The 72,089-nt window shown below is 37.2% G+C and overlaps 2 protein-coding genes and 1 non-coding gene across 3 annotated transcripts; 1 reads left to right on the top strand and 2 right to left on the bottom strand.

Moving 5' to 3' along the window:
• Window positions 1-1,600: 1,600 nt before the first annotated feature.
• Window positions 1,601-1,673, bottom strand: TRNAK-UUU (transfer RNA lysine (anticodon UUU)). The gene has a single exon. It is a non-coding gene; the product is annotated as a tRNA-Lys (tRNA).
• A 15,029-nt stretch (window positions 1,674-16,702) lies between these two features.
• Window positions 16,703-17,149, bottom strand: LOC142520349 (uncharacterized). Its single transcript, XM_075623347.1, has one exon. It carries the CDS (start codon window positions 17,147-17,149, stop codon window positions 16,703-16,705), a length of 447 nt encoding a protein of 148 aa, XP_075479462.1.
• Window positions 17,150-21,803: 4,654 nt separating this feature from the next.
• LOC142520952 (fatty acyl-CoA reductase 2, chloroplastic-like) lies at window positions 21,804-49,496 on the top strand. The gene is made up of 9 exons (XM_075624117.1): window positions 21,804-22,115; window positions 44,415-44,515; window positions 44,696-44,895; window positions 44,971-45,071; window positions 45,332-45,545; window positions 45,855-46,016; window positions 47,813-47,894; window positions 48,631-49,022; window positions 49,284-49,496. Exons 1-9 carry the CDS (start codon window positions 21,818-21,820, stop codon window positions 49,432-49,434), a joined length of 1,701 nt encoding a protein of 566 aa, XP_075480232.1. The 5' UTR covers window positions 21,804-21,817; the 3' UTR covers window positions 49,435-49,496.
• The last annotated feature ends 22,593 nt before the right edge of the window (window positions 49,497-72,089 follow it).

Here is a 72,089-nt window from a genome sequence, read left to right as displayed (position 1 = left end):
AGAAATTACAGAAGCGAAATATAAGATGACAAATCAGAAGTGACGTCTTTGTCCCCATATTCGTCGTTCTTTGTCTTTGTGCTCGATCTTCGCACTCCCGATCTTCGTCTCATGCGTGTATCTTGTACGCACTCCAGAGTAGACTCTACTGTGCAAGGAATAAATAATCATGCAATGCCTCAAAACAAATTAACAATATAAACTCAAAAAATGCTACACAAAGCAAAGTAAATCAGAATGAACGACCCCCCAAACTTAAGTACATGCAATGCCCCCAATGTACAATAAAAAACATAAAAAAGCATGGGATCACGTACCTCATTCAGCGAGCATCAGGACTCGCTATCGAGCATCAAGACTCGCTGTGCTCGCCTGAAAGCTCAATCTCCTCATCCTTATCATAATCAACTTCATCCTCGATGGGTCGGTGTGAAAAAGCTGGCGGGGTGGAAGTGGCTCGTCAAAGGCGCTAGTCGCAGGGAAGCGCTGTGCAAGCACATGAGTAAAATCATGTACGTAATCCATGTGCTCACATGTGATCCGCCACTGTCTCCTCATCATGCACTCTAAGTCATCAAGACGCTGGTGTGCGGTCTGTCCCCTCTCTGCACGTGTCTGTCGTGCGTGTGGTGCCTGTGGGGCGGGTTGTGGCTGTGCTCCAGTCTCTGAAACCTTGCTCGAACCACTCTCTATTTGCCTCCGTCTTTTATCCCTTGGGAGCTTCCCAACGAGTAAGATATTGAATTTTTGTGCAAGACTGTCTCACTATCATCCCATGTAACCCCAGCTAGGCGGCAAAGCTCCATGATGGTCGAAGAATGGGGCATGCTAACTATGGATGTGCCCCGTACAGCCTGCAAAATCGAATTCACGATCACCTGGCCTGCATCCACTGCCTTGTCGGTCATGATGCAATAGACCAATGCTGCTTTCGTTTTTGTCACATAAGAAATATGCTCATATGACATCAACCGCGAGGCGACAAAATGATACTAGTTATATGCCTCCCTAATCATGGATTTCACATGAAATGTGACAGGAGCTTGCTGATTATTGAGCTTCCAAACCGTGCTCGGCTCACAAAGTGTGCTGATTATCGTCTCATAGGGATAGGCTTGTCTCATAAATCTCGTGTACTCGTCGGTGTCATAGTTAGGCATCGAGTACAATGAGTTAATAGTCCTACTGTTGAAAGGAACCATCTGCCCCCTTGTTTTCAAGTGATAGTCCTCATGGCTAACCTTTAAGTTAGCGTAGAATTTCCGCACAAGTGACATCACAGCATCTTCCGGTGGCTTCACAAACTCAGTCCAATGCAAATACTTAGACAGATTTAATGTCTCACAACCCGGGACGCTCTGATCCATCCCTTTTTCCTTTTGCATGTTTTTCTTTTGTAATTTTGTATAATTTTCTGCGGCAACTGCATCCCAAAACCGTCGTCTATCAAAACTAGCATCAGATGACTCACCATCCCCACACTGAACTTGTTTACTTTTCTTCCTCGGAGGAATGCTTCAACTCAAATAATAATTCTCGCTCGATAGCACTTGACCCCAACAACAACGAATCAAACTCATACTAGAGTGTAAGGCAGGTTTGGGTATAGCAGGACTTGAACCTGCGACCATTAGGTTAAAAGCCCAATGCTCTACCAACTGAGCTATACACCCCGAAAAATATGTAGTAGGAAATAAGGATTGGTGCGGAAAAGAGGATGGCCCACCTTCTTCTTATCATATTAAAGGAGCGCGGCTCTGTATAAAGGGCGCACGTTAGCACTCCTGCGAGAAAACGGCCTAGCTAACGCGCCCCTTTATTTATTAGGTTGGGTACTTGTTTCAACTCATTGAAGATTATATCTAAAAAAAATTCAACGGGGTTACTAAAATTGGTCTCACTAACACCATTTACGAGAATGGACAATTCCAATAAAATTGCACCCACAATATAAACAAAATAAATCAAACAGTAGTTCCCCTATAACACACAATTATCCAATCTAACAACTCTGAACGACAACCTCACTCAGGCTATATATCGAACATGTTGTATGCACAAACTAAATAACTTTATTCATTCAAAATTTAACATGGTATTGAATATTCAAAACACCAAGAATGATTGTTGATATGACCTAAAATTTATTGCACTTTGTCTTGGGGTCGACTTGTGGAAGTGGGACGATTTTTGGTGTTGGAGAATGAGGGGGCGCTGGTTTGTTGTGTAGGGATAAATGAGTGTGTGAGTGTTTTTTTTATACTGGTATTAGCAATGCGGCGCTGAGTAAGTAGCGCCATGACGCTTGTTTTTCAATAGACTAGCTTCGTAGCACTTATTAGGCTCAAGGCTGGCGCCGCGGTGCTTAAAATATAGCTTCGCGGTGCTAGTCTTGCGCAAAGCTGGCATCGTGGCGCCTAAATTATAGCGCTGCGGCACTAGTCTTGCGCAAAGCTCGCGTTGCGGCGCCCACTTCATGGCGCTGAGTCAGCCGAAATTTTGTCAATTTTTTTCTTTTAGCTATAAGGCGTCATAACACTTTAACAAAATACTTCATCTGCACAAAACTTATAAATATTGAGAACAAAAAATTTTGTTGCCTCTCAAAAGAGCAAATTTTATTACATCGTTGTACTTGATATTCATTTTTTCTGGTTGCTTACGGTGATTTAGGTACACCTTGATCGTTGTTGTCTCTCTCTAACTATCGTCTGTCCATTTTATTTCTCAATCGAGTTGTTCTGTCTCTCCTATCTCTTCTTCTTTCTCGTCTAATCGGGTTGTGATGCAACTCGAACGTTGGAGGATCCCAGTATCGTTCATCAGCAATATGTTGAAATCTACCCTCGTACGTTGCTAAGTACTCAAATATATTATACCATGGCTGCACAAGTGTCATGGGATCTAACGAGTGCCACTTAGCGGTGCAAATATGGGATGCCAAAAATCGTCCATTTACCACACGAATAATCACTCGTTGATAACTTGACAACCTACATATGTTGGCCACGACTTGGTCTTCCTATAGTAGCAACCGAAGAAGTTTGCTCACGTACATCATATTTGGCAACACGATGTTCGCTAGATTTTCTCGCCCATTTCTCATACTTCCGACATGCATAATCTGACAACAGCTGATTTTCCTGGACCATACGACCACCTCTTGTCAAACGTTCAATGAAATATTGTACGCACCTCAGAAATGTCAAGTGTACTATCGTAGATAAAGGAAGTTAAGAGCACCCTTCAACACACTATTTAAACACTGCAACATATTGGTTGTCATCACCCCACGACGCCAACCACCGTCATGAGCCAAACTCCATTTTTCTTTCGCAATTCCGGCCAAATATCTGTGCGCCAAAATGTTTTTTTGCTTGATTGCCTCCATTGTTGCTTCAAACTTGCAAATTTGATTTTGTTTGCCTGCCTCCCAACATAAATCTTTCAAATGCACGTCTTTAAATTTAGCATTAAAAGTTGAACACACATGTCTCAAACAAAAACGATGCACACCATAATGAGGTTGAAAATAGGGTAGATATTCAGTTGCTCGCACAATTCCCTTATGCCTATCAGAAATTAGGCACACACCATTTTCACCACAAACGACATGTCGTCCTAGATTTTCCAAGAACCATTTCCAATAATCAGATGTTTCTTCATCCACAATAGCAAATGCTAGCGGTAAAACCTGATTGTTCGCATCCAGAGTGAAAATGATCAGCATTTTGTGCTTGTATTTGGCCTACAAGTGTGTACCATCGACACTAATTATTTTTCGACAATACCGAAACCCATCAATACACGGCCTGAATTCCCAGAAAACATAGTTCATTGTCTTAATCATTTCAGTGTTGGATCTGAGATGCTTCCACTCCACAGTTGTTCCTGGATTATATTTGGACAAAGCACACATATATTTTGGAAGTAATTGAACGGAGCTCTCCCATGTACCATAAGCAATTTCCATAGCACGTTTCAAACTTCCCTATGCCTTCGTATACGAGATTTGATATCTATATTTATCTTTCACATTTTCAATGATATACTTAATCTCGTACGAAGGATCACAACGAACAACTCCCAATAGCGTATGTGCCATCATATCACTGTTCAAGTTTTGATGGTCTATACCAACAGAGGTAGATATACATGTGTGAGGCCCACCATATTTTATTATTTTCCAATAACCAGTTTTGGCCTTCAAAGATGCGCATAGTCCCCACCGACATATGATCGTAGAAGAATGATTTCTGCAATGTAATTTCCACAAACTGCGTGTGCTATCCACGACACTATACTCACGCCTGACAACTCTAACGGAATAATCCTTCACAGATGCAATAAGATCTTTCTTATCTTTAAATAACATACTAACGCATAATTCACCTCTCCCCGGATTATAATAGCTTGTTTGCATTCCAGAAGGTACACCGACAGAATCAGGAGGCTCTTCCCCACAATATTTATTGAAAAATGATGGCATCTCAGAAGTGTTAGAAATAAATGGTACGGTTTGTCTTTGTAACGTCTCACGAGGTGGTGCCGAGATGATGTCCCCTCATCAGGAACTGAAAATGTATTCACTTCTTCATCATCATTCACTTCTTCTTCTTCTTCAGACTCGCTATATGACATATCGGGTTCAGTATCACTCCTATAAATATCATTATTAGTGGCCAGATCTGGACAACAAGCACTCGTATCTAATGTTTTATTCGGCCAATATGGAGCATCATTTTGTTCCGACGAGACAGTGATATATTGATCCCAAGACCCACTTACATTATCAAAATTTATATTACTGAGTCCTTCAGTAATCTGTGGAACATAAGATTCTAGATCTTGGAAACCATCATATGTAGAAGTATCGGGTTGGTTATTGAACCCTGAATCGGTTGTATGTGTAATGTAGGATTCATGATCATCAAATCCAACATGATGCTCAATTGAATTTGCTTCAACGTATAAATGCATATTGTCACATCGCATTATAAACTCTAAAGCATTATCATCACCGAGATTAAATTGAATTTCATGCCAAGATGATCTCTCCATGAATGGATATTTCGTTGACAACTTCAGAGTAAAATTCATTGGATCGATTCCTAATATTTTATGCACAACTTCAACCAACTCCAACAAATTAATAGATTGTAATACTCGTATCGGTCTAACAAATGAAATACCATATTCCACCGATCCATTATCAATAACTACATGACACCAAAATATAATAGTACATCGATATTAGTCATTTTGCCTAGGAAATTTGAGAGAAAATTTAAGCAGAATGCAATATCTCTCAAAATATTGGAAAATTTATGAATGCAGGAGAAATTTTACAACTCATTGAAATATGATCGAAGTTCACAATATATAAATAGATTATAATACGCGCCTACGAATTGTAAAATTTTTATTGATTCATCTGACATATTTCAGAAATCACGTGAAAGAGATGCAAGAGATTGAATTATTTCTGAAAAATTTGCAAACGACAACGTACTTGCATATCCACCATATCGAATATGTAAGGAATCTTGTAAAATTATTGACCCAAAAACAAAATTATGGAGTTATCCGTGCTTCGTAAGAACGGATATGATGAGGTGGCACGAGCATCCGTGCTTTGTAAGCACGAACCTGGAGCGTCCGTGCTTACGAAGCACGGATTACAATATTCATGCAAATTTTTTTTTGAATTATTTTTGAAATAAAATTTTATTTTTAAATTATTTATAAAAAAACCCCATGTAAACACTTTCACTATCCTATTAGAAATTTATTTGGTTTATGGGTTATTATTCAATGGTCTTTATCAAGTAATTAAATATTAGTTAGCCTAAACAATTGACTTCGGGCATAACCCATCATACACATATACATATACATATACATATACAATATACATATATTTCATATCTTGAGTACTCACTTTGGGCATCTATATGAGCAAAGTTGAGGTGATGTCTACCTATTAGATGTGTTGAAGCTGTAACTGTGGTTCGTTTATTAAGAATATTTTTTACTTTTCTAAACTTGTAAAATGTCCCGAAAATTTAAAGGTCCACGTGAACCACATGCATGCAAGTTATCAAATTTCTTATGTATTTTAATAAATTATTTTAATGCATTAAATGCATGTTTATTGCATAAATATGTGTTTAATTAGTGGATAATTAAAGTTTCATGCATTAGGGTTTTAAGCTGCATTTCGCGCTCGAACGAGTAACAGAGACCAGGGTTAATCAGGAAAAATATTTTTAATAAATAGGTAATTTTAACTATTTAAAATGAGGTGTAATTCAGGGAAGATTTCAAAATTTGGGCCTTGGTGGGTAATTTTACTCGTCGGGTCATATTTTTAATAGGTAAGCAAAAGTTGGCGAGACGGGGGACTTTTTGAGGGTTCGGACAATATTTTATAAAACGTATATAAACAAAATATTTTTCAGGAGTGATATTGGGCTTGATGGGTTTGTTTTAATTCTTAATGAGGTCAAAACCCTTTTAGCCCTTTTAATTTTAATTAAGAGCCCATTAGTGCATTATATTTTGATTTAATTACACCATTAAGCAAACCCTAAACCTAAACTAAACCTAGCAGCTGTCCCTTCCCTCCATCAGCAGCCATTTTGAAGCAAAAACAGCAGCAACTCACGAAATCCTCCATAGCTTTCAAGAAAATTCTTCTCCGCCTCTCCGATGCAAGTCCTACGGACATACCTTCGCGTTTTTTAGCTCAAAAATGTTAAGGCACGCCTTGTATCATTCTTTTTCTCTTAATTCATGCTATTTATGCTGACATATATATATATATATATATATATTCGATTTAACTTGTGGCATCGTTTTTAAAAAGGTTTGACACTAAATATGCATTCTCTTGTTTCATACTCAGGTTTTTGTGATTCTTGTGCAAAGGGGGCTGTAGTCTTGGGTTGCTAGGGAGCTGATAATGTTGAGAAAGAAGAGGGTTGAGTGCTGGAGTTGAAGCTTGGTTGGTTTAGGTGAGGGCCGATCGGTTTGGGTGGAAAAACCTAGCGGCTAGGCGACTAGATCGAGAGGTTGTGGTGCACCCGCTGTGCAAGGTCGTACCTAGCCATGGACCAGACCTTGGTGGGCCTGAGCCATGGCCTAGGATGGCCCGAACATGGCTGGAGTTAGGGAAGAGGCCGATTGAGTGAATGGTGCTAGGGTTGTTCTCGGTTGGTGCATTGTTGGTGGCTAGCGATCGTTTGCATCTTGCAACATTCATGGGGCTGTGAGCTTGTGTTAGGTCGGTCTAGGAGGGTCCTAAGGTGGGCTAGGAAGGGTTGGTCCAAGGCTGGTAGGGCCTAGGGTCAAAGGTTTGCAAGTTTAGTGTACTAGGGTTGAAGTTCGTAACACGCTGAAAATTTCCAGCAACCTTTGGCCGTGGTTCGTAGGTCATAAGGGGTCTGGAATGAGTGTTTTAGAGGCTGGTAGTGTAGGTTCAAATCACGGTTTAAGTTGGGAAAATGTTTGGTTAAGTTTCGGGTTGATTCGGGTTTAAATCGAGACCCCATCCAAGTTTTAAAACGAATCGTTTAAGTTTTGAAACGGGCTCGCGTTTACGTGTTAAAAATGTTTATTAATATGTATTGATGTGTTTTGAGGAATTTGGTAGGCTTCGGGTCGAAACTTAGAGGTCCATGGTTAAAATTGTCAATTAGGGTTTCCAAGGGCAAAACAGTCATTTTGCACCCGAGTCGAGTGTTTAGTCCTGGTGGCGCCCTAAACACGATTTGACATGTTTTAAATGTTTATGTTATCATGAATATGACTTTTTATGAAATTATGAAAAATATGTTTCATGCTTAATTTTAAGGAAAATTGCTTATATTCTTGATTTTTATAAGTGATGAAAACGATGACACGTTTTGAAGGAAATGAGTTGGTATACGATGAGCTGTAAGGCCAAGGCTCAGTGAATGAGTAATACTGTCGCTGATGTCCCCGCCGCCGGGCACCACGATTATACGTGGATGGATCCATCGAATAGAGCTGATACGATAGAGTTGATATAAAAATCACAACTAATTAACGAAATTCAATTAAAAGAGATGAACACGTATGTGATAATATGTTGAGAGATGCTTTGACACATATGCTTTATTATGTTTACCTTTACGCTTTAAATATCATGAAATATATTTTTATTACGGTATTTTTCACTGTTGCCTGCTATGTATATATACTTGCTACAATGTTACAGGTGTGTTGAGTCACTAGACTCACTAGACGTGAATGATGCAGGTGAGCATATTGATCAGGAGATTGGAGGTGCAGAAGACTGAGTAGGCAGAGTTTGGATGTGCACATGCGAACCCGAGGACCCGCACATCATGTTTATGAGATAGAAGTGAATTGGATATTTTTATACGCTTTCGTTTTATATGATGATTGTTGTTAATATTTTTGCATTCTTCGCTTTCGAGTTATTTTGCTCGACAGTCTAGGGTTTGACGTTCGTCATATTTTTAACTGCATTGTTTTTATTGATAGTTGTATACTTTTATTTTTAAAATATGAAATTTTCAGCTTTTATCGTATGCAAGCTTAAAGATGAGTATTTTAAAAATGAGTTTTAAAAAAAAAATCTAATTGTATTTTAAGTAGTAGACGTTTCAATACTTATTAAGAAGTGTGGTTTTTTATTTCATATCTTGATGCAAGATGTTGTCCCTTCATATCTACATTAATATCTATTAAGCCACATGCCTTCGTCGGTATGGCCAAATTATATCAAAGTAAAATCACATTTTTCTCTACTTTTGGATTAAAAAAATGAAATTTATATAATTAACTAATTGATCTCAAATCTATTTTATTTTTTCTAAACATCTCCATAAATCAAATAATTAAAGTCCAATGTGTACAAAAGTCAATCCATTGCATGAAGGCTGAAGGTATGAACAAATTTATAAATAATAAAACCCTATTATTATTAATTTTGAGTTGGGACAAAGTTTGTTATAATTAGATATCGAGCCTGAGATCTCGTCCTAAATTTTTGATTCATGTGTCGGTTATAAGTCATCCGCGATAAAGCTCCTTTAAATAGATTAATCAACAACCGACAACAAATACCTCAATTATACTGCACCAAATACAAAAGTAATTATCAATTTGAGACTGTTAAGTGATATACTCATAATTTCAAAGTCTTTATTGAAGTTGGTTGAAGCCTGTGTGTAGCGTAATTACAATTATAATATTCAGCCCACTCTACGTTGTCTAGCCCCTTGCATGTTTCAGTCTCGCCTTACCAAATTCTACCTCTTCTTTCAACTCTGCAAAAAAATATCATAGAACTTAAAAATGTGCTTTCAATTGGGTCAAATAAGGGGTTCGGCATAAATTAAAAAGTGAGGAAATTTTTCTAGTGAGGTACTCGTTAAAGCCTTGCCCAAATCTAACTACATTTATATTACACTAGGCAGGGGCGGAGTGATGAACGTAAGACTGGAAGTGAAATGTCAAATAATATTATATTACATAGATTTTTATCAGGTTTTGAAATCATTATAAAAAATCAATTTTTAAGCCTAGCGAATTATAATATATAGACATTATGTTTTGACTTCAACTAAGGACGGAGAAATCAAGGATGTGTCTTGGAAAAGTCATCCGTTACGGGCGATATGTTCAAATCAGCCATAACCGATGAACTTCATAAAGTAGAAATAATCGTTGTAAGTAAAAGACGAAAAACAGTCCAGGATAAAGGGCAACAACCGTTAAAAAAGACTATGGTTTGGAGTCTCGAGAAGCTTAAATATGACCGTTGGACTTATAAGCATTTTCAAAATGCGCTAACGTTTTCGATGTTGGAGTAGCATTTTCCCATACCCAATGAGTAACGAAAGTTTAAAAATTTTATTTTTGATATTAAAAAACATTCATTGGGCATCGTAGAAAATAAACTATTCATAGGATATTTTGATCTGATTTACATTTGTGTATATAATGTCGGCTTCAACTATTCCGGATTTTAAGCGGATATAATCATTCTTGTAAATTCCTACGAACGGATCTCTCTATTTTGATTGTCTAATCATGTCCACGATCGGAGACTAGGTTCTTCATTTAGATTGCACTAGAGATCTAAATGATTTAGCGTCGAAAATGGATTGCTGGATGTTTACAAATCCAGCGGCTTTCACCAAAACTGACAGTCGCCAAAAACCGGCAGTTTCACTCTCCTCACAAAATTAGTGGTCCAATTAACTTCCACAACTTCTAATAATTGAATCAACTTATAAAATCTTTTATAAGCTATCTGTTTGATCTCTATCAAACTACAGTCACTAAGTTGAACTCCTTGAATTTGATTCTCTCGACGAAAACATAGAATCTGATACTTATATGACCATAAACGGTTCAGAGATATAGTTAGTCATGGGTTCACAACTTCATTATGATTCAAAATAACATTTATTCTTATCTAGACCTACCCTAATTAGCCTCCTTTTTTTATCGACCCCTTGATCAAGAATGTCAGAACTCAATTCTGTTTGCACCCAGTCTAGTAGCATTATCCCATGATCTCCTAGGTATCACTGATAGTGTCTCCTAGAACCTTAAGTTATGGTTATCGTACTGTATGGTCCTTTCAACTCATATATCTCGATTGAATCTGGACCCATTGATATATCAAGAGTTGAAAATTAATTCAATGATGATGTGATATATATTTGAGTAGTAATAGTGACATCGGATGTGAAACTAAAGAATCACCTTCCCTTAAAACACATATCTTACTCTGGCCAGAAATTCCTTGTACTATTAACTCATCATTTCATATTGGATATCTTCACCCGGGAAAACAATGAATCCCCGACTACAGTATGTTGGCTCCTACATATTTCAAAAATACAACCAAACTCGCCACCTATTGACTTTCAATATAGTCTGTAAATGATTCAAGTGCAGTACTAGTATGGCCTCCATGTTGTCCTGGGACAAAGGACTAATTGTGTACAATCATAACCACAGACTATTTAACTCGATAAGTGATAACTACTTGGAAAGTTTGAGTTAGGGTTGTTCAATACGTCATCAAATGGTCACTCATCTTTATGAATAGATATCTATGTGGCCTTACTAATGAAACATGATGTTTACATCACATATGCTAGTTTCAAACTCAAGGAACCTTTATCCTTATTTTAGGAGGATCAATCAACTAAGAACCTGTTTGGAATATACAGTATTTTTTCTAATGAGTGTCATGATCTTATCTCGAGAGGAAGATCTCATGGTGCCTTTTGTATATTCAAGAACTTTATCTATGCAGCTTGCATGGATAAACATATAAAATAAATACCATAATTGGATAAAATCATAAAATATTATTAAAATAAAGATTCTTTTTACATAAGAGTCAATAAAACTCAAGCCACAAGTTGGCTCGCTAGGCACCTACTCTAACAATCTCCTACTTGCTCTATAATCAACTACCCATAGAATTCAATCTTATTGCTTTGCGATGCTTCACAAACAATGTTCATGGCAGCAGTTTCGTCAGTGTATCAATAACATTATTTGAAAAGGTAACTTTCTCTACTAATAAGCCTACTCTTCCCACAATATCCTGGATTATGTGGAACGTCCTCATATATGTTTGGATCGCTGATGATACCTCGCAGTAGAACATGACTAGATCAACTATCTGAGGAATAACACCAAACTCTTGAACAAAATGAAGCTATGTATTCGGCCTCAGTGGTTGAGTCCACTGTAATGCATTGCTTGGAATTCTTCCAATAGACAACATCACCATTGAGCTTGAATACAAATCCATATTTCTATTTCAAATCATCCACGTCTAATTGGAATCTAGAATCAATATAGCCTTTCGATTTTATTTCTCCGCTCCTGTAAATGATGAACAAATTCTTAGTTTTTCTTAAGTACTTAAGAATATCCTTCATGACTTTCCAATGCAATGGATCGGGATTCGACTGATATCTTCATGCAACATTCAGTGCAAATGCAATATCAAGTCAAGTATATATCATATCATACATTATAATGCCTATAGCAGACGCATATGAGATGCGGCTCATGGTATCTATCTCATTGTCAATCTTGGGGCACATAGAATTAGATATAATGACACCACGACACATTGGGAAATATCCTCTCTTGGGCTCCTCCATAGAGAATCTCATCAATATAGTATCGATATAAGTGAATTGGTTGATCCCTAGCATCTTCTTTGATATATCTTTATATATCTGTATTCCTAATACATAGGATGTTTTATCCAAATTCTTCATATAGAATTTACTAGCTAACCATACTTTAGTTGACTACAACATCCCTATATCATTCTCAATGAGTAGTATGTCATCAACATAAAGTAATAGGAATACCACTGCACTCTCACTAACCTTCTTGTATACACATGATTCATCAGGGTTTATAAACAAATCAAACTCTTTGATAGCATTGTCAAATATGAGGTTCCAGCTCATTGATGTCTGTTTGAGTCCATAGATGGATCTCTTAAATTTACATACTTTATGCTCATTTCTTAGTTATGTGAATCCTTCAAGTTGAGACATGTAAGTCTCTTCCTTAATGTCACCATTAAGGAACCACGTCTTCACATCCCTCTTCCATATTTTATAGTCATGCCACGCTGCTATAGCTAGAAATATCCTAATAGACTTGAACATTGTGACTTGAAAAAATGTTTCCTCATAATTAATACCTTGCCTTTTAGTACATCCTTTTGCTACCAATCTTTTTTGAATGTCATTACCTTCTGATCCACCCCAATTTTTCTCCTGTAAATCAATTTTCTCTTTACAAGAACAATTTTCTCAGGTGGATCTACTGAGAACCACACTTGGTTTGAAGTCATGGATTCAGCATATCTTTTGTATATTTGTCTTGGTTAATGAAGATACCATTCTTTGACTGCTTGACTTGCACCCCCAAAAAGAAGTTTAGTTCTCCCATCATGCTCATTTCAAAATGTTCCTGCATTATCTTAGAGAATCTCTCACATAGTTTATGATTAGTTGATCCGAATATAATGTCGTCCACATGTATTTGTACAAAAATAGAGTTACCATCTTTTGAGAATTTAAACAAAGTTTTATCAACCATTCCAATTGAAAAGCAATGATCAAGCAAGAATTTAGTTAACGTGCTGTACCATGCTCTTGGGGTTTGTTTCAGTCCATACAGTGCTTTATCTAATTTATAAACATAATCAGGGTGAATGTGATTGATAAAACCAGGTGGTTGCTCTACATATACTTCCTCGTTTAGCAAACCATTTAAGAATTCAGATTTAACATCCGTTTGATATACCTTAAAATCTTTAAATGCTGTAAAGGCCAAGAATATTCTAATTGCTTCTAGCCTAGCTAAAGGAGAAAATGATTTGTCAAAGTCTATTCTTTCCTCCTACCTATAGCCTTGGGCCACTAATCTAGCCTTGTTTCTTATTATCGAACTGTTTTCATTCATTTTGTTTCTAAATACCCATCTGGTGCCAATAACATGTACACTTTCAAGACGATGAACTAGATGCCAGACTTTGCTTCTCTCAAACTGGTTGAGTTCTTCCTGCATAGCCTCTATCCAATTTGTATCATGGAGTGCATCATCGATTTTCTTAGGTTCTATCTGAGAAACAAAGGCTGCATGCATAAATTCATTTATCATTTGATGTCTAGTTCTAAGAGGGGCAATAGGGTTACCGATGAACAGCTCGAGTAGATGGTCCTTTTTCCACCGAAGACATGGTCCATATGGATTTCTCTTGGTTGGTTGAGTAATTTCATTTCTTGTGCTAGTGTCTCTTCCTCCATTTGAATAATTTCTGGATCATTTGTCTATTGAGTTTGTTCTTGAGCGGTTGGATCTTGCTCCAAGATATGTTCACCTGTTTTTCTCAAATCTATATCGTCATCACTATTAGCTTCAAGATTAGTAGCATCAAGTTTATTAATCAAATCATGAATACTGCTACTACTATTGTCAGACATATGGATGATTCATCAAATACAATATGTATAGATTCTTCAACAGTGAGAGTTTTTTTTATTGTAAACTCGATATGCTTTGCTCACTGCTGAGTATCCCAGGAAGACATTATTATCATCTTTTACATCGAATGCAGTTAGTTGTGTATTGCCATTATTATGAATAAAACACTTACAACCGAAAACGGAAATATCCAACTTCTGGTTTCTTGCCGATCCAGATTCCATATGGAGTCTTTTCATGATTTTTATTGATCATAGACCGGTTTTGAGTATAACAGGCTATATTGATGGCCTCCGCCCAAAATCGTTGTGAGATACTGGATTCTGCCAGCATGGTTCTAGCTGCTTCCTTCAATGTGTGGTTCATTCTTTCAGCTACTCCATTCTGTTGAGGTGATCTTGCATCTGACAGTTCATGTTTTATGACATTATCTTCAAGATAGGATGACAAAATTGGTTCAAAAATTCAGTTCCTCTGTCATTCCTGATTTTTTATACTGCTTCATTATTCTCAATTTGAAGTCTTTTGAGAAGCTTGATTAGTTGAGCCGCGGTTTTATCTTTGGAGCTAAAGATAATTGCCCATGTAAATCTGGAGAAGTCATCAATTACCACAAGAGTGTATTTCTTTCCCCCTAATCTCATCACCGGTATCGGTCCAAACAAATCCATGTGAAGAAGTTCTAGGCATCTTGCTGATGAGTTTGTTCCTTTGTTCTTGAAGGTTGAGCGGACATGTTTACCTAGTTGACAAGAATTACAAACTCTATCTTTGGCAAAGACAATATTAGGCAAGCCAGATACCATTTTAAGTTTGCTAATAGTAGCAATAGATTTGAAATTAAGATGATTAATTCGTTTATGCCAAAGCTAATTTTGATTACCATTTAGGGCAAGGAAGCAAGTAGGTGCATTAAGACAATCATCATTCCATTTTACTTTATATCTATTTTGTTCTCTATGACCAGCTAGAACAGTGTTACCCGCGGCAGTTTTAACAGTGCATATGAGTTTGTGAAACTCAACGGTGTAACCGTTGTCACATAGTTGGCTTATGCTTATCAGGTTATAACACAGATTTTCTACAAGAAGTACATCATTAATGATAATTTTACCGTGGATAATCTTACCTTTACCCACAGCTCTACCTTTAGAATTATCACCGAAGATGATCGTTGGACCTCTGTAGTTGACTATTTCTGATAAAAGACTATTGCTTCCAGTCATGTGTTTGGAACAACCACTATCCACGAACCAGATGGATTCTTCCAAGTTCTTTTTCTTCGATACCTGAAATTATTTAAATAAGAAATTGGTACCCTTTACTATTTGGGTCCTGAGATTATCAGTCTCTTAGGAATCCACACTTGAATTATCCTGAAGAATTTTCCATCGTGTGTCCTAAGGTGAGTGCAGTTATGTGCATAATCAGGTGGTGTATGCAATGTCTTTTCTTTTTTAGCATGTTGTTTTGATCGTCTGTCATTGTCACTCAATCTGTACCTCTTTTGAACATGTCGGTTGTTGTAGTAATGGTTAGGTCTAATTCTTGAGTGATATCCGGTTGAACCTGAATTTCTGCGGGCCAGTACTGAACCGTTTTGAACAGTTGTAGTTGGCATGCGTCTTAGCCATGATCGGTTGGATTTAGCACTCTCAATTTAAAATGTTTTTCTCTAATAACGGTTGAGTTGGTGCTCCTGAGGTGTTGCATTCATTGATGCTATAATCTAGTCCGGTTCTGTCTCCGACCGGTTTCTGCATCTCATGCATCCTGTTAAGAGAGGCATATGAATTGTTCCATGTGTTGACTGTGTTTATCAACCGTTTGTTTTTTTTAACGTGGCGTGGAACAGTCTGCGCAGGTCATCATTCTCAGCCGCTAGCAGACTTAACTTTAGTTTTAAATCGTCAACTTCCTTTTGATGCGAACAGCTAGAGAGAGTCAACTTATTTTTCAAGTCTTGTTTTTCTGCTTTGGCTTCATTGAATTGCTGTGATAGTCCTTTGAACTCATTTACCATATCATGTAGTGCCGTGACCAGGTCTTCTCTTGTTAATTCAATAGATTCAAAGTTAAATATCATTTCTTCTATCGATTCTGGGTCTTCATTAGCCACGAGACAGTTTGTCGTCTCATCTTCGCTTTCACTAGCTGATTCTTCAAAAGTGGATCTTTCTGACTCTAAGTCAGCCCATTTACCTTTCACTCGTTGATTCTTCTTTTTGTTGAATTTTTGGTCGTCTTTAGACCGTCTTCTGTCAACCGGTTTCTTTTCCACCTTTCTTGGCCTATTGCATTCTGCAATAAAATGTCCATTCTTACCACAGTTAAAGCAGGCTTGACCATCATCAGTATGGTCCTTTTTGAGATAAGATTTATTCATCTGTGATTGATTCTTATGCATGGATTTACCAAACTTTTTAACGAAAAGGGACATGGCTTCATTGCTTAGTAGCTCAGCTCTTTTTTTACTTGTGGACTCTTCAATTGGAAGAGTCACTGTGGTAGCTGCCAAGGCTTTTGTTTGTTGGGAGGTAGATGGCTCTTCTTCAATTTGTATTCCAAGCTCGAACTCATATGATTTAAGATCTGCAAAGATATCATGTAGTTCCAACTTGTTCAGATCTTTGGACTCTCGCATCGCTATGGTTTTCACATCCCATTATCTGGGAAGAGCTCGCATAACCTTCAAAGCAATTTCTCGGTTAGAATATTCTTTTCCTAAAAAAATAAGTTTGATGATAATACTACTGAACCGTTCTTCGAATTCTGTAAGAGTTTCTCCCGGCTTCATTTTTGCATTATCAAACTTCTGGATAGCCACAGTCAGCTTGTTTTCTTTAGTTTGATCTTTGTCCTCACATAGTTGTGTGAGTTTTTCCCATATTTCTTTAGCCGTGGTGCACGTCTTGATTTTGGCGAACATTTTTTTGTCTAGAGTCTTGTAAAGAATATCCTTTGCGACATTATCAAGATTTGCTTTCTTTTGGTCCTCAGTTGTCCATTCAGATCGATGTTTTTCAACCATCTTGGGAGCACATTCAGTTGTTGTTGCAGTTGTATTTACTTTCAGAATTTTCATTGGCCCGTCAGTGATGACATACCACATGTCGTCATCTTGGGCTGCTAGATGTGCCTGTATACGAATTTTTCAATCATCATAATCTTCTTTAGAGAACATATGAATTTTGTTGAAAGATGACATGAGTAATTATTAGATATCAATTTTTGGGAAAACCCTGTTCTGATACCACTTGTTGGGATCGAGAAAGAGTTTAGAAGGGGGTGAATAAACTCTCTCAAAATATTTGCTTTTTAAAATTCTGTTTTCAACCGTTTTGAGGCGATTTGAAATTCTTCTCAAACTGTTAGAAATGTGAACCACTGTTGAGTGCGGAAAACGATTCAAAATTTCCAATGATAGCTTAAAAAACGTTGGCAGACTTATCAACAAAATATAGCTAGAAAAGTAAGTTCTTGCAAGAAATAAAAACACAAGGTTTTTTTATGGATTTCGGAGATTGAAAACTCCTACGTCACCCCTTCTTCCTCTTTAGAAAGGATTCCACTAAAAGACTTTGGCTTTATAAAAATCTTTGCAACAGCCCACTCCAATCAAGACTTATCACACTGTCTGTTTTGGAACTCTTAGTGATCACTTTTTAATTCAGGATTTTAAGAACACTCTGTTCACCAAACACTACAACTTAACCTAAATAACGGAAAGGTTACTGATACAAGTAAATTGATTTTGGTAGCACGAAGATCATCCTAAAATGATCAGATATCTGTTTGTTCAGTGTGTGCTTATGAGCGAAGAAGTAAGTAAGCTTTTGAGTGCGCTCTGAAAGTTTCGAAGTATGCAAGCTTATGATAATTTTACTTTCGTGGATTCGATAATGTATATTACGCTGCTCTTGCAAACATCCTTCTCTGTTAATATAGGCGATAGTTTCAACGGTCAAAAAGATCGAGTAACGTTAACTTTGTAATAGAAAAAGGCTGTGTCACCATCAGCTGCAACCGCATTTAATGTTATTTAGATATACATTAAATGTTCTCTTTGCTTGCATTTCCTTGAGTCCTGTTCTGAAGAGTTTGCTACAGAGTTTCCTTTTATGGTGACTGCTTTTAACATCTGACCTTTCAAAGAAAATGATCTTTCCTTTCTGGGATAGTGATATAAATGCAGATCATTCTCGGGACTGATGTAGGAACACGTTGGTTATGAAACCGGTGCAAGCTCTTGAATTTTTTGAACCGGTCAGAGAATGTCTTTCATTAAATAGGCAATAAATAACCTTGTTTAATGATGTCTTTCAATCAATCGGTTGAGAGTTCCATCTTCTTTTATTCTGAGCCGTTTGAATTACCGACGGTCTGGAAGTCAGGCGGTCAAGTTTCTCTAGTATATCCTTTGATAGAGCGGTTAGAACTCTTTTGGCTTAAGCCGGTTGAGAGCTGGAGGTTAAGCTAAAATATGTTACAAAAGATAAGAAGATGTTTCTTGAAATAGTGAAGTGTTATTTTGATTTTATTGATCACCAAAACTTTTGGGTAATAATTTCTTTAACAATATGGTAATCACAACTACTAAAATTAATATTTAATTGGTAGATTCAAAATTTACTAAATAAATAATTGTGAAATCATTATAAATTCGGTCGACGATCAAACAATACCGTTATACCGAGGGTACAAATATTGTTCATATGATGAAAAATAAAAAATTCGAAGGTAAAAATTTCCTTTGATCCATTTTTTGCAGCTGCTAATTTTGTGAACTTCTTCAAAAAACAGGCAGTTCCAATCTCATCACAAAATTAGCAGTCGAGCTAACTTCCACAGCTTCCAATAATGGAATTCACTTATAAACCCCTTTATAAGTTATCTGTTTGATCTCCATCAAACTAAAGTCACCAAATTCAATTAATTGAATTTGACTACCTCGACGAGAACACAAAATCAAATACTTGTGTGACTCTCAATAGTTCAGGGATATAGCTAGCCGTGATACACAACTTCTCTGTGATTTAGAATAACATTTATTCTTATCTGAACTTACTCTAATTAGCCGTATTCTTTTCATCAACCCTTGATCAAGAATGTTAGAACTCAAGTCTGATTACACCCGTCGAATCATGGTAAAAAAGTCTAGTAGCATCGTCACATGATCTCCTTAGTATTACTGATAGTGTCTGCAAGAACCTTAATTTATGTTTAGCATATAAAACAGTCACTTCATCTCATATATCCCCATATAATCTGCAATCATTGGTATATCAAGAGTTGCAAATTAATTCGATAACGATGTGATATATTTTTGAGTAATAATAGTGACATTAGATGTGCTACTAGATAACCACCTTCTCTAAATCACATAACTTACTCTAGCAAGATATTCCTTGCACTATTAACTCATCACATCACACTGGATATCTTCACCCGTACGGATACGATGATTCTGCGACTACAATGCACTGGCCCCTACTTATTTCAAAACTACAACCAACCTCGTCACATGTTGACCCTCAATGGAATCTGTAAATGAGTTAAAATGCAGTGCTAGTACGCAGGCCTCCATGTTGTCTTGGGTTAAATGACTAATGGTGTACAATCATAAACGTGAATTATTCCATTCGATAAGTGATATCACTTGGAAATTCCGAGAGAGGATTTTTCATTGCATCATCAAATGATCACTCATTTGTATGAATGGAAATCTTCGTGCCCTTACCAATGAAACATGACTTTTATATCACAGATACTAGTATCAATCTCAAGTGATGTTTGTCCTTATGAACCGACGCTCTTCCTAATGAGTTTCATGATCTTAGATTGAGAAGTAGACCTCATGGTATATTTTGTATATTCAAGGACTTTATCTATGCTGCTTGAATGAGTATACAAATAAAGTAAATGTTATAAATTGATAAAATTGTAAAATGTTATTAAAATAAAGATTTTTTTTACATAAAAGTCAATAAGTACAAGTCATAAGTTGGCTCATTGGGCACCTATTTTAACACTCGAGTCATCGTGAATGTTCATATTTTGAAGCACAAATGCATTTATATATATATGCTCACATCTTACCGACATATCTGCTCAACCAAGAAGTTCCTTAGAACATCATAGCACTACTTCAATGTCTATATCGGACCATCAAGAATCAATGTTCTTGTCATGCTGCAACTTGTTTATGCAGCCTTCAAGACCGGTTCGACACACAATATGAAAAATAACTATAGAAGAAGATAGATTTGATCATCAGGATTGTCGTCGGGTTGATTGGTGGAAGGTAATTAGGCTTTTCATCCAGTTGATAGATGGAGGGTAAATTAGGGCTCGTTGTCCCTGCTGACTGTGTATGCTTGGAGTTCAAACTGAAAGTGTGACTTTATATGAAGTTAGTTTGTACAACATACTTATATAATTAAAATCTTTTAGTGGAATCTTTCATAAACGGAGGAAGAGGAGACGTAGTGTGATTCGGTCCTCAAACTTCCATAAACACACTCCTATGTTTATTTATCTGATTTCTTATAATCAGTTCTGATTGAGTGCAGGAAACTTTTGTCAAGTTCTCTCTTTATTGCTAGCTTGTACGGGACTCGTTAATTTAATTCTTGTAAATATAAATTGAAATTTTTTGTTGAATCTAATTCATGTAAACGTCTCTTGTTCGCAAGTGGACTCGTGAATTTAATTTGTATATATTTTATGTACAAGTTAACTAAAATTTATAATTATTAGAAAGCAATAATTAATTAATTATAAAAACTATTTTGAGATCGTCTCATGAGTTAATTTTGTGAAACGGATCTTCGACCCAACCCATCAAAAAAATATTATTTTTCACTATAGATATAAATCAAGTTGACCCGTCTCACGAGTATATATCCTGGAGACCTATTCTTAATTAATATATCCATGTGTGTGATTATATTAAAAAAAATCTAATTATAACTAATATTTTCTAAGAATTAATTAATTTAATTAAACCCATGCTTTAAATGTTGCCTTCATGGATTAAAAAAAAAACAATTGACCTTTTTTATTCATATATTATTTGAGATGAAATTAATCTGAACTATGCCATCTCAAAATGCAACTCATAGGCTCCGTTTGGTATGTGTGATGTTATAAGTAAATGCTTAATAATTAGAATGATTAAAAAATGAGAGATATTGATTAATAGTACGTAGGGAAAAAAAACATGGCGTTTGATATGATTTAAAAATGATGGACTAATTTTGTAAATTTTATTGTAATGGTCAAAATGCCCAAAGTGCTAATAAAATATATATTATTAAAATAATTGGATAGATAATTAAATATTTATAATTATAATTTACATTTATTAAAATTAATTTAAATATATTTATTAGAAATAAATTTGTAAATATGCATTTACTTTAATATTTAAAATAGCAATAATATTTTGAATGTTAATGTTAAATAAAGTTTACTAATAATTACAATATTATTGTTTTTTTAAAATAATTATAAATATTCTTAAAATAATTTGATAGATAATTAAATATTTATAATTATAATTTATATTTATTAAATTTAATTTAAATCAATAAACAAAATAAATTAAAATTAATAAATATTATTTTCATAAAATAATTAATTAACAAGATTAAAAATTTATGAAGTGTATAATAATCAATGTATATCCCATTTTTCCTTACCTATAAATTTGGGAAAGCACCTTACCTTCACAGAAGTTGGGTTATTGGCAAAATATTAATTTTCTTACCTTTAAACTATGTCACTAACACCAAGCCAATGTTTTTGCTTTCGATATAAAAATTCTACACATAAATATGAAACAATCAATCTCTCTCATTTATCCAGTAATGGAAAAACATATTTTGAACGAAACAATAATTTAAAAATGGCTGTCCATCGCTACGGAGATTCCTTCGACATACCGAGCCAAGTCCACAGCCACCGGCAGCCATTGATGGAAGAATCCAGGGACAGTTACGGCGGAATAGGGATCATTGAGTTTTTCAAAGGAAAGAACATATTTATTACAGGTGCCACGGGCTTTCTTGGAAAAGGTACGATTGTTCTATTTTAATCAAATATTCACCAACTTATTTTTCCCTCTTTTGTGTGTGATTTGTGCTCTTATTAGTCTGTACATAAATTTGATTGTACTAAAAAGTAATGAAGATATAGATAAAAGACATGCGTTTGTGTCTACGAGTCACGCTCAGATATCAAGTGAATCCACTAAAATTAAACATTTACAATCACATAAAGACTTAATAGTTAAAAACAATACAACTTTTTCATGATATGAAACTTTTATGACAAACAAGTTTGGTGGACTTTATTAGGCGAATCGGCTCAACTTTTGAATCCGCCTACTCGAAATCTTTTTCGATGACCTAGCTTTATGCTAAAGCTGTGGCCTAATCAACCGTGAGAGCCTTCTATTTGACTAAGATACTCCGGATCCCCCCATACCTTCGTATCCATGCTGGGAATTCTGGACCTTCGGATTCACATAATAGCGCAGATAGTATTTTCCGTAATCCACCTATTCCCTCTCTTTAGCTATGTATTCGTATGAGGTTCCATCCTGTATTTCCGGTTTAGTCTCTTTTATTGGAGATTTAATAAAATAAATCTATAAATCATGTGATTAAATACATATATCACAACACGCCAGGAATTCATGTTGAGTTATCAGAAAATATGAATAACAGTAAACACGTACCAGAATCCATTGATTGATTTAGCGTCAGAGTTGTGGATCTTCCAAGGCAACAGAGAATCGACCACCTTATTCTTGCCTTTGATGGGAGGAGAGAGATCTAGAATACGTGTGCCGTATGTAATCTGTGTTGTATTCACTCTGCCTTGGGGACCATAACCTTATATAACCTTAGCAGTCTTCAACCCATCATAGAAGACCTAATTGGGCTGGGTTTCTACACATAAGGTGGACCATACCAATTTATTTAATACTTTGGAAACCCATAATTAATTAGATCACTTTATTGCGCTCTTTATTAGATAATTTGTCCATGTACAATTAATTAAATTATGTGAGCCCACAAAATAATTCCAACAATCTCCCACTTGGGCCACATAAGTTATCCGGATATTGTACATGCAAAAACTGGATTGAGCTCTTGTTATCTAAACCAAAATATTCCTTAACAATCTGGTCTATCAATTATACCAATATCGAATCAAAGCAGTCATCGCTACATTTAAAATCACTAGACCCATCAATGATCACAATATTAGCATAATCAATAACATAGATCAAGTATGGATGTGTAGCATGGAAATACATAAATGTGATCCCAGAATAAAACATGCATTTCCAACTGGTCCTCCTAATGACTCAAAGAGCCCAATAACAGACTTTCAACCAAATGCTAAACCGCAATGAAAGACATGAATTTATTTCAGAGTAATTCAAATAACCCTTAGTCTGTACAGAAACTTAAATCATGTCAAATGAGTCAATGCTCAAACCGAATACGAACTCCAACTGTACAGGCATATCAACTATATGGACAACACCAATGTGTGTCACATGCCCAAAAATCTTGGGTGGCCAACCCATGACAACCGCATCCGCAATTATAAAGTTTGCAATAACATGCTCAATTGACACATAACCACTCTAAATTATTTTCTTTCAACTGGAAACTTCATGTCAATATATTTTGACTTTGACAAGTTTCAGTTGTTCTTTAATTATAATATAACGGCTTTATTATAACAATTGATCCTCTATGGTTTCTTAGACCAATGATCATTACCGGTGATAAAATTCCGCAACTTTATTCGGATTCGAAATATCCAACGATTTCCAAATGTCAGATTTCCGATGTGTGAGCATAAAATCCTTAGTTCACTTTATGTACCGCATAACCCGATTAATAATCCAATGTTGGGTTTCTTAAATATCTGCCCAACATTCTAATGATATTCACAATATCTAAATAATGTTCTCTATAAATCCGAATGAGATTACCACATGATAAAATTTATACCACCACATATGTACACATAAACATCAATATATATTTCTCAATATAGACTTTCCAATTTACTCACTCCCACTAAAGTCAACATATGAAATTAATTTGCATTTAATTTCAAAATTTCATGCATGCATAATGTCAATGTCATTCAAAATATTGATGTTCAATTTATCAAGCTTATCAATCAAAGAACTCATACCAAATATATTTGAATTTCGAAAAAATGAAAATACCAAAGGAAAAACTTGATTTGTCTAAACATGAAACTAAAATCAAATTTCGTTTTTTCAAATTCAAATATCAGAAAATAAAAAAACTCAGTTTCTAAATAAAGCTTTAAAAAAAAACACCAACATTTTCATTTTCATTTTCCATAAGATGTGTCTTTCACCATCAGTTGCAACCGGCTCCTTAGGCAACCCTTTCTTTGCACGCCAATTGGCGTATTTGAGACAATCCTTCTTCACATGCCCATCAGTCCTATTGCAAAAGAAACAAGTGATCAGTTTATCTTGTTTCTGTTGCCTTGTTTTTGTTGTTTCTGTTGCTCCAAATGCTGTGAAGTCCCAGAGTTTCCTTTCTTATTGCTCTATTTCCTTTTCTTATTGATGCAATTACCTTGATAGTTAGATGCCAAGTGAGCACTTTCAATCATATCTTGTTTCAATCTCTCCTCCTCCTGAACGCACTGCGCAATAAGCTCATTCAAAGTCCACTTTTCCTTCTGGGTATTATAACTTATTTTTAATTGATTAAATTGCGCAGGCAGAGAGATCAAGACTAAATGCACGACTATGTTTTCCGACAATTCCAACTTGAATGCTTTTAGTCGAGTCACAAGATTTGACATTTTCATTTTGTACTCACTTATGTTCCCTTTCTCTTTGTACCGCATTGAAACAAGTTTATTCAGAATAGTACTTGTCTCGACCTTTTCGTTTGCAGCGAAACGATCTGCTATTTGAGTAAGGAACTTTTTAGCATTATTTTCTTCAGGAATTGCACCCCTTATAGTATCTGGAATGGAATGTTTCATAATCATCAGACTCATGCGATTTGATCGCTCCCACTTTTCCAAAGAACCCTTTTGATCAGCAGTTCCTGAACTGGTCAAAAGTGCGGGGCGATCTTCCCTTAGCGCATAGTGCAAATCCATGCAGCCGAGCACTATCATAACATGCTCTTTCTATTTCTTGAAGTTTGAGCCATTAAGTACTGGAATGTTGTTCAGATTGGCAGATATAGAAGATGCTATAACAAAATAGAACAAAAAAAAACTCACAATAAAATATAGTCCATGCATATATTTGAATTAAATAAATCACAAAATATAAGCATGCTGGTGGTGGGCCCATAAAAAATACCTAGTACAATATTGATATTTAGTCTTTGAACAAAAATAACAATTTGTAAGTGATACACTCAAACATCATGGTTATTAAATATTGATAATAAATCCGGCCAACAATATGCCTTTCTTTGGACCGACAATTGCATGCATGGATAAATCCAAAATTATCACATATTTAGTACCACATATTGTGCTAAAATTTGGACAGAAAATGACCTTCTATTGGGCCGATCATTTTCCGCATAAATTTAACACAACTTAATATCATATAATGTGTCTACAATCTGGCAAGAAAATAATCTTCCTTTGGGCCGATTAATTTCTGCATAGTTTTGACACGCTTTAAGACAACATAATTATGTGCTTATAATCTGGCCAAAAAATAACCTTCAATTGGGCCGATTATTTTCTGCATAGATATCAACACATTTTTTTTAAGTCTGCAATCTGGCCAAAAAAATAGTCTTCCTTTGGGCCGGCTATTTTTCGCATACATATAAATGCACTTGAAAAAGATATATTGAATCTAAAATCTGGCCTGAAAATAATCTTCCTTTAGGCCGATTAATTTCCGCATAGATCTAGATGCACTTTCAAATCATCTATTGTGTTTGAAATTTGGCCAAAAAATAGTCTTCCTTTGGGCCGACTATTTTTCGCATAAATTGAAACACAATTTATTTTGAACTTGAAAAATATCTACATATCTCAAAAAATCATTTTATTAACATGAAATTTAAATTTAACCAAATTTGAGATACAAGATATCAACTTGAGTAAAATTTTCACAAGAAAATTTAATTTGCTTTAATTGGGTCAAATAAAGCATAGAGACTAAACATGCAAGAAATAAAATATTTGCACCTTATAATTATTCATCCACAAATATTTTATCGAAATAAACAAAGACGATAAAATAATGAATAATTCCATATTAATTTTATTTCATGCAATTAAATTTTGAAATGGTCGATTGAATTTTCACAAATCAGAATTGCGGAAGTCAAAATTTAATAAAAGGTTAAAATTCTGGATTTCAAAATTTGGACAACTAAACAAGGCCTTAAATTCAACCAAAATTATCACCAAAAATTCGAAACCCTAGCCCTAACCCCAAATAAACGCCGCTAGCTGCCGCGGCCGCCGCCTGAACTCCGACCAACTGTCGGGAAAAGACGACCCATAAGTCGGCGACCACCTCAGAAAAAATCGGTTCAACATCAGGCCGGAATATGGCCAGAAAAAAAGATCGCATGAGATCGCGATTCATGATGATATCTCGACGAAATTCGATCGATACAGAAACGTTTACGGCTAATTGATGGAGGGTTATGGAGCGAAAAAGTGTTTCGAACAAAAAGCCTAAGAATTCGTCGCCGGAAAGAGGCCGGAGAACGTCCGATTTGGCCCAAAATCCGGCTGCCAGTCCATAATTCGAAAATTCGAATTTCCGATTTTTTTTTTCTAAAATAAATCTGAATTTTGGAATGAAAAATTCGAAAATTGTAGATCCAAAGAGCATGAATTTTTTCAAATCTAAATTCAAAATATTTAAAATAATCAGATCTGAATCCAAAAAATTATAGACAAGAAAATCGTATCAGATCTGGGAATTTTTCTGTTTCGATCCATCAATAAAAAAAATTCTCATAATTCAACATGAACGTGACTCTGATACCACTTGTTGGAGATTTAATAAAATAAATCTATAAATCATGTGATTAAATACATATATCTCAACACGCCAGGAATTCATGTTGAATTATCAGAAAATATGAATAACAGTAAACACGTACCAGAATCCATTGATTGATCTAGCGTCAGAGTTATGGATTTTCCAAGGCAATAGAGAATCGATCACCTTATTCTTGACTTTGATAGGAGAATGAGAGAGATGTAGAATACTTGTGCCGTATGTATTCTGTGTTGTATTCACTGTGCCTTGGGGCCCATAACCTTATATAACCTTAGCAGTCTTCAACCCATCATAGAAGACCTAATTGGGCTGGGTTTCTACACATAAGGTGGACCATACCAATTTATTTAATACTTTGGAAATCCATAATTAATTAGATCACTTTATTGGGCCCTTTATTAGATAATTTGTCCATGTACAATTAATTAAATTATGTGAACCCACAAAATAATTCCAACATCTTTTTCTTTCTCCTTTCTTGTCAACTCGCCTCTAGCCTAGTTCTTCCTTTTTGCGAGAACCCCGTGCTTTAGGAAGACTTCTCCTGTAGCAGCTGAGTTTTGAGTACCAGGAAAGGCGGATGAGTGCGCCATCTCTTTATCGAGATCACCTTATGGAATAAGTCTGGAGACTCCAAACCTGGTGTTTACAACCTTTGTATGCTGCTCAAGAACACAAAATGAATGAGGTGGCTCAAAGTGAAACTTGTCACATAATATCGTAACAATATGTTTTTCTCTTAGCTTATCCACACTCTATTTTTGCCTTATAAAAACTGAGATATCCCAAAAGTATCCTCATTAGAAAATATTTTTCAGATTATTAAAGATTAATTCAAACCTAACAAATCCAATATTATCAGTAATAAAATTTACTTTCCAAGGAGACTTTTTTACAATCATAACCATATCATAAAAGTATCAACTAACTTCCACCACAAAAAAGGGGTTTGCGATGGTATCGGTCGTCATTGACCATTAACAATGGATTTTCAAAAGCAGTCGCTAAATTGTTTATTTTAATAAAATTATAATATTTACATTTTTAATAAAACATTCGCTAAATTGTTTATTTTAATTTTTTTAATGAAATTATGATATTAAAATTTTTATAATTAATAAATAATACATTTTTTATATTTAGAATCTTAATTATCAATATGTTTATATTTTTAAAAAAACTATGTATTTGAATATTTATCAAACATAATAAATTAAGTTGAAATCTCTTTTAAAAAAAATTAAACTAATATATATAAAACTGAATCCGACTGATATTATATATAAAAAATTTAAATCTGATTTATATATAAATTGAAATGTGCAATACATATCATCAACAAAATATAATAAAATCATATAGTGTTTTGGTCTCGTCATCATCGAAATCGTCGAGGTCGTAACCATCACCATGCTGTTTCCATCGTTTATGCTACATATACACATCAAACATACATATAAAAGCTGTATACCACAGATATACATCTAACACATGCATTTATACATATATTTCCAAAACATATGCATATATATATATATATAAATATATATGAAAAAAACTGTTTGAAGCGTTGACTTAGAAAGTTGAAGCGGAGAACCGGATCTGCAAAATTAAATAAAAAACAAGTTATATAATTAAAAAAACATGAAGTTTGGGGAAAAAAACAAGAACGCGTTGATACCAGGGAGAAATGACGAAAATCGTTGAAAAACTGAAGGAAAACGGGGGGGCGGGGGAGTTATATATAGGCGATTAGCGATGGTTTTTGGGGGGGAGTTATATATAGGCGATTAGCGATGGTTTTTCCAAAAACCGTCGCTAATTTGAATCTGATTTTTGAAATTCAAAATTGCAACGAAATTTAATTTAAATAATTCCGTCGCAATTAGCAAAGACATTATTTAAAAAACCATCGTTGTGTAATTATTGTGACAGTTTTAATATTATGTCGCTAATATTGCAACGAAATATCACAACTATCTATTTCAATAAAACTGTCGCTGATTAGCCCACGGTTTTCTTAAAACATGGGCAAATTCAATCCCATGGTTTTTTGAAAACAGTCATCAAATTAACGTTTTGTAGTGAAATATCACGTCTGTCAAATTAAGAAGGATATCATCTTATCATATTTCATTTAAAAGGGAAAGTGCGCGCTATCTTCACAATTTAAAAGATGATAACAAAATATCTTTCCCAAACTAAATCTCATGTTTCCAAGATTTCTGAACATGAATGGAATAACTTGATGGAATAACTTGATCCCCTCAAATAAGGCAACACAATATTTAATATATGTTCGTCCTTCCTGAAATATTAAAAGATCATGCAAAATACAAAACAAAAACACCAAAATACCAAAACAAATCAATCCAAAATATCTGGTCAGAAACTCATTTTTCGCTAAAGTGTTGACATGAGACTGGATATGTTAGTAATATTCCACAAAAACTCATGTGAGACGGTTTCACAGATCAATTTTGTGAGACGAATATTCTATTTAGGTCATCCATAAAAAATTTTGAATTTTATGTCAAAACTATTACGTTTTATTGTAAATATTGACATGATTGACCTGTCTCACAAATAAAGATCTGTGCAACCGTCTCAAAAGGTACTTACTCTTCATATTCAGTGTCATATCAGCCCTCCACAGAAAAAGACATATGAAAGTGGGAAAGAGTGTTGCGTGATTTTTTTCACAAGCGCACAGTGTCAAATTCTAATACATGATAGATAAAGTATCGTTCTCACGATAAATGTATTATTTAGAAGTATATCAAGTACTATAGTTAAAATAATCCCAACTTTATTTAAAAATTTAAGAGATTTGGATTATTTATTTAAAAAGCAATTAAAATCAAGAACAAGTAAATAATGAGAATTTGAAGAGAGAAAAAATCTAGATGTTAGATTTCACTTGGTTTTCCACTATGTTTAATTCTTTATATCGTTTATATTCATGAATTCAACCTTTTTATTTTCCAATAACACTTAATTTTTTTATTCACATTTCTCAAGTGATAAATAGAATCTACTATCAAATATTGATTTGATATTCCTATCTAAAATATAACATCAATTGATATATGAAACATCTATTCCTTAAAATTCTACTGAAATATTTTTTATTTTTATTTCTTAAAAGCTATAACCGAAAATACACACATTCATAAGCATTTAAATAAGTTAATCAGGCGTTTTAAAATTCACCCAATCACTGAATAAAAATAACTGCAGTTACACAAATTTTAAAATGCAATCAATCTCCTAGTCTTCTATTTTAAAATAGAAACTTGAACGTAATACCAAAAGTCTGACAACTCAACAAAGTAAAACAAGATTCAAAATCATTTTAAAAATATTGCTTAAACCCATGTCTCATAATCATATTATGCGGAAGGAATGTAAGGTCCTCGGGTTTTCACGTGAACTCCCAGCTCAGCCTAATCAGTTTTCAGCGCCTCCAGTCTCCTCAACCATAAGATCACCTGTATCAATCACACCTAGTGAGTCTAAAGACTCAACACACCTGAACCGTTATAACAAGTACATGTACATATCATGCAACAGTGAAAAGTACTGTAAGCAAAATAACTTTCATGATCTTCAAAAGCATGAACATAAACGTAAATATATTCATATCAAATCATCTTATATCGTATCATCATATACATATCCTTTTCCTTAATTGAATTCAGATAATTAGTTGTGACTTTCGTATCAGCAATAATTCGATGGATCCATCTATGTATAACCACGGTACCCGACGGCGAGGACATCAGCACAGTTTTACCCATCCACTGAGCCTTTGCCTTACATGTTCGTGTTCGTGTTCATATTAGTTACAGCCAACTCACTTCCTTCAAAACATGTCATCATATTCATCACTTGTAAAGTTCATACGTACACATACATTTTCTTAAAACCAAGCATGCAACGTGTTTCTAACATTAACGTAAAAATCCATGTTCCATACCGTGTGACTCAACTTAAACCCTTTATAACAACAGACATGTCGGTGTAACTTACTGAAACCCCCCAAAACGAGCAATATCCACGAAATCTCACAAAATACATGTACAGTAATGGTGCCCAGGCGTTGGCAGTGTAGCGCTGCGGCTCTTACCAGGCACCATGTACCAGCTCCAAGGCGCTATAAGCAAGCACAGCGCTGCGGCGCCACAGGGGCAGCGCCGTGGTGCCAACCCTGCTGGAGAAATCCCGAAATTGACTTTTGAAGCCAAACTCTATACCACGCCCAACCAGCCCTGACCACGTTCGAACCAACCTCTCATAGACCACAACCAAACCTTCCCGCACTACCCCAACCATGACCTTAAACCCGTGCCCTTGAATACACGTGAACTACCCAACTCTCCAAAACCGAGCCACAAACACGGTAATCGATCGGTTCTCCCTCAAACTTGCATCAAACTCAAGAACAGCACATACATTCCAACATATCTACTATCAAATCACTCCTAAACCTCGAGACATTGCAGCCCCTTTAACACAAGTCAAGAAACGTGAGAAACATGACAAGAAAATTGTGTATTTTCTTGTAGAATTCAAGTAAAATCGATGCATAATACTATAACCACAATATATCATGCAAATAAATTTCAAAACACATATTATGATGTGATCAATGCGAAAAGAAGGGAATCGGGCATGCTTTTTTGTATTTACGCTCGAAAAACTTGACACAATCACGTATAACGGGCACCGGAGGGACGGAGAAGAGTTCTTATGAGATTTTCTTGAGGAAACCTAGCAACATGGCTGCTGAAATTTCTGAACGCTGCTGGACGAGGGAGGGTGGGGCTGCTGAATGAGTGAGAGTGAGTGATTAGGGTTTTGGGAGATAGGGTTTGCTATAATATAAATGCATAATGGGTCATGATTAAAATTAATGTAGATAAATAGGATTTTAGGCCCAACATACACTAAAATAAGCCCAATAAAAAATTCGTAAATTATTTCGTTTAAATTCATTTTTAAAAATATTATTCGAACCCTCAAAAAGTCATCTGTTTTGCTAAAAATGGTATACCGGTTAAAAATACGGTTCAACGTGTAAAAATACTGCAAAGGGCCCCTTTTCAAAATTTTCATATCAATTACATCATATATTAAATAATATAACTAATCATTTAAGAAAATATTTTTCCTTAACTGTCCCCAGTCTCTGTTCCTCGTTCGAGCGTGAAATACTGCTAAAAGCCCTATAACATGCAATGTTAATGAACCATGTCATAAAAACACATATTCATGTCGCAATCATGCATTTAGTTCATTAAAATAATTTCATTAAAATACATAAGAAATTTGATAATTTGCATGCATGTGGTTCGTGTAGACGCTCAAATTTTCGGGACGTTACAATATATGTAAACGATTATCATTATCTAGACTCGATAGAGTTATAAGCCTTCCAGACTATATAAATTCTCACGATGTATTTCATATGATCTTAATTCAGACCCTCTCTCTTGAATGATATATCACAATTATTTTATCAATCAATATATGGTCAGTAAATTGAAAACATTAAAAATAAGATAACATAAATAAACGAAGAGAAATTCAAATAGATGAATCAAAAAGTCATAAGCACAGTTTCCAACCAAGCTATGCCGTTCCTCTAGAATATAAAACTAGTTCATAATTCTATCGTGTTGCATTCATTGTGCGACTAGCGTAGTAAATTGCTCTGAATGTCTTTTCTATTTGTTATCTTAATATTGCTCCAATAGCATAATTGCTGACATCACACATTAGCTCAAAGACCCCTTCTATGCAGGTACTTCCATGATTGGTGCATAAAGCAGGGCTTTCTTGATCTTTTAAAGGCCTTTTAATCAATCATCATTAAAAATGAAAGTAGAATCTTTTTCCAGTTAATTGCACAGGGTTTTGTTATTTTAGAAAAATCTCTAATAAAGATTCGATAAAACCTGGCATGTCCTAAAAAAATCTGATGCCCTTCACATTCTTTGGTGGTGGAAGCTTTTCAATCACAACCACTTTGGTTTTTCCACTTCCAGTCCCTTTGAATATACTTTATGTCCTAACACAATGTCTTCTTGAACCATAAAGTAACATTTCTTCCAATTTAAAAATAAGTTTTTTTCTTGACATCTCTGCAAAACAATGGAAATATTATGCAAACAATGAACAAAGAAGAGACAAATATCGAGAAGTAGACCATGAAGACTTCCATGATCTCCTCCACTATAACTGAAAATATAACCATTATATACATCTAAAAAGTAGCTAGTGCATTGCAAAAACCAAAAGCATCTTCCTAAATGTAAATGTATCATATGGTAAAGTGAAAATGGTGTTGTCTTGATCCTGGTGCTATTGAAATTTGATTATACACTGAATAACTATCTAGAAAATAATAATTATGATAACCAACCAATCTATCAAGAATTTGATCAATGAAAAAGTGGAAAATGCTATTTTCGTGTAGTGTTATTCAACTTCTTATAATCAATTCATACACACCAACTAGTGACTGTACGAGTCGAGATCAACTCGTTTTAGTAATCCTTCACCATAATCATTCTTCCTTTCCTTGGATACACTTGAACCGGTGAAATCAAAGAACTATCAGAGAACATATACAACAACATATTCAATAATTTTAACACCTCAGCCTTCACTACTTATTTCACACTTGGGTTCAACCTCCTTTGATGATCAACATTAGAAGTAAATTAACGACTCCTCCAATATAAATCTTATGCATGCCAATAGTGGGACTAATTTCTTTAATATCAGAAATCAACCATCCCAAGACAGATTTAAAATCCCTTGAAACTTGTGATAATTTATCTTTTTCATCAGGAGTAAAAGGAAAAAAAATAATTACTGGATGTGTCGATTTGTCACACAAGAATGCATAACATTAGGGACTGGGAAATTCCTTTAAATCAAGAGTGGTTTGTGATACCTCTTTGAACATATCTTCAAGCAAATCTTCTTGTTAAAATTCACACTCCTTCTATTTTGAAAAAATTTCAAGAGATATAATTGATCTCTAAGGTCCCCATCATCATCATCCACATTAGATGTTGAGCTTACAATACATGTTTCTAACAAGTGCTCTAAACTTTTCCTACAAAAATATTCGCAATGCAAGAGTCAATAATATCAATACTATTACAAGTACTTATCTCATTAGTCCCTTTGATGGTATTGTAGATATTGAATATCATAGAAGTAATCTCCGACTTATTAAAATAAATTAAAGCTCTACCAATGGCTAGGAAAGGTCTTACAAAAATCAAAAGGGCATCTTGATATTTCGTGATGTCTAGTATCACAAAGTCAGCAGAGAAGATAAATTTGTCCAATTTTACAAGAACATCCTCAACAATCCCACGAGAATATGCGAGGGACCTATCTGTCAGTTGCTAAGTGAAGATGGTATGTTTCGCTTCTCCAAGCTCCTGTAAATAAAAAGGACATAAAGTTAATAGTTGCACCTAAATCACAAAGTGCCATATTTACATGAGAACCACCAATAACACAAGGAATAGTAAAACTCCGTAAATCTTTTAATTTTAGTAATAACTTCTTTTTTAGAATATCATCATTGCATTCTCCAGTTAACTTCACAATTTTAAACTCTCGTAACTTCTTCTTTGACACTACATCCTTAATAAATTTGGTATAATTTGACATCTGCTCCAAATCATCAGTATAGGGGATTTTGATGCGAAATTTCTTGAAAATCTCAATAGACTTGGCAAACTGATCATGAAATAATTTCTTGTTGAACCTCTGAGGATATGGAAGATTTTCCTTTGACAATGACTACTCTTCCGTAGAAATTTTTGGCTCGTCATTTTTTTCATCTTTCTTCTCTACACTCTCAACTACCGCTTTGTTCACTTTCTCCTCTATATCGCCATACTATTTTGGATCCACAACTCCAACTTCTTTCCACTTCTCGACTTCATAGCTTTGCACTGTTCTTTAGGATTACCTTCGTAATTTGATAGAAAATTGACCTTTTTTTGGTCTTTTAATGTACTTGCAATCTGGCCAATCTAAACTTCAAGAGATTTCATTATGGAACCTATGTTGCCGTATTTGTCTTCGATATTATCCAACAAAGACTTAGTCTTACGAATATTTTTAGACGATAAGCCACAAACGTATTAACCAAGTCCTCCAAACATGATTTTTCCTTTAATTATTAAACCTTGGAAGAGGATTCAACAAATTTTTTTTGTTGATATACGAGAAATTTGCATGATTGTGTAAACCGGGATGATAATAGTTAGGTATAGGGTTTCCTCAATAGCTACCATAACATCGGTTGTTGACAAATTGAGCCTCTTCAATGTTAGGCCATCACTCAGTGGAAACTGCAGTTGTTTCATGGATACATTGACCTTCTTTATTCATTGCTGCTATCTGAGTAATTATTGTAGAAACTTGAGCAGTAAGTGACGTAATAAAATCTACCCCTAAACTCCAGTAGGTTTTTTCATTAAAGATGTTTTACTCGGCCATTTGTAACTGTTAATAGTCACATGTTCAAGCATCTCATAGGTTTGATCTAGTGATTTAGTGAAGACAATCTCACCAACAGCGGCATCTACTATTGTTCTTGTTTGCATATTCAAACCATTGTAAAACAACTCAATCTGCACCAAATTTTCATACAAGCTTATGCTACAAGAACGGAAGCAAATCCTCCCCTCCTTTGCACCTCATTTTCGAGCAATTAGATTAGGATTATGGGGAACTCGATTTGGTAGAATATCAGCAGCCATGGAAGGATTTTTGGAGCCAAAAATGTGAGATTTAGGCCAATTTTGGGCATGATTTGAGTGCCATAATTAATTCCCTTCTCCTCCCCTATAAATACCACACCATACCTAGCCATTCCACACACTAGAAATCCGAAATTCCCCTTACTGAAATCTCAAAAATTCAGCAGCTCTCCATAGCCAAACTCTGCCCGAAAATCGTCCCAAAGTTAGCTTAGAAGTCGAACCAAAGCGTTGCCCAGAAGAAGAACGAGGAGCGACCCAATCCCCGAAGTTGTGCACCACATTTTAGCATCATTATATACCGTAATTGAGCTGTTTTTAAATCTAAAAATTTCGGTTATGCATATGTGAATTTTTCGGTTTTTTGGAAATAAAGTTGGGTACATGTCCTTTTCTACTCCTTTTCTTGTGTCGAATTTTCTTATTGTTTTAAGCATTGTGAGGAGTCGACTGTATATGGATGGGAATCCCAACCATGATGTACCCTTACGCGGTGGGGGATATAACCGCTATACGGCCTCGTCCCCTTAGAGGAGTAAAAATTAGGGACTGACGTCAGTAAACCATAGAAAGTTAGATAAATCACAGTGGCTGGTAAATGTTATGCATGTTTATGAAGTACGTATGAAAGTCATGTGTTTCGAAAATTATGCATGTTGTTTTATTGTGCTCGATATTCCCCCACTTGCTGAGTATTCCCAAATACTCACCCCCTTTACAACCCTTCCCAGATAAGCTTGAGGAAGAAATTGAGAAGGAAGAATCTGAGCAGTTCTGGGGATGGTGAATGCTCAAGAGATTAGATTAAGTTTAAGTTTATTATTATTATTATGCAGTTTACGTTTCTGCTTTAACTCTGTCGTTTTTATGAAATTTCGGTATTGTAAGACAATTGTTATTTCATTTGAAATTATGATATATAAAATGGTTCGGTTTATACTGTACTATCAAAGGCTTGTTGTTTCGATTGTGTGATTGTTAAACAACGCCGGTGTCAAACCCGAGCTTCGGGGCGTGACATTTAAGTGGTATCAGAGCCGCCAGGTTCATAATCCGGGTGGGGAGGAAAGTTTTTGGGAAAAAATTTCGGTGAGATTTTGAAAATCGGCCAATGTTATCCCCTCCGAAACGGCCCAACGAGCAATTTTCACGACTTTGTCATGAGGTAAGGGTCGAAATCGCGAAATTCCTCCGTTTAGGCCTCCGAAACGTCGTTTTTGACGTTTTAGGAAATATTCATAGACCCTATAACTTCTCATAGAAAATTCCGAATCCGATTCCGTCGATTGTTCTGGAATCCTCTCGACAAATGCTTCGAACCCATATGTCAAATTCCAAACTTTCCATTTTTGGAAAAAAAAATAAATATATTTATGTAATTTTCAAAAATTTCATATATATTGCATATTGTCCCTTGTTATATACTGTCTCTTTCCGATTCTGAGCATTTCAATTTTTTTTTATTTCAAGAAATGGCTCCATCTACTCCCATACGACCCCGCACCTGTGCCCAAGCTGCCATTCGGTTGAAGGAGCTTGCCCTTCACTATCAGTCCCGTCAGATTCAGAGACTTCGAGCCAGACTGAGTGAGAGGCGGAGGGAGGTCGAGACTTTAGCCGCTGAGAAAGAGGAAATTCGTGTGCGCCTTAACCAGTCTGTCTATCAGGGTGAGCTAGTTAGAGGTGATAACATGGACTTAAGAGATGTCATAGAGCAGTGCAAGTCTCAACATGGAAGGCTACGAGAGGATGCGGAACGTTATCGCAAGGAGCTGGAGGAAGAGAAACAGCAGAATGCCAAAGGCAAGAGGAGGCTGGAGAATTCGTGTGAGTCCATGAACAGCCTCGCGTATGTAAGCCAACGTCTGACTCAGAAAGTGGAAGCTCTAAAGGACCAACTCAAGCAGAAGAAACAGTATCATCTGCAGTATCAGCACCATTGGAACGACGAGATGGAAGTGACTGAGGCGGAGATTTAGGGACTTAAGGCACAGGTGACACAGCTCACAGAAGAGAACACCCAGCTTACCCACATGGTAGAGATACTGCAAGAGGAAGAGCCAGAGGAGGAGCAGGAAGAAGAGGAGCCGATAGAGATCGATGAGCTATAGCTGCCATAGGAGATGGAGAGATAGATGATTAGAGTTTCTTAGTTACCTTTCCTTATTACTAGGAGTTTATCTTTCCATTGTTGCTATTTTATTTCAGTCAGTACGATTTGTTTTTCTCAGTACTATTTTTTGCATTCAGTTGTTCATCTACATTCAAAAATTAATAAAGTTATGTTTATTTATTAATCTCTGTTTTTCCAGCATAACTTAATTATTCAATCTTGTCGTTTTGAACGTCAAATTCTTAGAAGCATGTAACTTGTAGGAAATGGCCGGTAGACCACCAAGACAAAACCGCAACCCCCGTTATGCAAACAACAACAGCAATGCCAACGAAGAAGGCAACGTACCTCCACCTCAGTTCAATCTTAATCAAGCAGACTTGATGGCCAAAGCAACGATCGTGGCGACAACACTGCAAGGGTTAGTGAACCCGAACGCCAATCAACCACCACCACCTCCACCACAGCACGGAGTAAAGTTCCATTATGAATCCCTCCGCAAGAACATGTGTCCAACCTTTAGTGGAGCTGCTGACCCTGAAGTTAGCCAGAGTTGGCTAAAAAGCGTGGAGACTCAGCTGCGGATGTTGGAAGTCCTAGACGCGCTGAAAGTGGACGTAATAGTGCCCTTCCTAGAGGATAAAGCAGGCAAGTGGTGAGAAGCAATCTCGTCAGCCATGGCAGCTGCAGGACAAATCACATGGCAGCGTTTTAGAGAAACTTTCTTGAAACAGTATTATCCAGCCGAGGTCAGACTGCAAAAACTGAGCGAGTTTGAAAACTTCAGTCAAGCTCCAGATATGTCAGTTGTGGAATACACCTCTCAGTTCAATGCCCTTGGATCTTATGCTCCAGCAACGGATGAAGTTCTAAAATTGCACCGCTTTAAGAAGAGGTTGAATAGCAGGATCCAATCAGCTCTAGGAGTCTACCAACCTGCCAACTTTTCAGACCTGATGGGTGCGGCTATCCGAGCCGAAGCTGACATTCGTCGAAGAGAAGGGGAAAACAGGAACAAACGACCTCTTAACAGCCAGCTTTCTCAGGGCAAACCAGTGTTCAAGAGGCCCAATCAGTCAGGTGGACCTCCCTCAGGGCAATTCCCCGCCAATAACCATCAAGGACTCAAGCCATGCCCAACTTGCGGCTTCAAGCACTCCGGGGAATGCCGAAGGGCCAGCGGTGTATGCTTTGGATGTGGAAAATCGGGGCACAGAATTGCAGAGTGTCCTACCGCCGCCAACCGACCAGCAGGGCCGAACAGAGGAACTGGGCCAAATGCGGGAGCAGGCCCTAGTAAATCAAAGGAGGACAAACCCAATGCCAGGGTCTTTGCCATGACTCAGGAGGAGGCAGACGACGCCAATGAAGTCGTGTCAGGTACCATACTTATTCAGCAAGTGCCTGCTTATACATTATTTGATTGTGGTGCTACCCATTCCTTAATGTCTAAGAGATTTGCTAAGAAGTTAGGCTGTAAGCCCGAGAAATTAAATGAGCCCTTTCATATAGCCACACCTACAAGTAGGGCCATCGAAACTCACGAAATTTACAGAGATTGTAAAATCAGTATTAGTGATCAGACTTTTAGTGCCGACTTGATACAGTTGATCATGGTCGACTTCGACATCATCTTAGGAATGGATTGGTTAGCCAGAAACAATGCGATAGTAGATTGTAAGGGGAAGAGAGTCAAACTCCGAACCCCCGATCAGGAAGAAGTCATGTATCATGGCAAGTCCAAGGAACGGAATTCACTGCTTTCCGCATCTCAAGCTTGGAGAGCAATGAAATCCGGAGAAGACATCTACCTAGCAATGGTCAGTGAAGTAAGAGAAGAAGTCGAACTGAAACTGGAGGACATCCCGATAGTGAGAGAGTTCCCAGATGTGTTTCCAGAAGAACTCTCGGGGACGGTCCCGAATCGCGAAGTGGAGTTCGAGATCAATCTGGTTCCCGGTGCTGCACCAATCTCGAAGGCAACTTACAGAATGGCACCAGCCGAACTCAAGGAGCTGAAAGAACAACTCCAAGAATTGCTAGATAAAAGGCAAATTCGACCGAGTGTGTCCCCGTGGGGAGCTCCAGTACTCTTCGTGAAGAAGAAAGACGGGAGTATGAGATTGTGCATCGATTATAGAGAATTAAACATGATCACAATCAAGAACAGGTATCCTCTACTCCGGATAGACGATTTGTTTGATCAGCTTAAAGGAGCCGTCGTCTTTTCTAAACTGGATCCGAGGACAGGTTATCACAAGTTGAAGGTCAGGGCTGAAGATATCCCCAAGACAGCCTTTCGAACCAGGTATGGGCATTATGAATTCACAGTGATGCCTTTTGGTCTGACCAATGCACCGGCAGCATTCATGGATCTGATGAACAGAGTATTCAAGCCATTATTGGATCAGTTCATAGTGGTATTCATTGATGATATCCTCGTCTATTCTCCTGACGAGACGAGCCATGAAGAGCACCTTCACCTTGCTCTGCAGACCTTAAGAGAGAATAAGCTCTATGCTAAGTTCAGCAAGTGTGAATTCTGGCTAAGGAGTGTGTCATTTCTGGGACACATAATCTCGAGAGAAGGAGTGTCAGTGGATCCAAGGAATGTAGAGACGATTACTGAGTGGCCAAGACCGAAGAACGCCACCGATATCAGAAGCTTTCTTGGATTGGCAGGTTACTACCGGAAGTTTGTCGAAGGGTTCTCCTCGATAGCCGTGCCATTGACGAATCTCACACAGAAGAATGCTAGATTCACCTGGAGTGAGGATTGCGAGAAGAGTTTCCAGACATTGAAAGAGAAACTCGCGTCCACACCAGTGTTGATCTTGCCTGCAGAGAATAATGATTTCACTATCTACAGTGACGCCTCTAAGGACGGTTTAGGATGCGTACTCATGCAAGAAGGAAGGGTGATCGCCTACGCATCAAGGCAGTTGAAACCGCATGAGCAGAACTACCCTACTCATGATCTGAAACTAGCAGCGATTGTCTTGGCCTTAAAAATTTGGAGGCACTACCTCTATGGCGCTAAATGTGAAATCTTCACAGACCATCAGATCCTCAAGTACTTGTTCACCCAAAAAGAACAGAATATGAGGCAACGACGATGGATCGAACTTTTGTAGGACTATGACTTGACCATAAGTTACCATCCGGGTAAAGCAAACAAAGTGGCTGATGCGCTAAGTCGGAAGGGTCCAGGCAAGGTAACTCTAGCTTCCCTCTCGGCCCAGCCATGTCTGCAGGAGACCGTCAAGTTAAACCAAGATCGAGATCCGGCACTGACCAAACTTAAGGAGCAGGTCAGAGAAGGGAAGTCTCTGGATCATCAAATTGATGACAAGGGAATCTTAAGGATGAAAGAAAGACTGTGTGTGCCTGACAGCGATAACCTTCGCCAAGAGATAATGGAAGAGGCGCCCAAGTCGAAATTCTCAGTCCATCCAGGCAGTACGAAAATGTACAGGGATCTCAAAAATAATTTCTGGTGGAATGGCATGAAAAGAGATGTAGCTGAATTCGTCTCCAGATGTCAGGTATGCCAGCAGGTCAAAGCCGAACACCAACGACCTAGAGGATTACTGCAACCTCTGAAAATCCCCGAGTGGAAGTGGGAGCATATTTCCATGGACTTTGTGGTAGGATTGCCAAGGTCTAGGCAAAGCCACGACGGAATATGGGTGATCGTGGACAGACTCACAAAGACCGCACACTTCCTACCCGTCCGCATGAATTACAATCTCGATAAGTTGGCTTCGCTGTACGTGGACAACATTGTGAGACTGCATGGAGTGCCAGTGAGCATCTTATATGATAGAGACCCGAGATTCGTCTCGCGCTTTTGGAAGAGCTTTCAAGAGGCCATGGGGACGAAAATGACCCTAAGTACGGCCTATCATCCGCAAACCGATTATCAAACGGAGAGAACCATACAAACCTTAGAAGATATACTGCGAGCATGCGCTCTTGAATTCAGTAGCAACTGGAGCACTCATTTACTCTTAATTGAGTTTGCCTACAACAACAGCTATCACATCAGTATCGGAATGGCTCCATACGAAGCCCTTTATGGAAGGAAATGTCGATCACCACTTTATTGGGATGAAGTGGGAGAGAAAGCCGTGGTGGGACCCGAGCTAGTACAGATGATAGTGGACAAGGTTAAAATTGTCCGAGAAAAACTCAAGGCAGCTCAGGACCGACGGAAGAGCTGGGCAGATCTGAAAAGAAGGCCTGTAGAGTTCAACGTGGGCGAGAAAGATTATGTGAAAGTCTCGCCTATGATAGGAGTTGTCAGATTCAGTAAAGCCGGGAAGTTGAACCCTCGATATGTGGGACCCTTCGAAATCTTGAAAAAGTGGGCACACTAGCATGCAGACTGGCATTGCCACAAAGCATGTCAAGGATCCACAACGTGTTCCATGTGTCCAACCTGAGAAAGTACATTTCAGGCCCGAGTCACGTGTTGGAAGTAGGACCACTCTTGACCGAAGGAAACACGGAAGAAGGATTAAAATAGGAAGAAGTCCCTATCAGAATCGTCGACACCAAGGAACAAGTTCTTAGACGACGTATCATTCCCTACGTCAAAGTGCAGTGGTCCAACCACACAGAGCGAGAAGCGACATGGGAAGTTGAAGAGAAGATGCGAAAGGAATATCCCTACCTGTTCGGGGTCCTAGCCAACTCAAGTTTCGAGGACGAAACTTCTCATAAGGAGGGAGGGATGTGAAAACCCAACTAGGCAACTTTAAGTTGATGAGTTATTAATTTTAGGTGTACATATTTTAAGTGGGATTATTTTTAATATAACATTTTGGATATACAAATCTTGAATATGCAAGGGATTATTTTGTGGTACTTTGGAAATACAATATTTGATATCTCTACTCATGAATATGCATATTTTCGAAAATATGCAAGGAAGTTAACAAGATTTGGAATATCAATCAATTAGATGGAATGAGGCATGCACAATCCTAGCAAATTTCGAAAATCACCCACAAAATATTCTTGCCTAAATATTGTGGTGCCTAATTATTGGATTTTATACAAGCTTATGCTACAAGAAAGGAAGCAAATCCTCCCCTCCTTTGCACCTCATTTTCGAGCCATTAGATTAGGATGATGGGGAACTCGATTTGGTAGAATATTAGCAGCCATGGAAGGATTTTTGGAGCCAGAAATGTGAGATTTAGGCCAATTTTGGGCATGATTTGAGTGCCATAATTAATTCCCTTCTCCTCCCCTATAAATACCACACCATACGTAGCCATTCCACACACTAGAAATCCGAAATTCCCCATGCTGAAATCTCGAAAATTCAGCAGCTCTCCATAGCCAAACTCTGCCCGAAAATCGTCCCGAAGTTAGCTTAGAAGTCGAACCGAAGCGCTGCCCAGATGAAGAACGAGGAGCGACCCAATCCCCGAAGTTGTGCACCACGTTTTAGCATCATTATATACGGTAAGTGGGCTGTATTTAAATCTAAAAATTTCGGTTATGCATATGTGAATTTTTCGGTTTTTTGGAAATACAGTCGGGTACATGTCCTTTTCTACTCCTTTTCTTGTGTCGAATTTTCATATTGTTTTAAGCATTGTGAGGAGTCGACTGTATATGGGTGGGAATCCCAACCATGACTTACCCTTACGCGGTGGGGGATATAACCGCTATACGGCCTCGTCCCTTTAGATAAGTAAAAATTAGGGACTGATGTCAGTAAACCATAGAAAGTAAGATAAATCACAGTGGCTGGTAAATGTTATGCATGTTTATGAAGTACGTATGAAAGTCATGTGTTTCGAAAATTATGCATGTTGTTTTATTGTGCTCGATATTCCCCCACTTGCTGAGTATTCCCAAATACTCACCCCCTTTACAACCATTCCCAGATAAGCTTGAGGAAGAAATTGAGGAGGAAGAATCTGAGCAGTTCTGGGGATGGTGAATGCTCAAGAGATTAGATTAAGTTTAAGTTTATTATTATTATTATTATGCAGTTTACGTTTCTGCTTTAACTCTGTCGTTTTTATGAAATTTCGGTATTTTAAGACAATTGTTATTTCATTTGAAATTATGATATTTAAACTGGTTCGGTTTATACTGTGCTACCAAATGCTTGTTGTTTCGATTGTGTGATTGTTAAACAACGCCGGTGTTAATCCCGAGCTTCGTGGCGTGACAGCACCTCTTTTATACTATAAAACTTCCTCAGTAGAAAAGAAACAAGTTAACACAAATTCTGCTATTTTCCACATATGACTGTAATAAAAATTTATTATATCATTTTATTTACGAGTTTGATTTCCCTTCTCTTTATTTATATTTTTTTCCCTTTTTTAATGAGTATATATAACATTTTTCTAACCTTCGTGCGTAGTCCTCGTGGAGAAGATATTAAGATCGACACCAGTGGGAAAGATCTACATATTAATCAAGGCAAATAGTAAGGAAGAAGTATCAGACAGATTGACAAATGAAGTATTTTTCTCAATTCTCCCTACTTTTTAATTTCGCATCTCACAGGTTAAAAATGACATAGTTTTACCAGTAATATATATAAATTTTTTTATTAGAAAAAAAAACATTTGAAATATAATATTTGAGGAAATATGTTAGTAATAATACTAATACCCGATCTTTATATGTCTCCAAATGTAGATCATAAACTCCGAGTTATTCAAATGTCTACGAGAAAAACATGGGAAATCATACGCTTCATTTGTAAGGGAAAAGTTGATCCCGATCGCGGGAAATATTAGGGAACCTAACCTGGGAATGGATAATGATTCTGTAAATGTGATCATGAAGGAAGTAGATTTGATTATTGAATCTGCAGCTTGCACAAACATGAATGACAGGTGACATAGAATTTAATCTTAATTTATGTACGTTATTTTGTGGTAAACAATGACACGGGTTTTTTTTCCCTTTAGGTATGACTTGTTCATTGATTCCAATTGCAATGCCCCGCAAAGATTGATGAGGTTTGCAAAATCTTGCAAGAACCTCAAACTTTTTGCCCACATATCGACTGGTATGTATATTTTTCACGTAAATAAAACAGTGTTGCGTGTTGATATGCATGGACTTTAGGTCATCTAGTCAGTCAAAACCGATAAATATTTTCCCTCGTATTTAATTAGTCGGATTTTTGTTGTAGTATTGACGTGACGCTGAACATGTCAGCAGTATTGAGTATCATATCAACATTACCGTCAGATACACAAACATACACATATATTAATTTTCATTTAACGAAATAATTGTTTTTTTTTTTTTTTTTGAATTTTTTAGCATATGTTAACGCAAGAAATGATGGGCTGATCTTGGAAGAGCCGTTGACTATGGGAGAAAGTATGAGAAATAAGGAAGATGAGAATGGTGGTCCATGTTCATTTCCTCGGCTAGATTTAGGCGACGAGTTATGGCTGTTGACAAGATCGTGTGCATCGCCTCAAGATCAAACTATCGACGTTACCAAATATTTGAGGAAGCTGGGACAAGAAAGGTTATGTTAATCATTATCCTCCTCTCTTTATTTTTACTCTTCATCTTGCCCTTCATTTAATTATAACATGAGAGAATACATGAATCATAGTCATTTGTTTATATATATGATATATATAAAATATATATCATATATGAGAAGGTCTATTGCCTTCGGTTTGGAATATTGCTGACATGTTCAGCGTCATCCATCACCAGACGTGATACGCGAGAATACGTAGAAAACGTAAAGACATTTAGGCATTGTTAATAGAGTTTGAAAGGCAAACCAAATTAATATGATATATTGTAAAATTTTCAAATGTAACAGAGCAGAATTTTATGGATGGGATAATGCTTATCAAATGACAAAAGCTATGGGGGAGATGGTTATCCATGAAATAAAAGGAGATGTACCTACTCTCATTATTAGACCCTCTATCATCGAAAGTTGCTACCAAGACCCCTTCCCAGGATGGATACAAGGAAATAGGTAATAGGTTCAACCTCGACCCTAGCCCGACGATCTATATATCCGGAAAAACAGCAGAGTTGATCATATAAAATGGCCTAAATTAGATTTTCATTCACTGATTAGTTCAGATTCGATCTTAGTGATAACTTGTCTTCATTCACTGTCCTTTTCGTTGATATCCCTTCTAAAAATGTTTAACTCGGCTCCTGGACCATGCTGACATGTTCAAAGTCATATCAGCACAGACACACAAACACATGCATAAGCTTAGTCATTGGACTAAGACATATTTCGACAAATTATACGAGAAAAATCTAATTTAGGCCAACTTAAGCTTAGTTTAACAACGGTTTTAACTAAAACCGTTGTCGTAGATAATTTTTTAAGCAAAAGACAACGGTTTTTATTGTCTTTTGGGGGTCAAAGACAACGGTTTTTAGAGTAAATAACAACGGTTCTGTAAAACCGTTGTCTTTGAACGTTTATGACAACGGTTTCATGAACCGTTGTCTATTAGCGTGTTTTTTTGGACAATCGACAACGGTTTTAGAAAACCGTTGTCGATTAGCGTGTGTTTATAGTAAAAGACAACGTTATATAGCGACAGTTTTCCTAAAATTGTCGCTACTTTTAGCGACTGTTTTACTTATATCGTCGCTTATTTCAAATTAGCGACAGTTATATTGAAACCGTCGCTAAAGGTAGCAACAATATCATGTAAAATCGTCGCTAATTTGATATTAGCGACGATTTAAAATTTACCGTCGCTGATATTAGCGACGGTTTAGTTCAAAACCGTTGCTACTATTTGCAACGGTTTTAATATAACCGTCACAAATTCAAAAACTTGATCCCGCCTAAACTTCCCTCCATTTTCTTCCATTCACTTCAAATTAGCGACGGTTACATTTAAACCGTCGCTAATTTCAAATTAGCGACAGTTATATATAAACTGTCGCTAAAGTTAGCAACAATGTCATTTACAACCGTCGCCAGTTTAGCTTAAACAGTTGCTAACATTAGCGACGGTCCTAAACCAAACGTCGCAAATTGAAAAATTCGATCCCACTTAAACTTCCCTCTATTTTCTTCCACTACTCTCTATAAATACCTTCAAATTCGCTTCATTTTCTTTTATTCACTTCACAACACTTAAAATTTTCTCACTTACACGATTTTACAACTTTACAACACTTAAAATTTTTCTCTCTTACAGGATTTTACCACTTTACAACACTTAAAATTTTTATCTCTTACACGATTTTTTTACCACTTCAAAACAATTAAAATTTTATCTCTTACACGATTTTATCACTTCACGACACTTAAATTTTTTTATCTCTTACACGATTGTACCAATTCAAAACACAGATTTATTAAATTCTTAAATTTTTTTTTATTTTACCTAAAAAATTAGCGACGGAATGTGTAAACCGTCGCTAATTAGAGACGATTTTGCACACGAATACCGTCGCTACATTTAGCGACGATAAATACTAAACTGTCGCTAAATTTAGCGACGGCTTAAAGAACAGTCGCTACTTAGCGACGGTTTATATCCCCTATCCGTCACAAATATTTGTTGCGACGGTTATTAAAACCGTCGCAAATTGTAGCTACGACAACGGTTTCTCATTTGCGACGGTTTTCAAAACCGTCGCAAATTGTAGCTACGACAACAGTGAAAAACCGTTGTCTTTGAGCGGACCATTTAACAACACTGGCTTTAACAACAGTTTTAACCGTTGTCGTATGGCATTTTTCTTGTAGTGTTATGTTGTAATTTATGAATTGCTTTCCTAAATGGTTGGTAGGGTGATGGATCCTGTGATTCGTTCTTTTGGCAAAAGCCAACTTCCAGCATATTTGGCCGATCCCCAAGTTTGTATAGACATTGTAAGTATAATCTATCTATTTTGGTGTCTTTGCTTGTTGATATGCCGCAAATGTAATGGTTTATATATAAATAAATTATTTTAGTTATATTATGTTCTAATAAATGTATGGGAAACTTTCGTTTTTGTTTTTATATGTTTGCTTCTTTGTTGTTATGGTCATCTATATGTTGTCAGATTTTAGTTTTAATTAGTCCGTTATTTTTGTTTTTATGTCAATTTATTCATTTTTCTAATGTGACGTTGACGTGACACTGATATGTGTAGTGTCACATCAGCACTCCCGATAAAGAATGACTAAATCGGACAAAAATCGGAATATAAATTATTAATGCTGAAATTTGATAATACAGATGACCAAATTACAAATAAGTAAACATATAAGACCAAAAGTACTCTTTTCCCTATATAACATAATTATTTTAATTATTAATTTAAATAAATTAAATATTCTGTTTCGATTTTATAACTCAAAGAAATAAATAAATCACTAACTGAAATCCCTTATCGAATAATTAATCCAAATCACAATTTGTAAAACTTGGAGTCTAATATTTACAAATTAATTTAAATTAAATTTAAAATTTAAATATTATTTTCACTAATTAATAAATGAAGCGAGTGTGTGAAATTATTGTTAATTTAGTTATCACTCCCACGAAAAAAAAAATTGTGGAACTAATTAGAGGACCAAAAAAAAAAAATCAAAAATAAAATGTTATGTTACGCTTGTGTAGATACCGATGGACATGGTGACGAATACAACAATTGCAGCAATTGCAAAGCATGGAATTTCAGCGAAGCCACAAACGAGTGTATACCATGTGGCATCCGGTGACAAAAACCCTTTGAAAATTGGCGATTTTTTCGAAATAATTCATGAATACTTCGTTTCGACGCCGTTTGCAAGTTCAAAACATGAAAGCAATGCGATTAAGAAAATAAAGTTGTTCAACAATTTTAATGACTTGTCTGAATACATCCGACGCGAGATATGGGAGCATCACCATTCCAGAAACAACACAGTCGGGAAAGACGAAAAAATAGTTCAAAAACAATGGAAAGCAAAGGTTGCATACGCCGAGCAACTTTGCAAGTTGTATGAATTCTCAGGATTCATGAAAGCAAGGTATGTAGTTTTGGTTAGTCGAAACTATTGAATTTGAGCAGAACTCAAACATGTTCACGACCTAAGTTATGTTGCGCGATAGGTTGAAAGATGCTTAATTATATCAGATAAATATATTTTGATCATCTGTTTTCGTGCAGAAGTTCGAATAGCTCTCAAAGTTAATAATAACTCGAGCTCGAATTTGAGACTTAAATGTTTATTGATATTCGGCTCGATTTGTTACCCATTAACTTAATTAGTTAGTTTTTGTTTTTTCAGGTTCCATACAGGAAATACTCAGAAATTAATACAAGAAATGTCCGCAGAAGAGCTGCTTACCTTTGAAATGGATGTGACAAAAATAGAATGGAGAAAGTATTTTCAAGAAATTCACATTCCCGGTTTGCGAAAACATGTATTTAATGAATAATCAGAGGAATATAATTGCATAAATATTTAATTTTATGCATATTTATTATAATTTTACTATTGGTCCACATAATTTGATGGAAAACATTTTATGAATATTTAAACAAGAAATTTCAATCATTTTAACACTGTCGATGATATCGGATATTAAATGCTCGACTATGAATGCAATTAGATATAAAATCAAATTTATGACTTTTTTGAATTATTTTGATTATTGTTTGATTCTTAATCGAAATTATCAATCCAATTTAATATGTCGTTGGATATTTAAAAAAAGTTTATTACAATTGAATCTCGATTGAGAGAACTTAATTAAACAATATATAATACCAAATGAACTATAAAATTATATTAATGTGAAGTTATTGAGAGTCCTCAATCAAAAAAAATTAGTCAACAATTTTATAGAACAAACTTTCTATCTCATTATGAAAGATTTATGAAATAAATAAACATAACCAAAAAAGTTTGAAGAGACTCCGTCATTTCATCAAATTTTATGGAGTCATCATCCTGGGCGAAACCAAGATTTAATGTTTGGGTGGGCTAATCATCATCTTAATCATCTTTGGGATTTAATTATCAATTAAGATAAACAGGGTCTAAATTTTTTTTTTTAAAATGCGGAAGGTAATGAAATCAATCTATTATACAAACCAGTATAATAATACAAATCATGTATAACATGCTTCTAGTTCAAACTAGTCTAAGGTTTAACTACTAAATTTCAAGTATTAAACCAAGTCTACAATAAATCCGGATTCACCACTCTAAACTCGTCTTCTCTCATCATCTTCTTGACCCCGATCTTGTCCCGCCTGTTGTCATGCACACATACAAACAAGACAACAGCCGGATACTCCGGTGAGAATAAATCCCAGTATAAATAATGTATACATGCAGTTAACTGAATTAACATAAAAGCATGAATTATATCTTATCACATGTAGCATAATCAACAACATGTATCAATACCAGTCTGTAAATAAAACATGAATCATAATCTACGAAACATAAATCAATACGGATCTGTAAATCAAATTCTAGTCTCAATATCTAAGACTCGACTCATCTCTCATTCTAATCTAGTCTAGGGATCCCGGTGAATAAGAACGTAACAAGTCTCCCACCTACTACCACCAGTCGCAGTGGCGGTACGTTCTTATTTCTGGACTTTGGTCTAGCTGTATCGAATAATCTACAATAAGAACAATATCTGTATCTTAAGCACATCGATACACCAAACGTCCAGTGCCTTGGCGTATCTACCAAGACTAAGCCTAGTCTGACAAGGTGCAATGGGTCAGTGACTATACTGTCAAAATCTAACCCCTCTGTCAGTGACTCTCACTTAATAGCTCTCTGCTTTCTACTTCTAATTCAATAGAATAAACATAATCATTAAAACACAAAGGTATAAAAACAATACCATACAAGTATGTGGTTTAGGGAAACTCGAGTTAAATCTAACTCAAGTCGATCTCCCAATTAACATCAATTTATACCTTTGTCTTCTCGGTCTGATGAAGACGAAGTCTCGTATCCCAATCTGTCCATATCCAAATCTGATAATGACAATCATATAAATACCATATCAGTATATAACTCAATTCAAGACCTGTTCTGATCAATACTCAAATCGGTATATAATCTGATCCATATCTGAACAAGGTACAATCTAATTCATATCAATGATATCACGATATAATCGAAATCATTACTGAATCTGATCAATCTAATTCAACTGATGTTTTGACGGTATAACGATACAGTCTCGATAACCCCGTCAATCTCAACATCGCAAATATAATACCAGAATTCATTATCGATATCAGTACAGCTCATACCCTGAATAATAACACAACTCTGATATAGAATCTCAACTAAGTCAACTCCAAAAATCATAACAATTTCATAAACAGTCTATTCTTTAATCTGACTTCAGTTATGCAATGCCTACTGTAGCAGAAACATCATATCTTATTCATATTCAATTCGGACAATATCATAATTTCAAATCTTGTCTAAACGTAACAAAACTTACGTCCAGTTGTAGCCTGCGTTGATAGGAACACAGTACTGAAGTCGGATTTAAAATCGAACGGACGGATTTCACAAGATCACGAATCTATGCTTTAAAATCTGAAAATCTCTTTGGCCCTCGTTTCCTTTTTTCTGAAGGAATTCGCATGCTGATATATATATATACATATGTTGCATGATACAAGGGCAATTGGCGTTGTGCATGTTCTGCACGTTGCGCGCATATGCGCGACCTTGTTCGCGCATATGCGCCGGTAGTTCGACCAGCATCTTCTGTTGGCTCGCGCATATGCGCCATCTATGTCGCGCATATGCGCCGATCATTCTGCCCAACCCGCGTATGTGCGCCATTTACGTCACGCATATGCGCCGATCATTCTGGACGTTCCGCGCATACCCTATACATCGCCTCGCGCATATGCGCGACTCATCTCCGCGCATATGCGCGACACTCTCTGGAGTTACTCACATAGGCTTCGCGCATATGCGCGACATCTTCCGCGCATATGCGCGAGGTCTTCTGCCTGTTTGGCGCATGTGCGCGCATCCGCTCGCGCATGTGCGCCGATGCTACTGTCCTCGCACATTAATTTTCACACGCAATCTCATTTCGTGTCTCGGTTAGCCCTTTCATAATTATCTCGATTAAAAATCAATAATCGTAATTTAACACGGTATAAAATCTCGGGCATTACATGAGTTAAGCGTGCATGAGTGAAAGTAGTGTTTTATTGGGGATCGATAAAGAGTTTAGAGGGGGGTGAATAAACTCTTTCCTTTGTTGGACGATTTTGCAAAGGGTGCTAGAATCCTGTTAGAGATTACAGCTAATCTTGTTCGAATGTAAATCCAGCAGATCACAATAATAAGTGCGGAAACGATCCAATGAAGTACGGTGAGAAACAATAAAACAGTATACAGTTGAACAGTGGTTGTTTCTGGAAGTTCGAAGACAAAATCTTCTACGTCTTCCCTTCTTCTGTTTCCAGAAGTTTTCACTAAAAGACTTTGGATATTACAGTACAACACTTGTACACACCCACTTCAGTAGGGCTTATTCTTAGCCCACTGAAACTCTTAGTTACACAACTCTGTAAAACGAATAAAACAAAGTTCTGGAAAAGACTCTTTCCCAGATTACAAACTCTTCTCAATAAGATATAGTAAAGTGTTTAGCTTGAAGAGATTTCAAAACAGCAGCAGAACAAAATAATCTCAAAAGATCGAATATTTAGAATAAAGCGTGTGCTGTTATTCTGTATGTTAAGCTTGAAGATATGTACTTGATGATAGCTCAAAGTAGCGTTGGAATAATCGTTGCGTTGATAATGATAAATAATGTTGTTTTTTATAAAGGATTGACCTCTATATATATAGAAAACTTTGAGTCCAACGTCTATAATAAAAAATAGCTTCTGAAGCTTCTGAATAAAATCAGCTTTAATACCTAAAAAAGGTCCTGCAGAAAGCTTCAGAGAAATCAGTCTTGTTACATACCAAAACTAGTAAGGAACGTTAAATGTCTTTGTACATCATTAATGATGCAATTAATGCTAGTACTAGGTAAAATAATGGTAACATTTAAGACTGTAACGATCAAGTAAGAGACGTTAAGTTAACTTCTACTTAAGCTAAGTTCTGCTTTTAAAGCTATGTTATGCTTCTGGTTTTATAAGCAGAGTTAAGTTACTGTCAATTTATATTGTCTTCTGATTTAGCTATTACGGCCTACTGGTTTTGACTCATCACTACAATTAAATTAAGTCTAACAATTTTCCCCTTTGTGGTGATGCCAAAACCTAGAAGTTAGTAAACAACAATTATAACAAAAAGCAGATATCAATTGATAGCAGAATTAATCGATAAGTAAATAATCAGTAAAACAGAGTTCAAACGAGTTTAATCATCCTGAGGATCTTGATTTCTGAAGAAGGATTCTGCATGATGTCTTCAGTTCTGCCTTCTGCTTCCCTCTTTTTGGCATCATTGGCTTGAACTCGAGTGAGTAAGTCATCCATTCGGCTAGTAAGAGTAAGAATGCCATTATTCAGCATCTCCAGAAATGGTGCTTGATTCGAAACTCGTTCATTTAGATCATGAAGAGATTGAGATTGGGACTCAATCTTGGCATCAACAGTTTCAAGTTTCGAGTCCATAGCATCTACTTTGGTGGAGACTGAGTGAATAGCTGAATCATGATCAGAGACAGTTTTAATGATGTCAGCTTGACCAAGCAAGATGTTGGCCTGACTTGAGAAAATATTTTTTCTGAAAAGGCTGGTTTCTACATGCAGTTTGGACAATGATTCTGCCGTGCGAGTGACTTGTTTTGAGATGCGGTCATGGAAGAATCTGGTGGCACTAACTTCACCAGCATGTTCAAATGACAATTGTTTAACAATATCTGACAGATTATCAAGATTTATTCTCAGAATATCTATCTCGAATTCAAGATCAAACATTGCTTCTGCTGGGGACGGTGTTCTTTCAATATCTATCACTAGTGGAATAGTCTTCGTTCTGAGTTGTTTCTCTTTCCGATCAAGAATCTGTATCGGTTGTTCAACATAACTCAACGTCTGATCCAGCTCAGCTTCGTCAGGCCGAATGACAAGAGAATAATCAGGCATATATTTTCGCAACATCGATACATGAAAAACGTCATGTATCCCGGATAGAGAAGGAGGAAGAGCCAGTCGATAGGCTCGATCGCCAATCTTTTCAAGAATCTTATAAGGACCGATGTATCTAGGAGACAACTTTCCGCGTTTGCCAAATCTGATAACGTCTCTGAAAGGGGAAATCTTCAAAAATACTCTGTCTCCTTCTTCAAATACTAGTGGTCTACGTCTGACGTTCGCATACTTGGCTTGCCTGTCTTGTGCCGTCTTCATTCGCTTCTGAATGATCTTCACCTTCTCAGTCATTTCCCGAATCATATCAGGCCCAAGTTCTGGTACTTCAGATATATCATCCCAGTACAACGAAGATCTGCACTTCTTGCCATACAATGCTTCAAACGGTGCCATCTCTATGCTCGTTTGATAGCTATTGTTGTACGAGAATTCACACAACGGTAGTGAATCTTGCCAACTAGTGCCAAAGTCTAGCACTACAGCTCTCAGCATATCCTCTAAAGTCTGGATAGTCCGCTCTGACTGTCCATCTGTCTGGGGATGATAAGCAGTGCTCAGGTTCAATGTCGTACCTAAAGCCTGCTGCAGACTGTGCCAAAAGTGAGAAGTGAATCGTGGATCACGATCTGATACGATAGACTTCGGCACACCATGTAATCTGACTACCTCTCGGACATATATCTCAGCCATCTGATCATGTCTGTACGTCATTCTGTACGGAATAAAACACGCTGATTTGGTTAATCTGTCTATCACAACCCAAATCGCATCACAACCCCGGGATGATCGAGGTAACTTCGTCACGAAATCCATGGAAATGTGATCCCATTTCCATTTAGGAATAGAAAAACTCTGAAGTAAACCTCCGGGCTTCTTTCTTTCGGCCTTCACCTGTTGGCAATTCAAGCACTTAGACACGAATTCTGCAATATCTGACTTCATCTGTTTCCACCAGAATTGTGTCTTCAAATCGTTGTACATTTTCCTGCCACCAGGATGAATACTAAACTGACTACAGTGCGCTTCTGACAAAATCTGTTGCTTCAACTCTGCAACATCTGGCACTACAAGACGGTTATTCACATACAGAACATAATCATGTACCCGATATTCAGACTGATGTCCTGATCTGACCATCTGAATCGACTTCTGAACATTCTGGTCTGTTCTTTGTGCCTCTTTAATCCTCATAATCAAATCTGGCTCAACTTGAATCGAAGCAAGTCTCAGCGGTCTACTATCTGTATCAAATGCTAAACCAGACAAACAGCAATCTTTAACTAAATTCGAAACACCTATCGTCGATAAGGATAGGGCACATACCTTTCGACTCAAGGCATCTGCTGCTGCATTTGACTTCCCTGGATAGTACTTGATCTCGCAATAAAAATCTTTCAGTAGATCAAGCCATCTACGCTGCCTCATGTTCAACTCTGACTGAGAAAACAGATACTTCAGGCTTTTATGGTCAGAGTAAATCTCAAATTTCTCACCATAAAGATAATGACGCCAAATCTTTAGTGCAAATACGATAGTCGCCAATTCAAGATCATGAATGGGATATCGAATCTCGGCTTCAGCTGTCTAGAGGCATATGCGATCACATGACCCCGCTGCATAAGAACACATCCCAGCCCTCTGTGAGATGCATCACAATATGAAACGAAATCGCCAGTACCTGAAGGAATCATCAAGACAGGTGCACTGGTCAGCCTCTTCTTCAACTCTAGAAAGCTAGACTCACAATCCTCAGACCACACAAACGGTGCATTCTTCTGTGTCAACTGGGTAATCGGTTTCCCAATGCTGGAGAAATCTTTGATGAATCGTCTATAGTACCCTGCTAGACCCATGAAACTGCGTATCTCAGGCACTGAAGTCGGTCTCGGCCAACTGATCACAGCTTCCACTTTACTCGGATCCACAGAAATACCATCTCCATATATGATATGACCCAAGAAGACAACCTGTCTCAGCCAAAACTACACTTTGACAGTTTAGCAAATAAGCTTTCATTTCTCAATGTTTGCAACACAATTCTCAAATGATTGGCATGCTCAGTCAGATTCTTAGAATACACCAAAATATCATCAATAAAAACAATCACAAATTCATCTAAATACCTCTGAAAGACACTGTTCATTAGTCCCATGAACACCGCTGGAGCATTCGTTAAACCAAAAGGCATGACAATAAATTCGTAATGTCCATACCTGGTTCGGAATGCTGTCTTTGGTATATCAATATCTCGTACTCGCAGCTGGTGATATCCAGATCTCAGATCGATCTTGGAATAGATAGATGATCCCTGCAACTGATCAAATAAGTAGTCGATACGAGGCAAAGGATATTTGTTCTTTATCGTTGCCTTGTTCAGTTGCCTGTAGTCTGTACACAATCTCATAGAACCGTCTTTCTTGCGCACGAATAGCACTTGAGAACCCCAAGGAGATACACTAGGTCTGATACATCCCTTGTCTAGAAGATCTTCTAATTGTGCTTTCAATTCTTTCAATTCTATTGGCGACATCCTATATGGAGCTCTCGAAATAGGAACGGTACCTGGAATAAGATCAATGCTAAAATCTACCTCTCGGGCTGGAGGTAACCTCGGGATCTCATCTGGAAATACATCTGCAAACTCCCGTACCACTGGCAAATCTGCCAATGCCTGGCTCGATTTCTGGAGATCTACAGAATAAATAAGGAACCCCTCTGCTCCTTTTTGTAACAATCTACTCATAGTCAAAGCAGATACTAAGGGAATCCGAGATCTGGAAACTTTACCGTAGAATTTCCACTCCTCTGTCATTTCAGGTCTGAATCTGACAATCTTGTGAAAACAGTCTACGGTGGCTCTGTACTTAGTCAACATGTCAATCCCGACAATACAATCAAAATCAGATAAACCAAGTACAACACATTCTAAATCGATCTCATGCCCTTAAAACTGTAGTAAGCAATGTCTAACTGAAGTCACAAATATCAGACCACTTCCCAACGGAGAAGAAATAGACACTACAGTAGACAATGACTCTACAGGAAATGTATGTGTCAATGCAAAACGTTCTGATATGAATGTATGTGATGCACCTGTATCTATCAATACATATGCAGTATAACCGCAAAGAAAACAGTTACCTGCAATCACATCGTCTGGTGCATCTTGGGCTTGCTCCTCCGTCAATGCAAACACCTGAGCCTGTTGTCAGGGAAGTTGGCTCACTGTCTGGCCACCTCTGGCTCTAGGTTGGGACTGTGTAGGCGTGGGCTGGAAGGAATGGACAGACGAAGCTTGCCTCTCAGGCTGAGTCACTGATGCTGATGACCCTGCACTCTGAAATCTCTGTGCACCTCTCTGGGGACAGACTCTGGCAAAATGTCCCTGTTGCTTACATATGTTACATCTGCCCATCACTCCCTGACACTGCTCTGTGGCATGTCGGCCTCCACAAGTAGTGCAATATACACCTGTCACATCTGTACTCTGGCCAGGACCTCTCTGTCGTGACCCGCTGGAGCTCGATGAACTGCTCCCTGCTCTCTTGAACTGCTTACCCTTAGCTTTCAAAGAATCTTTCTTGCCACTACTACTGCTTCCACTATCAATTCGAGGAGGATGTGGTGGAAATTGGGCGGTAAGCTGTGGCGGTCTCTGGCTCTGAGCACTATAAGAAGCTCCTCGCTGCCTGATCAAGCCAGCCTCTGCTCCCTTTGCTCGGTTCAGTGCATCAGAAAAGGTGTTGGGTCGTCCCGTGTTCACCAAAGTAAAAAATGTCCGGATTCAAACCATTGATGAATTGATCGGTGACCGCTTCATCATTTCCTACCACGTGTGGCGCAAATCGGAGCAAAGAAGAAAACTTGGCAACATACTCTTCTATGTTCCACTGCCTCTGTCTCAAATTGGCAAATTCGGCCCCTTTGTCTTTTCGATACGACACTGGAAAGAAACGTTGATAAAATTCATCTTTAAATACTTTCCAAGTAATATCGATACCTCTATGCTCCAATGCTCATTTCGTGGTAAGCCTCCAGCTCTTGGCCACTTCTTGCAACTGATGCCCAATTAACTTCACTCTCCGTTCGTATGTATAAGCCAGAGATTCAAACAACATCTCTATATCGTCTAACCAGCTCTCGTAGTCCACTGCATTTTCTGTACCTTTCAATGTCGGTGGTCGGAAAGACTTGAACCGTTTCAATAGAGTCTCCATCGGTGTAGCAGTGACGTCCATACGATCGTTCGACGTACTGCCCTGTTCTGGCACCGGTGGACGCAAGGGCACTGCTGCTCTTCTAGGAGGCATATCTGATATACAAACAGGTTAGTACACAGTCTATACAAGCTGTCTCAGCCCTCCTCTGATCATATACCTCTAATCCAGAATCGGTTCTGATTCATTCTTTACAAGCACATGCTGTAAATCAATTCAGATAACAATACAACATGTAATAGGGAAAGCAATAAATCATGCTAGCACATCAAAAGCAAGGAAGAAGACTCGATCTACCCCGCTCATTCTATTCTATCTCAGTCTACAGAACCTACTGCTCTGATACCACCTGTTGTGGGGACCCGGGCTCTAACTCAATTCCTTTCGGGATTAATCGGATCTTTATTCAAAAATGTGGGTCAAAATTTTGCTTTTTAACATTAATTCAAATGTATATAAACAACACGAGATAGTTCTTCATTTTATTTCAATAAACATAATTACATGTCTTGTTCTAATACATTCATATAAACCAGTGTTTAATACAAGCTACAACCACAAGTAGTACAAGTCTAGTAAGAAACAACTAGTAATCTTCTGCGCCCGAAGTCACCATGCTATCTCGAACTCATCTCTGTCGTGACCCAGATCCTGCCCCACCTGTTGTTATGCACACATACATACATAACAACAGCCGGAAACTCCGGTGAGAACAAATCCCAGTATAAAACATGTATACATGCTAATACATAATCATAATTCATGCATGAAAGCAATAACAATGGGTTTCATAGTCTATGAAACCAATCTATACGAGCATGCAATTCAAATCAAATCATGTCTTGACTCGACTCGACTCTACTCTAGGGATCTCGGTGTGAATAAGACGTCACTGTCTGTCACCTCCCCTCCCAATCGGGGTAATTGTACGTCTTATTCCTAGACTTCGGCCCTGTCTGTATCGAATGTCTATAATCGGATTGAATCTGATCCGAAGCGTCGATACCACCGAACGTCAAGTTTGACAAGTCTGCCAATGACTCTCCTATCTCAAATGCTCGAATATAACTCTATAAACTAGGCATCATCATATCAAGAGATTTAAATATAATTCTATAGACAAATCAAAATCATATCAAAAGATAGACAACAATTCTAGTATGTGATTTGGTTGGGAAACTCAAATTGAATCTCATTGGAGTTGTGTCTTCCCCAAACAAAACATGAATTATACCTTCGTTGAGTATAATCGTCGTCATAGTCGAAGTCTTGTTCCCAAATTTACCAATACAAATCTGAAATGGCATAATCAATGTGTATTCTATCAAACTTCTACTCAATTCAACACATATATGAATTGATAATCAATCTCAATACAAATCGACGGTACAACGACATAATCCTGCGATACCGATCACTCAATAACATCATAATCAATTACAATCAACTCATACTCCTCACTAAAATATAATGTATCACACTGAACTCTTCACTATCTTTTCTCAATATGCATGCTGGAAAATCGACTGCATGCTGGAAAATCGACACCATCTCAAACGGTATCCGAAATCGATCCGATTGTATTTCCATACTCACCATAATCATAAGAACATATAATATAACTCATATCTGATTTTCTCATACAACTCAACTTCAAAACATGCTGAAAGGAAACAATACGTACATTCCCTTGTAGCCTTCAAAGAGAGGAATCCAAATCCATATTTAGATTCAAGTTTTAATGTATAAATCTCACACAATCACAATTATAAATTTAGAAGAACTTGAGGAATTGTTGAAGATGCTCTCGGTTCTGAGTTTTGAAAATGAGAAAGACTAAATCAGTCCAATATCTATATATATATATATGCCATGTGTCACAACAAGGAACAAAGGTGGATTTCTCGCATGCAGCACCACGGGTGCGGTCAGTCTTCACCGCGGGTGCGCTGTGCCCATGGCATGCCTTTCATTTTCTGAAATTCGACGACCGCGGGTGCGGTCCCTCCTTGACCGCGGGTGCGGTCTTGCTTCGAATAAAATTTCCTACCCTACTGGACATCAACCGCGGGTGCACTCTCTCTGGACCGCGGGTGCGGTGACCCTACGGTAAAAATGGCCATCTTTCTGTCAATGCACCGCAGGTGCGGTGCTTCTCTAGGCGTGGGGGCGGTCTCCCTTCAAGCAACATTTCATCTTTGCATTTTAAATATGACCATCTAGGGCATTACAGTTTGCTGGTTGAGCTTCTGGTTCGACCACATCATCAGCCTGAGCTGTTTATGGTGCAGTCGAAGCAGCAAGAATAATAGATTGACTGACTTCATCAACTGAAGCCAATTCACAAACAGAAATCAGAGATGATGATTGAGTAGGCATCGTCAGGGATGCAGGAGTACTGGAGACCTTAGCTTCTGATGGAGCTGTGGTTCTTTCCTCAATTGGCTTATTCTGAAGAAAGTTTGGGATGAAGCCTACTTGGTACTGCACAGGCTCTCCAAAGGCCTGTTCTTGAGCAAGAAGTTGCTCATTCATCAATACCAGTCAATTAGTCAAAAGTTGAATGACATTCTGATCCTGAGCAGCAGTAGGAATCATATAGTCGAAATTAGACTTAAGAGTCTTTAAAACAGATTCCAGCTTCTGGCATTTCAGCTGCTCGAGAATGTAGCTTCTTCTGTTCATTGCCTCAATCACATTAATGGTCTTAGCAGAATCAAAGACCTTCTTTCACTCTTCACCATTTTTGCATAAAAACCTGGTGTTTTCAAATGAGTGATTGGGTGGAAAATTATGACTTTCAGCCAATCATCAAACAAAGTAATGTCTTCACTGGCAGATTTTTCAATCTCCTCCATGTGAAGATCAATAGCAGTGATAGCGAATGACTTGGCCTCATGAGTTTGCGGTTCTGCAACAAGTTTTTCCTTGACTTTATCTGAAAAATAGGTTGGCAGCACGGGTCTAAAGGCAGAAGACCCTGCAGTAGATTCTCTAATAACGACTCCAGACTTGGGTCTGAAAGTCGGAACAGAAGTTTAGGTGGTTGCAGTAGAGATGGCTGCTGGTTTGGAGACGGGGATAGACTCTGGTTTGGATGAGGTGGCTTCTAGAAATACTTGTATCAGAGGGACAATGTTTAAATCAGCAACAGCTGCTGTTTTCTTGAGGCGGAGAGTAGTACGGGCTTTCTTTTTGCTTGGGGTGGCTGGGAGAGAGGCTTTGGTTGGAGCAGCAGATTCCTCGGATACTGTTTTATCTGAATCAGTAGAGACAACCACTCTTTTCCTCTTGATTTTCTTTTGATATCGTTGAGCCTCAGTCTTGGTATCGTCGATCTCCTTTTTCAGAGCAACAAATTTAGCCACAGTTGGCTTAGGCCTTAGAGCAAGTACATTATCAGCGTTGGCCATAGTAACAGATGAACAATCCTGCTCAGAAGTAAGAGGAAAACAGCATCCTTCAACATCATGTTGATCTGAACAGCAAAACAAGTACCCTTCCTCACAATCATATCCTTCATGATTTTGAACAAAGTTTGACTCCAGACCACTTTAATAACAAAAGTGATAGCTACCATCACTTGAACTTTTTCTTTGGTCAGCTTATCAAACGTACCAGCTTTGACTAGAAGTGCATTTGCCACAATATCGGCAAGCACTTGGTATTCCATTTTCAGAAGCTTCTTGAAGCAAGAGGGAGAGAGTTCCTCTCCAGAAGCTGAGAAGAAGGTAAGAACAGTAGACATCTCCTCAGAAATATCAAAAAAGTCAGAAGTACCTGATAGTGGGAGAAACAAAGTCGATCCCAAAAATGCAGCATCGATGGAGATGGATGCACCTCCCTGAGAGTAAATGATTTTCTCATCCTTGACGGTTTCTTTCGCATAGAAGTCCAGGAGGGTAGTCTTGTATATGATAGCAGGTACTTCCAGAAATCTTCTAAGACCAGATTTTTCAATGGTCTTGAACATGTTGACAAGATTGTCATCCTTGATTGTCAGAACTGATGCAAAGTTGATTTGATAAGAATTTAGTGTATAAGCTCCGGCCATTTCTGCAAATAAAATGAATTCGAAGTAGATTCTGTAGTAGAGATGAATGCGAGAGAAAGCAGTAGCTAGTATGTAATAGTCTGAAATCCTAAAAGATGAAATGAGAAGGAAGAGGCGGTTAATATTCAAAATGTACGGCCGTTAGTGAAAACATAAGGACACGTGTCAGTATGTTTGCAGTTGAGTTTTTGAGAAGTTAAAAGTTGAGTGTCAGGTACGCCAAAATTTTAAAATATAATGAAAGAGGCGGGCTGTCCAAGCGGTTATTAAAGAAAATCAGAAGAAGATTTGTCGTCTTTTGATAATATCTACTGGAAGTCATAAAGTTATGAAATATATCCAATACTTTTATACAGACCAGTAGACACATTGTTTAATCGAAAAGACAAATCTTCTTCTGGTTATGACAAGGCACGGAAATATCAGTCAAAATAAAAATTATTCCCCCTGAATAAATGAAAATAATAAATAAATATTAAAAGCAAAGATTCGAGATCCCAAGGAAAGACAGATGACTCTTGATATTCGTGCATGAGATGAACAGTCGAGTGGCTATTTAGCTTCCCCGAGGCTTCATATAAATACCTGCACACACACAAACTAAGTCATTTACACATTTATCAAATAAAATCAAATGGATGGTGCAAGAATTCTCTCGAAGTCTTCTCCAGAGACAGATTCAGCATATGGGTTTCAAAGGCGACTTTCAGCTTCTCGTAAAATGATGTTTGAAGACATCCTTTTCCAAGAGATGAAGAATACGAAGAAACTACTTGACCTATAATCTGAATAATCAGTTAGATTATTCTAAATTATGTTAAAAGCTGTGGAATAATCCCTTTTAGCAACCACAATAATGCAGAAAGAGGGATTATTCCAAAGTTTAGAAGGGCTAAGCTGCGGAATCATCCCTTTCACCAAACATGATCATCAAAGGTGTTGGAACTTCTCAGTTCGCAATCTTAATTTTGATGTTAACAAAACTTATCATCTTATTTCTAACAATTTACCTTAGTGTGGAGACAGCTAAAACTGAACTAATCAGTTCATGAAATCATAATTGAAGCTATCGAAGATATCAACTGATTGAACCAATTGATCGCCGAGACCAAATCAGTCCAACTGGTTCTTCTATCAAGCAGCTCAGATAATTGTCCAGATGATAAGTAATTCAGCAAAAAAATCTCAAAAGCCTGGCCAGCAGATGTTGTATCCAACTGACGAAGAGCTCAACTGACCAGTTCAAACTGAACAAAGGTGAAATCAGTTCAACTGACAAGTCAACTGATTTCACTAAGCCCAACGGAAAATCAGTCAAGCTGACCAAACGAAAGCATCAGTTAAAAACCTTTCAGTTGCAGATTAAGACAAGCTTACAGTAAATGGATTCCAGCTGTGCGTAAAGGTACAACCCCTTTTCATGTCAAAGGACAATAATGGCCGTTGCATCAGAGCATTAGAAGACAAAACTTTTCAGAAGGACAGACGAAAGACGAGACACAAAGTCCAAGAAGTCGATTTAAAATGCAACGGATACAATAAAGGAGTCTCACTGTACGATCAGTTATTCCCGCCTATATAAAGAGGAGATCTGTGAAGAATCAATAGATAACAAAACAAGAAGAGAGTGAGAAAAAGAAAAACAGAGAAGGGCACGCTCAGTTGCAAATTAGCTTACAGAAGCATTCAAGCCCAGAGGAAACTCGTTATCATTGTATCCGCTTAGTATAGAAGCCATTGTCCCTCAGTATGTGAGACCACTTTTGTTCAGTTCTCACATACACACTCACTCTCAAAACAACTCAAAAAAAGTCTTGCACAAAGACGTTAAACTTGTGTATGTAGTCTTTGACACATAGACGTTAAAGAAGTGTTGGTTGGAAGGTGCTGCCTTCAGTCGTAGCTAGGAGTTCAGTTTAGGCAGTAGTGTAAGTCCTAGCTGAGTAGGTTTGTACAAGTAGTTGTACAAATCAAAGTCTTCTAGTGTATCCTATCCGTGGAGATAGAAGGGGTGACGTAGAAGCAGTTGAAGTCTCCGAACATTCATAAACATATCTTGTGTATTTAATTGATTAACTATTATTTTCAAACTGTTTTGATCAGTTGGAGTATTCGTCAGTTCAGTTGTCACCGTAACTGAACTGAAGAATGCAAAAACTAATCTGTCTTATTTTAGTTAGTCAGTTTACATAAGTTAAAATGTTTTCTAAATATATCAGTATTCTTCACGAAGGATTACTTCGAGTTTCTTCCGATTGGTTTTAAAACCAAACTCGATTTAATTCATCGGTGTTAATATTCTTAGAACACGAGTTATTGAAGCTCATTGGAAACTGTTGTGTACGAAATGCCTTCGAAGGCACTAGCACACACGATCCTTCAGTTGGTATCGGAGCGGGTTGTTTTAAGAAGAACATTTGAAGAAAATTGTGTTTTAAAATGTATTACTTTGAAATAGTATTAAAAGCATGTATTACTTTGAAATAGTATTAAAAGCTATTTAAAAGTATTTTAAACTATTTTCAAAACTATTTGAAAATATTTATATGTCTCTCCTAAGTAAAGAGTTGAGAGGATTGGTCCTGCAATTTTCGTTATGGCCACTTCTCCAATTTCTTAACTTTGGAGTTTTTAATCAGGCTGCAGGGGACTGAGGAACATATGCAAAGATGCACAACTAAATTGCTCACTGAACAAGAAATCAGTTGCAAACCTACAAAGTCAGTTGTTCTTCAGACGAAACTCATCTATGTTGGGATGTTGGTTGATTTAATCACCAACTGAACTCCACGTGAGCCTAGTCAGAGTCTGCTCGACCAGTTGAGTGAGCATAGAGGACAAGTCCAAAGTAGTTTAACTCGTTTCTCTAGCAAATGGAACTCCCAACTGATGCAGCAGTTCAAGCTATCAAGACAACTAGCTGATGGTATATCCAGTTCTGTCACAAAAACTGACTGATATCGATGCTGTTTAAAATATGCTACTGTTATAGCAATTTTTCCTTTTTCAACTGATGTATAAACTCAGATGTAAATTCTAGAAAATTTAAATAAAGCATCATGCTTATTCAGTTGTGTTCCATTGGGATTGAATAGATATTCTCAGTTATCTTGCTTACGATGCTTGAATGATTAATTGACTAATTTAAATATTTCTCAAATACGGGTTTTATTCAGTTTCTGAGGGGGAGCTTTTCTTTGTAATAAAATTTAGCTTAAAATCTAGTTACTCTCTCAGTCAACTGAAAAGTTCAGTTTTAAATTTTTCTTTAGTAATTCAGTTTTTGAGGGGGAGCCTTTAAAAGAGTTCGAATGTACTAACCCTTAAATTGAATATATTGCGCTTTAATTGCTTAAGTTTTGTGACAATCAAAAAGGGGGAGATTGTTATAACTTCTCAGTTCGCAATCTTAATTTTGATGTTAACAAAACTTATCATCTTATTTCTAACAATTTACCTTAGTGCGCAGATAGCTAAAACTGAACTAGTCAGTTCATGAAATCATAACTGAAGCTATCGAAGATATCAACTGATTGAACCAACTGATCGCCGAGACCAAATTAGTCCAACTGGTTCTTCTATCAAGCAGCTCAGTTAATTGTTTAGTTGATAAGTAATTCAACAGGAAGATCTCAAAAGCCTGGCCAGCTGATGTTGTATCCAACTGACGAAGAGCTCAACTGACCAGTTCAAACTGAACAAAGGTGAAATCAGTTCAACTGACGAGTCAACTGATTTCACTGAGCCCAACTGAAGATCAGTCAAGCTGACCAAACTGAAGCATCAGTTAAAAACCTTTTAGTTGCGGATTAAGACAAGCTTACAGTAAATGGATTCCAGCTGTGCGTAAAGGTACAACCCCTTGTCAAGTCAAAGGACAATAATGGCCGTTACATCAGAGCATTAGAAGACAAAACGCTTCAGAAGGGCAGACGAAAAGACGAGACACAAAGTCGAAGAAGCCGATTCAAAATGCAACGGATATAATAAATGAGAGTCACTTTAACATCAGTTATTCCCGCCTATATAAAGAGGAGATCAGTGAAGAATCAACAGATAACAAAACAAGAAGAGAGTGAGAAAAAGAAAAACAGAGAAGGGCACGCTCAGTTGCAAATCAGCTTACAGAAGCATTGAAGCCCAGAGGGAACTCGTTATCATTGTATCTGCTTAGTATAGAAGTCATTGTCCCTCAGTATGTGAGAACACTTTTTTTCAGTTCTCACATACACACTCACTCTCAAAACCACTCAAAAACATTCTTGCACAAATGCGTTAAACTTGTGTACGTAGTCTTTGACACATAGACGTTAAAGAAATGTTGGTTGGAAGGTTCTGCCTTCAGTCGTAGTTAGAAGTTTAGTTTAGGCAGTAGTGTAAGTCCTAGCTGAGTGGGTTTGTACAAGTAGTTGTATAAATCAAAGTCTTCTAGTGGATCCTATCCGTGGAGATATAAGGGGTGACGTAGGAGCAGTTGAAGTCTCTGAACATCCATAAACATATCTTGTCTATTTAATTGATTAACTATTGTTTTCAAACTGTTTTGATCAGTTGGAGTATTCATCAATTCAGTTGTCACCGTAACTGAACTGAAGAATGCAAAAACTAATCTGTCTTATTTCATTTAGTCAGTTTACATAAGTTAAAATGATTTATAAATATATCAGTATTATTCACGAAGGATTACTTCGAGTGTCTTCCGCTTAATTTTAAAACCAAACTCGATTTAATTCATCGGTGTTAATATTCTTAGAACACGAGCTATTGAAGCTCATTGGAAACTATTGTGTACGAAATGCCTTCGAAGGCACTAGCACACATGATCCTTAAAAAAGAGAGGGGGTGATTCCAGTAGCTTTTAGTTAGGTTCCTGCTGAGAGTCTCAGTACTGCTGATATCAACAATTGTAATAGCTTAGGCAATGTAACGCATCTGGTTTTATGAATGAAATATTCCATTTTGTCATATCTTTTGTTTTTATACTGCTTTTACTTACGGCATGAAAGAAAAACAAAAGATAGTAAACATTAATTAAGATAAATCAATTAAACCGAGAACATTACGAAAATGAGAAAACTTATTCTCTGGCAAAGGCTTAGTAAAGATATCTGCTGCTTGTTGATCAGTAGAAACATATTTCAGACGAATGTCCTTCTTCTGCAAATGATCTAGAAATAAATGATGTCCGATGTCAATGTGCTTCATTCTGGAATGAAGTACTGGATTATACGTAATTGCTATAGCACTGGTAATGTCACAGAATATAGGTGATGATAGGGGATCGATTACAGTGACTGGAAGCGCAACGGAAGTTAAAATTTTTGATTTTTCATCAAGAATTTCGGCCACCTCATATCATTTTGTGTAGCAAATACAACAAACACCAAATATCATACATAGGGTGTTGAGAAAATTATACATATCAACCTCTTGAGGTTGATGATGGCTCCAACTTTGTTGTCAAACAACAAAGCTCTTGAATGGGATGACAAATCTTCAAGCTCTCCTCCTTTCCTTCAAGAATTAAGCCCACCACCAACTTTGTAGATCCACCTCACACTTGCACTAGAAAATGTAAGGCTTTTTCAAAGAGAAGTGACTTGTTTCTCCAATTATTGAAGAACACAAGAGGAGAGAAAATTTTTTTTGAGAGAGATCCCTCCAAAAATTTCGACCAACACATAATAATGAGAGGGGGAAGACTTGTCTTGGGTGTGGAAAAAGGTGTTGCAAAAAGTTTCATGCCATACCAATTTTTTTAATCAAAAGTATTCCCCAACCTTTCACCTCCCAAGCATGCATATCAAGTGGGCTTGTAACAATTACAAGGCCCATGGACTTTTATTTAAATGTTTCAAACATATTTGAGCCCATTTATAGTTTACTTGATTTTACTCAAGCCCACTAGTTAAATAATTATTTCCAATTAGACTCTACAAGGCCCAATGTTATTTAATTAATTCAACACTTGAATTAATTTGATTATTTGGACTCTACTAGGCCCACTAGTGTTTAATTAATTCAACACTTGAATTAATTTAATTTAGTCCATAATAATGTTTATGAAAATCACAATTTTCAAATACATTACTCACTTGGCCTATTTTTAATTTAGGAACACATTCATAAATTAAAAGTTACATTTCTCTCATAGAAGTCATACTTCTATTTCTCTCTACGCTTATAAACTCATTTATAATCCGTTCAACACATTGAACTATTTTACTTCTCAACGGGATCTAGAAAGCTAGTACTTGTGTGGCCTTCAATGGTTCATTGATACAACTAGCCGTGGGTTCACATCTCCATGTGATTCGAACTAAACATGTCCTTATATGAGCATACCCCAATTGCTCCATTCTTACTTATCAGCTCCTTGATAACAAGAACGTCAGAACTTAAGTCTGATAGTACTCAACCAATCATGTTAAACACCTAGCAGCATCGCTTACATGATTCCTTAGGTATCAAATGATAGTGCCTGCAAGAACCATTCAATTATGGTTAGCATACAGTACGGTCCCTTCAACTCATATATCCCGATCGATTCGACAACCATTGGTTTATCGAGAGTTGTCAATGAATCGATACTATGTGTCATGTCGTAGTTGCATCGATGGTGTAATCTATGAAACCCCTTTCATAATTACCACCATCCTCTGATCAGAGATTTCAAACTACATATACATGAAAACACACAGGATATCCATACCCGTAGGTAAGCGGTGAATCCCCGACTACAATGCATCGACTCCTATATGTTTCGACAGAACACCTAACATTGCCACCTGATGACCCCATGAGAGTCGGTAAACAAGTCAAAGTGTAATTCTAGCACATAGAGTCTCAATGTTGTCCCGGGTCATAAGGACTAATGATGTACAACCATAAACTAGGACTTTTCCACTCGATAAGTGAGAACCACTTGGAAAGTCCTTTTATGGAGGGTTGTTCAGTGCACTCTACAAGGAGCACCTATCTGCATGCTCGGACATCACAATGTCCCCTACCAATGAAACATGGTACTCACATCGCAGATACTAATCTCGAACTCGAGCGGCCTATATCCTTCTTAGTGGCGGCTGAATTGACTAGGAACTGTTTAGAATATACAGTATTACAAATATGAGTTTCATGATACTCATCATATGAGCATCTCATATTCTTTCTACTATTTGTATATTCAAGGGCTTTATCTATGCAACTAGCATTGGTATACAGATAAAGAAGTGCCAAAATAATAAATTCAAATATTATTAAAATAAAGACTGTTTATACATAGAGTTTAATCATGAACCCTCGGCCAACACTTGGCTCGACGGGCACCTACTCTAACAATCTCCCACTTGCACTAGAACCAACTACCCATATGCTTCAAACCCATCGATTCGCGATGCTTCTCGAACAATGGTCCAGGTAAAGGCTTAGTTAGTGGATCAGCAACATTATCTGCGGAGCCGACTTTGTCAATCGTGACATCTCCTCTCTCCACGATCTCTCTGAGGATGTGGTACTTTCTCAATACGTGTTTGGACTTCTGATGAGACCTCGGCTCCTTTGATTGAGCAATGGCTCCCGTGTTGTCACAAAACACTGGGACATGAGCAACTCCATTAGGAATGACGCCCAACTCTTGGACGAAATTCCTTATCCAAACAGCCTCCTTTGCTGCAGCTGATGCAGCAATATATTCTGCCTTAGTGGTGGAATCCGCTGTACTGTCTTGCTTGGAACTCTTCCAACAGACAGCAGCACCATTGAGCATGAATATGAATCCAGAGGTTGACTTCGAGTCATCGATATTGCTTTGGAAGCTAGAGTCGGTATAGCCTTCCAATTTCAGTTCTCCACCCCCATAGACCAAGAACAATTTATTGGTCCTTCTCAAATACTTGAGAATGTCTTTCACAGCTTTCCAGTGTGGAAGAACAGGGTGGGATTGATATCTACTCACTACACTTAGTGCAAAAGCCACGTCAGGACGTGTAGATATAATCCCATACATGATGCTACCAATCGCAGATGCATAAGGAATGCTGGTCATCGCCTCTATCTCTGCATCAGTCTTGGGAGACATAGACTTGGATAGGGACACGCCATGACACATTGGTAGATGTCCTCTCTTGGATTCATCCATCAATAACCGCTTCACGATGGTATCAATGTATGTGGACTGGGTGAGACCAATCAATCTTTTTGATCTATCTCTATAGATCTGTATTCCCAATACAAAAGATGCTTCACCCAAGTCCTGCATCGAGAACTTACTCGCTAACCATATCTTCGTTGATTGCAACATTCCTACATCATTCCCAATGAGTAGAATGTCATCAACATACAACACCAGGAATGTCACAGCACTCCCACTGACCTTCTTATACACACAGGGTTCTACAGGATTCTTAGCAAAACCAAACTCTTTGATTGTACTATCGAATCTGAGGTTCCAACTCCTAGATGCCTGCTTTAGACCATAAATAGATCTTTGAAGTTTGCATACCATATGCTCACTTCCGATAGATGTAAACCCTTCGGGTTGAGACATGTAAATCTCTTCCTTAATATCCCCAATAAGAAAGGCTGTCTTAACATCCATCTGCCATATCTCATAGTCATACCATGCAGCTATGGCTAGCAAAATCCTTATGGACTTGAACATTGCAACTGGAGAAAAGGTTTCCTCAAAGTCAACTCCTTGTCTTTGAGTATATCCTTTTGCCACCAATCGCGCCTTGAAGGTCAATACCTTCCCATCCGCCCCAAGTTTCCTCTTGTAAATCCATTTACACCCTATGGGAACAATTCCCTCAGGTGGATCCACGAGATTCCACACTTGGTTTGAATGCATGGAATTCATCTCAGATTCCATCGCTTCAAGCCACTTGGATGAATCGGCATCAGATAATGCTTCCTTGAAGGTCCTTGGATCACATCCATGGTTAGGCTCATCATGGCCCTCTTCAAGAAGCAGACCATACCTTATAGGTGGTCTCGAGACTCTCTCGGATCTTCTAGGAGCTTGTATCTCCTCTCTTGGCTCTTCGGGTGTGGGTTCTACAATTGTGGGTGTCTCTCGAACCTCTTCGAGTTCTATCATCTCGCCTTTTCTATCTAATAGAAATTCCTTTTTCAAAAAGGTTGCATTCCTAGAAACAAACACCTTTGTTTCTTGGGGATGATAAAAGTAGTATCCAACCGAATTCTTTGGATATCCCACAAAGTAACATAAAATGGATCGACTATCCAGTTTATCTCCCACTACCTGCTTCACATAAGCAGGGCACCCCCATATTCTAAGATAAGAATATTTGGGTGGCTTACCCATCCATATCTCATACGGTGTCTTATCAACTGCCTTTGTATGGACATTGTTCAACAACATTGCCGCTGTCTCAAGCGCATATCCCCAAAAGGATGGCGGCAACTCCGTGAACCCCATCATAGACCGAACCATGTCCATCAAAGTCCGGTTACGACGCTCCGAAACACCATTCAATTGTGGTGTAGCGGGCGGAGTCCACTGCGAGAGAATCTCATTCTCCCTAAGATACTCTTGGAACTCGGCACTCAAGTACTCACCACCTCGATCCGATCGAAGTGTCTTGATGCTTCGTCCCAATTGCTTCTCTACTTCACTTCTGAATTCTTTGAACCTTTCAAAGGCTTCAGACTTGTATTTCATCAAATACACATAGCCGTACCT

This window comes from Primulina tabacum, chromosome 12 (genome assembly GCF_025594145.1).
Source record: "Primulina tabacum isolate GXHZ01 chromosome 12, ASM2559414v2, whole genome shotgun sequence".
Classification (NCBI taxonomy): Eukaryota; Viridiplantae; Streptophyta; class Magnoliopsida; order Lamiales; family Gesneriaceae; genus Primulina; species Primulina tabacum.
Note: the sequence above shows the minus strand (reverse complement) of the source record. Positions and strands in the feature narration are given on the sequence as shown.

Excerpts from the sequence above, each read along its gene's own strand:
- LOC142520349 (XM_075623347.1), bottom strand. The coding sequence starts at position 17,149 with ATGTGGTATGTCATCACTGACGGGCCAATGAAAATTCTGAAAGTAAAT.
- LOC142520952 (XM_075624117.1), top strand. The coding sequence starts at position 21,818 with ATGTCACTAACACCAAGCCAATGTTTTTGCTTTCGATATAAAAATTCT. Across the intron at positions 44,896-44,970 it reads TGCACAAACATGAATGACAG|GTATGACTTGTTCATTGATT; the intron begins GTGACATAGAAT and ends TTTTCCCTTTAG. Across the intron at positions 45,546-45,854 it reads AGGAAGCTGGGACAAGAAAG|AGCAGAATTTTATGGATGGG; the intron begins GTTATGTTAATC and ends CAAATGTAACAG.